The sequence below is a fragment of the Lepus europaeus genome, unplaced genomic scaffold (genome assembly GCF_033115175.1).
Source record: "Lepus europaeus isolate LE1 unplaced genomic scaffold, mLepTim1.pri SCAFFOLD_3_1, whole genome shotgun sequence".
NCBI classification, from domain to species: Eukaryota; Metazoa; Chordata; class Mammalia; order Lagomorpha; family Leporidae; genus Lepus; species Lepus europaeus.
In genome coordinates, this window is record NW_026909276.1 from 1,676,716 (window position 1) to 1,748,804 (window position 72,089).

General features: G+C 38.9%; 1 protein-coding gene across 1 annotated transcript; it reads right to left on the reverse strand.

The window, feature by feature from the left end:
- Positions 1 to 35,535: 35,535 nt before the first annotated feature.
- LOC133755079 (tripartite motif-containing protein 64-like) lies at positions 35,536 to 42,739 on the reverse strand. The gene is made up of 6 exons (XM_062185373.1): positions 42,329 to 42,739; positions 40,912 to 41,007; positions 39,720 to 39,950; positions 38,750 to 38,772; positions 37,745 to 37,842; positions 35,536 to 36,029 (listed from the first exon to the last, which is right to left on the reverse strand). Exons 1-6 carry the CDS (start codon positions 42,737 to 42,739, stop codon positions 35,536 to 35,538), a joined length of 1,353 nt encoding a protein of 450 aa, XP_062041357.1.
- Positions 42,740 to 72,089: the final 29,350 nt, after the last annotated feature.

Here is a 72,089-nt window from a genome sequence, read left to right on the forward strand (position 1 = left end):
AATCAAAAATTTTCTGGAAGTAAATGAGGATAACAGCACAACATACCAAAACCTATGGGATACAACAAAAGCAGTGTTAAGAGGAAAGTTTATATCAATAGGTGCCTACATCAAGAAATTGGAAAGGCACCAAATACATGAGCTTTCAAGTCATCTCAAGGTTCTAGAAAATCTGCAGCAAACCAAACCCAAACCCAGTCGGAGAAGAGAAATAATTAAAATCAAAGAAGAAATCAACAGGATTGAATGCAAAAAAACATTACAAAAAAATCAGCCAAACGAAGAGCTGGTTTTTTGAAAAAATAAAAAAAAATTGACACCCCATTGGACCAACTAACTAAAAAAAAGAAGAGAAAAGACCCAAATCAATAGGATCAGAGATGAAAAGGGAAACGTAACAACAGACACCACAGAAATAAAAAGAATCATCAGAAATTACTTCAAGGACTTGTATGCCAGCAAACAGGGAAATCTATCAGAAATGGACAGATTCTTGGACACATTCAACCTACCTAAATTGAGCCAGGAAGACATAGAAAACCTAAACAGACTCATAACTGACACAGAAATTGAAACAGTAATAAAGGCCCTCCCAACAAAGAAAAGCCCAGGGCCAGATGGATTCACTGCTGAGTTCTACCAGACATTTAGAGAAGAACTAACTCCAATTCTTCTCAAACTATTCAAAACAATCAAAAAAGAGGGAATCCTCCCAAGTTCTTTCTATGAAGCCAGCATCACCCTAATTTCCAAGCCGGAAAAAGATGCAACATTGAAGGAGAATTACAGACCAATATCCCTGATGAACATAGATGCAAAAATACTCAAAAAAATTCTGGCCAATAGAATGCAACAACACATCAGAAAGATCATCCACCCAGACCAAGTGGGATTTATCCCTGGTATGCAGGGATGGTTCAACGTTCACAAAACAATCAACGTAATACACTACATCAACAGACTGCAGAAGAAAAACAATATGATTCTCTCAATAGATGCAGAGAAAGCATTGATAAAATACAACACGCTTTCATGATGAAAACCCTAAGCAAACTGGGTATAAAAGGAACATTCCTCAATACAATCAAAGCAATATATGAAAAACCCACACCCAACATCCTATTGAATGGGGAAAAGTTGGAAGCATTTCCACTGAGATCTGGTACCAGACAGGGATGCCCACTCTCACCACTGCTATTCAATATAGTTCTCAACGTTCTAGCCAGAGCTATTAGGCAAGAAAAAGAAATTAAAGGGATACAAATTGGGAAGGAAGAACTCAAATTATCCCTCTTTGCAGATGATATGATTCTTTATTTAGGGGACCCAAATAACTCCACTAAGAGACTACTGGAACTCATCGAAGAGTTTGGCAAAGTAGCAGGATATAAAATCAATGCACAAAAATCAACAGCCTTTGTATACACAGGCAATGCCATGGCTGAGGAAGAACTTCTAAGATCAATCCTATTCACAACAGCTACAAAAACAATCAAATACCTTGGAATAAACTTAACCAAGGATGTTAAAAATCTCTACGATGAAAATTACAAAACCTTAAAGAAAGAAATAGAAGAGGATATGAAAAAATGGAGAAATCTTCCATGCTCATGGATTGGAAGAATCAATATCATCAAAATGTCTATTCTCCCAAAAGCAATTTATACATTCAATGCAATACCAATCAAGATACCAAAGACATTCTTCTCAGATCTGGAAAAAATGATGCTGAAATTCATATGGAGACACAGAAGACCTCGACTAGCCAAAGCAATCTTGTACAACAAAAACAAAGCCGGAGGCATCACAATACCAGATTTCAGGACATACTACAGGGCAGTTGTTATGAAAACAGCATGGTACTGGTACAGAAACAGATGGATAGACCAATGGAACAGAATAGAAACACCAGAAATCAATCCAAACATCTACAGCCAACTTATATTCGACCAAAGATCTAAAACTAATCCCTGGAATAAGGACAGCCTATTCAATAAATGGTGCTATGAAAATTGGATTTCCACGTGCAGAAGCTTGAAGCAAGACCCCTACCTTTCACCTTACACAAAAATTCACTCAACATGGATTAAAGACTTAAATCTATGACCTGAAACCCTCAAATTATTAGAGAGCATTGGAGAAACCCTGCAAGATATAGGTACAGGCAAAGACTTCTTGGAAAAGACTCCAGCAGCGCAGGCAGTCAAAACCAAAATTAACATTTGGTATTGCATCAAATTGAGAAGTTTCTGTACTTCAAAAGAAACAGTCAGGAAAGTGAAGAGGCAACCGACACAATGGGAAAAAATATTGGCAAACTATACTACAGATAAAGGGTTGATAACAAGAATCTACCAAGAAATCAAGAAACTCCACAACAACAAAACAAACAACCCACTTAATAGATGGGCCAAGGGCCTCAATAGACATTTCTCCAAAGAGGAAATCCAAATGGCCAACAGACACATGAAAAAATGTTCAAGATCACTAGCAGTCAGGGAAATGCAAATCAAAACCATAATGATGTTCCATCTCACCCCGGTGAGAATGGCACACATTCAGAAATCTACCAACAACAGATGCTGGAGAGGATGTGGGGGAAAAGGGACACCAACCCACTGTTGGTAGGAATGCAAACTGGTTAAGCCACTATGGAAGTCTGTCTGGAGATTCCTCAGAAACCTGAACATAACCCTACCATCCCACTCCTTGGAATTTACCCAAAGGAAATTAATTTGGCAAATAAAAAAGCCATCTGCACATTAATGTTTATTGCAGATCAATTCACAATAGCTAAGACCTGGAACCAACCCAAATGCCCATCAACAGTAGACTGGGTAAAGAAATTATGGGACATGTACTCCCTAGAATACTATACAGCAGTAAGAAACAATGAAACCCGGTCATTTGCAACAAGACGGATGAATCTAGAAAACATCATGCTGAGTGAATTAAGCCAGTCCCAAAGAGACAAATATCATTTGTTTTCCCTGATCGGTGACAACTGAGCACCAAAGGGGAAACCTGTTAAGTGAAATGGACACTATAAGAAACAATGACCTGATCAGCTCTTGTCCTGACTCTAGATGTACAATGTAATACTTTATCCTTTTTAGTATTTGTTGTTGTTGTTCTAGTACTAGTGGTTAAACTCTGTAATTAACACACAATTATTCTTGGGTGTTTAAATTTTAACTGAAAAGTGATCCCTGTTAAATTTAAGAGTGGAAAAAGAGAGGGAGGAGATGTACAATTTGGGACATGCTCAATTGGACTTGCCCCAAATGGTGGAGTTAGAAATGTGCCAGGGGATTCCAATACAATCCCATCAAGGTGGCATGTACCAATGCCATCTCACTAGTGCAAGTGATCAATTTCAGTTCACAACCGATGGCTCTGATAGGTCTAAGAGTCAAAGGGATCACACAAACAAGACAAGTATCTGCTAATACTAACTGATAGAATAAAAAAGGGAGAGAAGGATCCAACATGGAAAGTGGGATACACAGCAGACTCATAGAATGGCAGACGTGCTAAACAACACTCTGGCCTCAGAATCAGCCCTTAAGGCATTCGGATCTGGCTGAAGAGCCCATGAGAATATTGTAGGCATGGAAAGCCAAGATACCATGGGGGGAAAAAAACCTAAATGAAAGAACTCTGTGAGTGAAATCCCAGTGGAAAGAACGGGGCCATCAAAGAAGGAGGTACCTTTCTCTGAAGGGAGGAGAGAACTTCCACTTTGACTATGACCCTATCGGAATAAGATCAAAGTCAGCGAACTCTAAAGGCTTCCATAGCCCTGGCAACTCATGACTAGAGCCTAGGGAGATTACTGATGCCATGAACAGGAGTGTCAAATTGTTAAGTCAGCAGCAGGGTCACTGTGTACTTACATCCCATGTGGGATCTGTCCTTAATGTGTTGTCTAATGTGCAGTGATGCTATAACTAGTACTGAAACAGTATTTTTACACTTTGTGTTTCTGTGTGAGTACAAACTGATGAGGTCTTTACTAATTATATACTGAATTGATCTTCTGTATATAAAGATAATTGGAAATGAAAAAAAAACCTGGTGTTAAATTGGAAATGGCATAGAAAATTAATTAATTTTTTAAAAAAATATTATGTAGGATCTCTGTCTTTACTTAGTATATACTGAATTTATCTTCTGTATATAAAGATAATTGAAAATAAAAAAACTGGTGTCAAATTGGAAATTGCATAGAAAATTAATTAATTTTTTAAAAATATATCATGTAGGAGCTCTGTCTTTAATGTGCTGTACACTGTTATTTAATGCTATAACTAGTACTCCAACAGTATTTTTTCACTTTGTGTTGCTATGTGGGGGCAAACTGTTGAAATCTTTACTTAATCTATACTAAACTGATCTTCTGTATATACAGAGAATTGAAAATGAATCTTGATGTGAATGGAAGGGGAGAGGGAGTGGGAAAGGGGAGGGTTGCTGGTGGGAGGGAAGTTATGGGGGGGGGAAGCCATTGTAATCCTTAAGCTGTACTTTGGAAATTTATATTCATTAAATAAAAGTTAAAAAAAAAGAAACCAAAAAAAAAGCCACTGTAATGTCATGAACCTACCATTGTGACATTATAAGCAATTTTAAAGTCAACAAATCATCGTGATGCTATAAAGATACCATTTTGATGTCATAGTCAATTGTGAACTAATAAAAACCATGGTGATGTCACAAACTTACCTTTAGGAAGTCATAATCAATTGTGAAGTGTTAAACTGCCACTGTTATATGATAATCAATTGTGATATAATGAAAACGATTATTTTGCCATCAATATTATGATGCAATAAACTAATAATTTTCATGTCACAAACCAACCACTGTGCTGTCATAATCAATTGTAAAGTCAAAAATACCACTGTGACATTTTAAACCTAGCATTGTGATGTCACATTATGATTCCATAGACCATGATTGTGATGTCACAATCAATTATGATGTATGAAAACCACTGTGATGACATATACTAATATTGTGTTGTATACTGTGATAAATAGAAAAATGTGATTTCATAAACCAGCTACGATGTTGTCATTATTAATTGAACTTTTATTTTTTTGTCAGGCAGAGTTACACAGTGAGAGAGAGAAAGGTCTTCCTTTCCATTGGTTCACTCCCTCAATGGCCACTATGGCCAGCGCTCTGCAGCCGGCACGCTGTGCAGATCTGAAGCCAGGAGCCAGGTGCTGCCTCTTGGTCTCCCATGTGGGTGCAGGGCCCAAGGACCTGGGATATCCTCCACTGCACTTCCAGGCCACTGCAGAGAACTGGACTGGAAGAGAAGCAACCGGGACAGAATCTGGTGCCTCAGCTGGGACTAGAACCTGGGGTGCCAGTGCTGCAGGCAGAGAATTAGTCAAGTGAGCTGTGGCACTGGCCATTAATTCAACTTTGAAGCCATAAAAGCCATTGTGGCATAACATACCATTGTGATGTTATAATTGTGATATATACTACCATTGTAATGTTATAAGCTTCCACTGTGATGCCATAAAACTTGTTATGGTGTTATAATCATTTATGATATAATAGAAAACACTGTGAAATCAAAATCTGTTGTGATGCTGTAAAAAATTTTGATGTCCTAAACTACCATTATTATCTCATAATCAATTGTGATGACATAGGGCCTGGTGATATAATAATTAATTGGAATGTCATAAACCACCATTATGATATATTTTTAAAAAGTTACCAGGGGAGTGATATTCCATTTTTGGGCAATTTACATATGAGTGTGAATTTTAAGAAACATAACATTAGTAATGTTTCCCCACAGCATCAGCCCCAAGACCCCAATTCTTAAATCTGCAATTTAGTATGCAATTCCAATTTTTTAATGTGCAGGCAAAGCTCAACATTTCTGCAAGACAAGTAACATCAGTTTATGGCTCATGGCTCTAGCATTTACCTGTTTACTATTTTTTTCATAAAAAGATCCAGCTGAGTATATATTCAAAAGAAATGAGATAATTGTATTAAAAATATACCTGAACTCCCATGTTTATTGTAGTGCTCTTCACAATAGCAAGATATGGAATAAACTTAAATGTACATTACCAGATGAATGGATAAAGAAAACGCAGTACATATTCACAATGGAATACTATCAGCCATAAAAAGGATGACATTCTGTAAATTTCAGCAAAATGGATGGATTTGGATTTGATGTCACTTCGAATATGCAAGACAAAGATAAATGCTACACTTTATCCTACATGTGTTGCAGCTAAAAAAAAGTCGATCTGAACACAAAATAGTGATAATTGTAGGATCGTAAGTCTGGATGTTAGATTAAAGGAGGTTGAATAATGGGTACCAAATCAGATTTTGAAGGAGTAAGTTCCTAGTGTTAAATAACAGAGTGGGATGGCTATAGTTCACAATAACCTATTAGATATTTTAGAGCAAATAAAAAGAGGGGTTCTTATAGGCTGCAATCAATTAAAGGCAAAGATGGGAAAACGTTAATGAATGATTTTATCAGTTCACGTGATGTACATTTGTTGAAATTTCACATTACACTTCATAATTATGTACAATTATTAGAAAACCATTTTAATATTTAGGAAGATGAAAATGCTAACTAACCTGAGGTGTTCCCTTATCCTGTCATGTCCCATAAATATGTACAATTACAATAATTTTAAAAATATTATTCTAAAATAATTTCTACAGAATTTATTTTAATTATTTGAAATGCCTAGTACAGAAGATGAGGGAAAGATAGCTAGAAAGGTCTTCCATCTGCTGGTTCACTCCTTAAATAGATGCAATGGTCAGAGATGGGTCAATTTAAACCCAGGAACCAGTAGATTCTTTGGGGTCTCCCATGCTGGTGCAGGGTCCCAAGCACTCAGATCATCTTCTATTGCATTCCCAGGCATAGCAGAGAGCTAGATCAGAAGAGGAGCAGCCAGGACGTGACCCAGAACACATATGGGATGCTGGCACTACATGAGGAGGCTAAGCCAACTATACCATAGCATCAGCCTTTCTAAAATCATTTTTAAAAGAACTTTCTAGGCCAGCGCCGTGGCTTAACAGGCTAATCCTCTGCCTTGTGGCGCCGGCACACCGGGTTCTAGTCCCAGTTGGGGCATCAGATTCTATCCCGGTTGCCCCTCTTCCAGGCCAGCTCTCTGCTATGGCCCAGGAAGGCAGTGGAGGATGGCCCAAGTCCTTGGGTCCTGCACCTGCATGGGAGAGCAGGAGAAGCACCTGGCTCCTGGCTTCAGATCAACGAGATGTGCTGGCCACAGCAGCCATTGGAGAGTGAACCAATGGCAAAAAGGAAGACCTTTCTCTCTTCCTCTCTCTCTCACTATCCACTCTGCCTGTCAAAAAGAAAAAAAAAAGTTAAAAAAAGAACTTTCTATTTGAGTAAATGGACAAAATAAGCTTAAAATTATGAAGTGAGCATTTGTCCTAACAGTTGAGATGCCTGCATTCCATGGTGGAATGCTGAGTTTGAATCCCAAAACTAACCCCTCATTTCAGTCTCCTGCTTAGGTGCACTCTAGGAAGCAGCAAATGATGAATCAAGTAGGGTACCTAGATTGACTTCTCATCTGGTCCCAGCCTCACCTGGGCTATTGCAGGCATTTGAGGAGTGAACATGTGTGTGGGAGATGTCTATCTCTCTTTCTGTTTGTATCTATTGGCTTGTTTCTCACTCTCAGACAAAAAATAATTGAAGAGGTGCTCTCAATATTTACTATGATTCCACAATAAAAATCTTGTGCTAATATTTTTGGATGCACAGATCCTTTTTTTAAATGAAAATAATTAAAGAAATTACATAGATACTATTTACTTTGTGTGCATAAAATAAAAAGCTATATGATAAAAATAATATATAGTATTTAAAAAGAAATATTAAAGTAGAAATAACCTTTCCGTGTAATAAAGAATAGCAATATTAAACCCATGAGAGTATTCATTGCTTCTACATTTCTATAGGCAAAATGTATGAAAAAGTTACAAATAAAAATACTTTCAGGATAATCATTTGTTCTAGCAAATAACACATAGGTTGGGATGTTTGAGTTCCATATCAGAGTTTGTGTTCCATATTCTGGGCTTGAGTCACATTTCCATTCTGAATTGTAGCTTCCTGTTAATGCACCCCTCAGGATGTGGCATGAGACGGCTCAAAAACTGGATTCCCTCAATCAAGTGGGAGATCTGGATTGAACTCTAAGATCCCAATTAATCCTGGTCCAGCTCTGGCCATTGTGGGCATTTTATAAGAGAACCAGCAGATGGTGCTCTGTATGTTCATATTTCTCTGTGTCTTAAAATGTAAATCTAAAAATAATATTGCTATTGATCTATTAAAACAATAGGCCTTTATCCCAACAAGGTTATTTGATATAGTATTATATATGTTTAAAATTAAACTGCATGAATGATTATTCTAGAATATTTATCACATCAAGTATATTTGATTACATTATTACATCACATTTTAGAAGCAGGGGAAACTGCAGAGACTAATTCAGTTTTCTACTGTTCAAAAGAAGTCTCTGTGGAGCCCAGTTTACGCAGGGGCATCCCCAAGCATCACTGAGTCCAGCAGCGATGGAGAAAGGCATGGAGTGCTCCATGGAAGAGAGTCCACCTGAAGTTCAGGAGGCACCACACACTGAGGGGGTTGTGACAATCACCTTCCCCACCACCAATAAGGTCTTCTAGCACCTTGTACAGGAATTTCATGGGGATCTGATGTGAGTTGTGATCAACTAGCTTGCTAGCCAGGAATGGCCCACAGAAGCAGGTTGTGGACTAGTCAGAGCAAGCTGAGGAAAGGCTCAAACACAAAGGGTGTGGAAACCTGGGACTGGAGACCAACCTTCAACAGCTGCTGTGAGGGGAAATCTGTGAGGGAGGCCTGAGAGTGCTCCAGGGCCTTGTAACTTCTAGAGGCAATGCATTTGAAACATCTGAGAGGTGCCCCAGCTCCAATCTATGGTTACCAATGATGCCCCTGCATGGCCATGAGTCTCATATGCTGCCATATGAAGCTCAATGAAGTAGTACATCTGCTACAGTCCCACCATGGATGCTGTATCACCAGCTCCAGAGGGTAGTGAACAGAGCTGCATGATGTCATCCATTTGGATCCCTAGACAGCTCTGCCCCCTTCCTGGATGTAGCCTTGCAGGCTGCAAGCAAAGGAGGGTTACTGTGCCTGACCTGAATAAACATGGTGGTGCTGGCAGGGAGCAGCTGAGAGACCTGCTGTAGCAAATTCAGTGTCATAGCCTTCAAGTGCTGGGTCTGCCATGAAATAGCCCTGAGGATCATCTTGCAGTTTGAACCTCCAGACCAGCTGCTGCCAGTGCTCTGTGGTGCCACTGCTCATGTAAGGGACAAGTTCTATGAATGAGTGTTTGTTGGAGTCTTCATCAGCAAGATCAAGCTCAAGGTCTCAGCCAGAAAGGAGGCACTTGTGTTCCAGTGCATCAGTCATGGTGCTTTCAAACTTCAGTGCTTCAGAAAGCTAACAGGTGCCCCCTGATACTTGGACCATGTTCTCTGAAGCCCATGGTCCCCCTAACACCCCTGAATTGAGTGCAAATACTGTGCACAGTAATACCAACTTGGAGGATCCCTGTTGCAGAGTCCATCTATGACCTAGATTGTATGAATTGTGTCCTCAAGGCTGTGAGCACCAATTCCTGCCATTTTTACACCTCAGAGTAGATCTATAGCATTCTTGGCATTGTAACTGGGAACTCCCAGATGATCCTCTCCACTACACACTGCATGGACTAAGCACCACCATCTGTGGCAGCACACTCAGCCTCCAGCAGCTGTGCTTTGCTTTCCTCCACGTGGGCTTCTGGTCTTGCTCTCACACCCTTTAAGAATCCAGACATGATGGACTCCCCTGTGTTGACTCTCTGAAACATTATGAGAAGAGAGTTAAAGAAAATGGGTGTGGCTGTTGGGGACCAGCCCCGTGTAGTGCATTTGCATACTGGAGGCTAAGCTGAGACCAACTTCACAATCTTAACCTGGCTCCCAGCAATAATGACTATAGGCCAACCCAGAGACCAACTGTGGTCTGCAGCCATCAGCCAGTTCAGAAGCAAGACAGCAGGAGAAGCTATGAGGAGAGATGCAGGCTACAACAAAATAGCAGAAGGAGCTGGCCAAGGACCCAGTCAAGTGGGCAGCCTGGCTCAAGATGTTTCCTCCACAAGAGTGTTAAGCAGAACACTGTCCATGAGGGATGAACACTGCTGTTCCTACAGCCCCCATAGTCTGAAACTCCTGCTGATGTTACTGCCATTGACTTTCTAGATACACCATACCAATAACTCCCTGGGCCTGGGTCTGAGAGGATGTCAGGTGTAGACTGTGCTAATAGAGATGAGGCCTTAAAAAATTGGAACAGGTAAAATGTTGAAGATTATTTAAATAATAGTATTACCAATTCAATTAAAGCCAGGAGCCAGGGGTGTCTTCCAGGTCTCCCATGTGAGTGCAGGGACTGAAGAACTTGGGCCTTCTTCTACTGCTTTCTGATGCTACAGTAGAGCTGGATCAGAAGCAGAGCCACTGGGACTTGAACTGGTGCCCATATGAGATGCAGGCACTGCAGGCTGTGACTTTATCCACTACACCACAACAATAGTCCCTTGAATGCCATCTTTTAATGCAATACTCTCTGGAAGAATGGTGTGGCTTTGTCTTCAAAGCTGCCATTTTAGGAAATCACAAGTTATTTCATTAGGTTTATTGCATTTCATATATGCTTTATCCAAGAGCACACACAGAGATTTCCTAACTACTTTTACTAAAATAATTTATCACTTATGGACTGAAAGGTAGCCCAGCACTGGAGGCCAAGATGGAAAAGTTGTCCAGAGTCACCCTTACCTTCCCTTTGGTCTTGTAGTGCACAGAAGTATTACCCCCATGCCAGCCTAATGACAAAACAGACACTTTACACACTAATCCACACTTGATGAGAATGTCATAAACCCAGATTCAGCATTTCTCTCTTATTCATAGCCTCCACTTCAAGGACCACATTGGGCTAGTTAACACAAACTGCCATCCTCTATTTCTTTGGATACCAAGTAAAAATTTTTTATTCAAGAAATCTTTCCAAATTCATACCAGCATCTTTTCTTATAATACAGTAAACAATGCTATTGTTTCTTATATTCCCCTATGTAGCATATTCATGAAAACATAATTTTATTCTCAAAAAGTACTTATAAATGTGTACTATTAAACTAAAATTTTCTATGCTATGATTTGAGTTTATACATTCAGTGAACAAATAAGTATTAAAAACTATTATGAGACACATAATTTTCTGTTTCAGGCAAATAGGTATGGCTAATAATATTTTATATTAGCCAGAATAAGTCCTACTCTAAAACAAATTATACATTCCTTCACATAACATGTTGGAAATTTTACTGTGGTTGTATCAATTACTACATCATACTGGAGAGTAAAGACACCTTCCCAAAACTGAGTCTTTATAGTTAGGAACATGCTATGTCCCTCTACTTACATCTGTCTTCTAAAATGTTTTGTCATTATTTATTTTTAAGTCCTCTTATTTTATACACACACACACATACACACACACAGATCTGACATTTAATGGTTCTCTCTCCAAGTCCCAAGAACAGTTGGGCCTGGATCAGACCAAAGCCAGAGCCCAGAACTTCATTCAGGTTTCCCAAGTGGGTGACAGGGACTCAAATACTTCTCCCATCATGCACTGCCTCAAAGAGCATAGTACTAGGAAGCTGGATCAAAAGTAGAAGTGGACTCAATCTGAAGCACTGCAGTATCAGATACAGGTATCACAAGCAGCACCATAATCTACTGCAACACATGGCTCACCTTGAAGTGTCATTTTAAGCCACATTGCCAACACAGACACTATCAGAATTCAAATATAGAGCAGTTCTGTGTGAATTTATATAATAAAAATCTGGGTCATCTAGGTGACTGGCTTTTAACTAAAATCATAGAATTTATAGAAAACTTGAAATATTTCTGAATATATATATATGAAAATATACTGGTGTTTTAAATTGTGATTCATTTGGTATGCCAGTGAAAACAGTAGAAGAAAGTATGTAGCCAGTATGCCTCTCACAGTCAATGTCTTGATATTTAAATAATCATCTATATGAACTTCCAAAAGCCATGATTTCAGAAATCAATCAAATGTTGTTTTGCACATTATTTAACATCTAGGGAGATTTTTCCAAATTGGGAAAATAGTTTATGAATATAAAACATGGTTTCAACTCCTAAGATAAACAAGATCATAAAAAAAAAAAAACCTGGAGTCAGGAAGGCTATTTGAATCTTATATTTTCAGATTGTTAACCTCTAGGGATAATAACAAATAGTGTAAAGAGTGAGGGCTACCGAAGAAATGCAGAGCTGGTGATTTGAATCATTTGATTCAGTGGGGAAGGCATATAAGAGGACTCAAGGAATCAATATTTGGCAGACCTGCCTGTAACAACTCATGGCTTGAAAAGGCATGGGAGGGACTGGCACCAAGGCTCACTTGCTTAATCTTTCACATGCTGTGCCAGCATCCCATATGGGCACCGAGTTCTAGTCCCAGTTGCTCCTCTTCCACTCATCTCTCTCCTGTGGCCAGGAGGGCAGTGGAGGATGGCCCAAGTGCTTGGGCCCCTGCACCCACATAGGAGACCAGGAGGAAGCACCTGGCTCCTGGCTTCAGATAGGTGTAGCACAGGCTGTAGCGGCCACTTGGGGAGTGAACCATAGAAAGGAAGACTTTTCTCTGTCTCTGTCTCTCTCTTTCACACTGTCTATAACCTGTCAAATAAAAAAATTAAAAATTTTAAAAAAAGGTATGAGGGAGGGGGAGAAGCTTTAATAAAACTATGGAATAGAAATGTGATAATCTCTCATTATAGAATTTCCAGAAAAGGAGATAGTCAATTGATTATAATTTTTAGAGAAACTCTTCAGGAATAAACCAATCATTAAAATTGCCAGTTTATCAATTATCAGATGATGAAGCAGCTTCATAAGTTTCATAGAAATATCAGGAGGTTGATAGCAAAAAAACATGATTATTAAAATTTTTGCATATGTGCCACGGAACTTATATTTTTATCACTAATTTCTGCTCATTTTTTACTTAGTTCCAGTAGCAGTTATATTTCTGTAATCTCAAAAATGTGATATGAATTCATCCTTAAATTTATAGTTTGTGGAATGAACCAGTTGATCCTGTCATTCTGGGTTTTAAATAAACAAGTGTCATGAACTGACAAAGAAGAGACAGGACATGGGAGCCTCCATGAGAAGAGGGTGCAGCTCTCTCAGCCAGCATTTTTTGTTAGAACATACAAGAATTTTTCTAGCTAGCAAGCATGTAGGCAAGGTTGTACATCAATTTTATGGTGAGAAAGGTATCCAGTATGGTGATCCATGACAGAGAAGAAAATGGTGATGTATATCATCACAGACAGGTCTATTCAGATGTTATAACAAGTTCGTGAAAAAACTAGGTATCAATTAAAGCCCATAATCCCCCTGCTGCTTCTCCCATTTCATTGGGAGGATGTGGCCTCACCCTTCCTGCATAGGCAGAGACAGAAGTGCAGCCATGTCCTTTTCCAGAGTGGTGTGTTCTCCGAAGAACATTAAGGCAGTATCCTCTACAAACAAGTTAATATATCTTTTTAAAAGTTGAATGAAAGAGGGAGGGGCCAGCATTGTACCAGGTAAAGGTGCCATCTGCAATGTTGGCATTATTTATAGTGTCAACTTATGTCCCATCTGCTCCACTTCCAATCCAGCACCCTGATGTTGGCAGGGAAAATCAGCAGGTGGTGATCAAACTGTTTGGGTGCCCTGAATCCCATGTGAGAGAGTCCCAGAAGAATCTTCAGTCTCCAAACTTTGGACTAGGCCAGCCCCACTCATTTCAGCCTTCTTGGATGAAAAATGTCTCAGTCTCTCTTTCCCGCTCTCTTCCTCTGGCTCCTATCCCCACTTCCTCTGCTATTGTAAATATTCCAAATAAACAAATCATTTAAAAATGTGTGTTAACAGTGAATAGAAATGAATTCCATAGATGTTTAATATTTAAATGTAAAGTAATCTGACAACTATGCAGGAAACCAGAATGCAGATTATCTATTTTTTCCAACATGAGTTGATGTTACAGCAAATAAGTTTTTATTGAAATGAGTCATTTTTCATTAACTTCAGCATCTATGTTAGCTTTTTTCCATAACAGTTGACATAAAGGATATTTTTTTTAATTCTGAGATTTTTGTTATTAAATATTTGAGCACTAGATGCTACTGAGATGAGAGTTGTAGCATTTACAATTAAGAGTAAAAGGATTTGCAAAGGGTAACTGCCTATCTAGCATAATATCTTTTTAAAAAAAGATTTTTATTTTTTTATTTGAGAGGTAGTTACAGAGAGAGGCAGAGACAGAGAGAAAGGTCTTCCATCCAATGACTTATTTCTTATATGGCTGCAGCAGCTGGCACTGAGCTGAGCCAAGAGCCAGGAGTTTCTTCAAGTCTCACATATGGATACAGCAGCCCAAGCACTTGGAACATCTTCCACGGCTTTCCCAGGCCATAGCAGAAAGCTGGATTGTAAGAGGAGCAGCCGGGACTTGAACCGGTGCCCATATGGGATTCTGGTGCCACAGGTGGAGGCTTATATGCTACAAAGCTGGATCCTACCATAACTTTTTAAAGTAGCATTTATAATACACAGTAATTTCATCTAGTTATAACTAATTATAGCAGAATATAGTGTTTAAAAAGATGCTAAATACCCCAAATAGGAAAACTCTAGAAAAAGTTTTATTCAGTAACAAAATTGCTATTAGTTTAATGTGTTTTTACTCAAAATCCTACTGAACAAGTATTTTTATTTCTGCTTGGTTTGTCAAAAGTAGATGGCTAACACTTTAAGACTGAATTATAGCCACAGATTTAAGAACTCCTTTTGGTTATTAGGGAAACTATTTCATAGACATGGACATAAATAAACTATAAAGAATGGGAGGAAGCATCTTAAGTATAGGAACATTTTCAATTGATTTTTTTTGATTGCTATGAGAAAGACAACCCCTATGGCCATACACATGTTAGAAAGATATAGGAACTTAATGACAATATCCTGTACATTTCTAATGTAAATTAAGTCATCACTGATTTTACTCAGAATGTGGGAGTTAATAGAAGGACACTAACATTGCCAAATTTTCTGAAGTTTTGGATGTGATCACCTGGAAGGTTTATTTTCATTTGGATTTCAATGGGACAGTACCCTGCATAATGACAATAACCTAGTATTTATATTTTATTTCTCTTATATACCTACCTCTTAGGAAAAACAAGTAGAGATTACTTTTACCTTGGAAAACTTTGAAGTATAAGGCTAATAAAAGCACAGAAATACCATCACATTGTATTTTCCAGTGATTTATCACAGCTATAAAATTGATTTCAGGCTTTGATTATATGCACAATGATTGTGATTGATTTCTGAAAAGCATCAAGCATCTAAATATACAACAAATCAAAAAGCTAAACCTATTTTTAGGAGATGTAATATCAATCACGCAACTTATTGTTTTATTCCTACTCCTCTTCTTAATGACACCTTGGAATTACATATCTATCCTAATCTTTTACTTTTAACCAAGAGAGTGGAGTTTGTTTTTTTCTTTTTCTGCATTTTTCATTTTCTTTGTTAATGTGGAGCTCTGTTTTCTCTTGCATCATTATCTGCTTCCTTATCTCAGGGCCTGTGGCAGGGTTGATTAAGAATTCTCTGTGTAGAGATGGTCTGTGATCCAGTCTCTTTATCTTTGATACTACCATGAATATAAATTGTTTGGATCCCCAGTTCCTGCTGTTAAAATCATTTCTTACACTTTAATATGTGTGGGGTTTTTTTATTTTTGTTTTTTTTTAAAGATTTATTTTATTTATTTGAAAGAGTTAACACAGAGAGAGGAGAGGTAGAGAGAGAGAGAGAGAGAGAGAGAGAGAGAGAGAGAGAGAGAGAGAGAGAGAGAGAGAGGTCTTCCATTTGCTGGTTCACTCCCCAGATGGCCACAATGCCCAGAGTTGCACCGATCTGAAACCAGGAGCCAGGAGCTTCCCCCAAGTCTCCCACATGGGTACAGGGGCCCAAGGACTTGAGCCATCTTCTACTGCTCTCCCAATCCATAGCAGAGAGTTCGATAGGAAGAGGAGCAGTCGGGACTAGAACTGGCGCCCATATGGGATGTCAGCACTTTAGGCCATGGCTTTAACCCACTGCACCACAGCACCGGTCCCCAATATGTGCAGATTTCAAGGTTTGGCTTTTAGAATCTCTCTTAATTCTATCTGTTCCTTACTACTCTACCCATGTAGTAATCATTCACTGAAGTGTATTAGGTTTCATTTGAGTTGAGTCAGCAATCTCCAAAGAATAATCCAGTAACTATCTGATAGTTCCAGAAAAAAAAAACTCATTGCAATAACAGATGCCCTGCATTTTTTATAATAATTAACATGGATAATATCATATATATGCAAAACTGTCAGAGTTTTTTCTAATTCATTGTATTATGACATTATTTATAATGACTATTATGTGGAGAACTAAATAGAATAATCTATTTGCATTTGAAGGAATGTAACCTAGTTCTAGTACTTTAGTTTTGGGTACATTCAATTTCTAATTTGAAAAAAAATAAAGAGCATGGGTACTTGTTGGCATTCATATTCCCAGCTTCTCTCAGTAACTAAGGACATAGCTAATAATAGGCAACAGGAAAAGCTCTTCACATAATACATCAGGAGTTGTGAACTTCATTCAGAGAATCCAGGATTCATTCTCTGTTCTTAACTCTGAAAATGTTTGTCATTCAAATAGAGCACAATGAGAACTAAATAGAGATTCATCTCATCCATCATGGCATCACATAGTTGTAAATTGTACAATTTTAAAATGTCTAAAATATATGCCTTCTAGCAACATTTAAAGCATTTTTCAGTACCTAGTTATATTTAAAGCAGCTCCTTTTAAAATGTATTATTCCTTTTTTATATTTAAGTATTTGAAAGTGAATAAATTTTATGTATTTCATACATGCAGATTTAGGGGCATAGTTATATTTCCCATGCTAATCTCCCTCCTGTTCATGCCTCTACCTTCTTTCCCCCTCCATTTCTTATTCTTTCTTTCAATTATTATGATGATCTACTTTCCATTTATTTTATGCTTGTAAGATTAATCTAACATTAAATAAATTAACAAATAGCTACAAGAAAAATAAAATGTGTTTTTCTGATATTTCTGCTATGCCATTTTATACATATATACACCACAATATTATTTTTGTTTATTTTCACTTTTCATAATATATATATATATATATATATATATATATATATATATATATATATGGAAAAACCTTTCTATGAATTACTCACATTTTATCTCATTCAAAAATTTTCAGGGATTCTTTGCTAAACTCACTACATTTTAACTCTGATACAGCTCCCTGCTATGTCCTGGGAAAGCAGTAGAAGAATTCAAAGACCTTGGGCCCCTGCACCCATATGGGGGACCTGGAAGACAACTCCTGACTCCTGGCAATGGATTGGCCCAACTCCAGCCTTTGTGACCATTTAGGGAGTGAACCAATGAATGGAAGACCTCTCTCTCTCCCTCTGCTTCTCTGTAACTCTGCCTTTCAAATAAACAAATAAACAGTTAAAAAATATTGATATAATAATCAAGATAAGGAAATGAACACATAATTTTTGGCTTAACATATTCTTGAGCAAAGCTTTATTTCTTCCCTCTCTTTTATATGTTCTGTTTATCATGTGAAATAATTATTATAGTCACTATTGAACACATGGAATGCAATGGACATTTCTTATCTTCATCTTACTTGAATTCTCAATAATATAAGACATTCTCTTAAACACTTGATGCTTCATGAAGCTGTTTGCTGTTTAACTTCTTAAATCCATCATTTATCTTTGGTTGTTCCCTCTGGATCTCTTTCTCAAGGCAACATTTTCCTCCAAAATATTAACATTCAATGCTGGAATGAAGATCTGATTTAATTCTCAGCCATTTCGTTCTATGTTTCCAACTCTCTACACTAAAAATTTCCCAATGTGTATATACAATCCAGCCTTCTATTCAGATGCTTCTTTTTATTTTGATGCATACGGGCTCTTCAGCCAGCAGGAATTTCAAAGTGCGTATTTGAAGAAACAAGCAGGAATTTCAAATGAAATGCACAAAAATAATTTTGAATTTCATTTATTTCTCATTAAAATTTGAGGTTTTCTTATATTTAAGGTTTAGAAAACTTAAAGTGTTTAAAATGAAATCAAGTTCTTTTATCTTATTTTCTTTTTTTGACAGGCAGAGTGGACAGTGAGAGTGAGACAGAGAGAAAGGTCTTCCTTTTCCATTGGTTCACCCCCCAATGGCTGCTGCAGCCACCATGCTGTGGCCCACACACCACACTGATCGGAAGCCAGGAGCCACGTGCCTCTCCTGGTCTCCCATGCGGGTGCAGGGCCCAAGGACTTGGGCCACCCTCCACTGCCCTCCTGGGCCATAGCAGAGAGCTGGACTGGAAGAGGAACAATGGGGACAGAATCCAGGCCCCAACCAGGACTAGAACTTGGGGTGCCAGTGCCACAGGTGGAGGATTAGCCTATTGAGCTGTGGCGCCAGCCTAAGTTCTTTTATCTTTAATCATTAATTATTTCCCATTGATCTTGCTGCACAAGTTAGAATTCTTGTACTTACAGTTGGGACTTATTTTAGGACTTATCTCTCCCTCAAAATTCCATACCTAATGCAACAATATTGCTTTTGTTTTACTTGTTAAATATCTTGAAATTTGTCCTATTCTCATAACTTTTGAACTTGAATTGTATCAAGATGCTTCCTACTCATAGCCAGTATTTTTTATCTTCAAATAAACCACCCAGTAGTGTATATTTTATAGATGTGATTAACCTCTACCATCAACTAAGTAAGGGAGGTAATACTTGTTAATGCAAATTCCTCTATTAAGAACCCAGGCTAAAATAATAAAAAAGCAGAAAAAATTATGAAATTAAATTAGTAATATTAATATCTACATGCTCTCTGAGAAAAGGAATGTAGTTATGATTAGAATATTATGGACTCTATTATTTAAGAATGAGTTCATGGGGCTGGCACTGGGTTTTGACTTTCTATCTACCACCTACATATATCTTTTATACCTTAGTTTAAGTCAGAATTTGCTAAGTGAAATGGAAGCCATCCTGCTTGTATTTTACATTGTGAGGTCATCAGCTGCCTCAAAGTCTGTAAGTTGTCATAGGAACTTTCAAGTACACAGTTTCTCAGAGAGACCTTAGGGTGGGGTAATCATTCACCAGGTAATATATTTTGTACATTTTAAGGAAGTTTATGGGACTGTAAATTTCCCTTTAATTGTGAAAGCTAAAGAAGTTCAAGATTGGGGGAGAGCGGCAAGATGGAGGAATAGGAAGGGAGCACATTGATAGTTTGTCAAGACACACGTTAATAAAAGTGGAGATACTGCAGGGTCAAGGAAGAGTAGGGGAAGAAACAGCAGAGGAAACTCTTCTGGAACTAGTGATTCACAGTGGACCTGCGTGGAGAGCATGGGAGCCCAAGTTCGGGACACCAGTGGCAGAATCAACACACCAGCGCTGGAAAGCGAGGTGAGCCGAACCTCCATAGCCCGAGATACCAGGGGGCAAGCGGAAAGAGGAGACTACAGGGAACGAGCCTTGAAAATCCGTGGGGAAAAGTTCACCAGGCTAACTAGAAGAGAGAGAGGGGAAAAAAAAAAGTGACCAATACGGACACAAGTTTCTCTCTCTCCGCTCACTTCTCAAAGGCGAGCAAGACAAAGAGCAGGCGCCATTTTGGAGATACGTCATAAGCAGGGCGACCTCAGGTCTGCACCGGCCCTGAGCCTAGCAGAAACACCTGACTCTGGGGGGTGGGGTGAAATAACAGGAGATTAGCATCTAACTTGGCAACCCAGTGGGAGACTGCAGGAAAATTGGAGCCCACACTGAGGGCAGCAGAGATTCCCTGTGTGGTCCTTGGGAAAGAGCTTCCAATCTCTGGCTCCTGTGGGTATATCATTTGCCTGCTAACTACCTCCAATTACGTTCAGCTGTGCGGAATTACTTCCCTTTTGAATCAAAAAAAAAGAAAGAAAGAAAGAGAGATTTACCACACCTAACCTGGGAGTGTCATCTTTGACACACCTTCAACCCTGAGGAACCAAACACAGCTCTAAGTCCACACTCATCTCAAGCCTCTAAGGCTCCACCAAAAGCAGACAGTCCACTGAATATAGAGCCATAGTGTAACAAGAAAAAACAACACAGTGAAGAAACCAAATATCTCCAACATGCCAAACAACAAACGCAAAAATCGAGGTAACAAGAACAAGGAAGACACTATGACGCCCCCAAATGAAAAAGACACCCCAATTCAAGATTATGAAGATGAGGAGATCGAAGAAATGCAAGAAGCGGATCTCAAAAAAGTGATAAGAACATTAAGAAGTTCTCAAAAACAAATTCTCGAACTACAGAAATCCTTAATGGACAGGATAGAAAATCTCTCTCATGAAAATGAAATATTAAGGAGGAATCAAAATGAAATGAAACAACAAGTGGAAAAAGAAACCGTGATAGTGGCGAGAAATCATAATGAAATGAAGAATTCAATAGATCAAATGACAAACACATTAGAGAGTCTTAAAAACAGAATGGGCAAAGCAGAAGAGAGAATATCAGGCTTAGAAGACAGAGAACAGGAAAGGAAACAGGCAAACCAAAGAAAAGAAGAAGAAATTAGAAATCTAAAAAATATTGTCGGGAATCTACAGGATACTATTAAAAATACCAACATTTGAGTTCTAGGAGTTCCTGAAGGCATGGAGAGGGAAAAAGGATTAGAAGGCCTTTTCAGTGTGATACTAGCAGAAAATTTCCCAGGTTTGGAGAAGGACAGAGGCATCTTAGTACAGGAAGCTCATAGAACCCCTAATAAATATGAACAAAACAGATCCTCACCACGACATGTTGTAATCAAACTCACCACAATGAAACAAAGAAAGATCCTAAAATGTGCAAGAGAGAAACGTCAGATTACTCTCAGAGGATCCCCAATTAGACTCACAGCAGACTTCTCATCAGAAACCCTATAAGCTAGAAGGGAATGGTGAGACATAGCCCAGGTACTAAGAGAGAAAAACTGCCAGCCCAGAATATTATATCCTGCAAAGCTCTCATTTGTGAATGAAGGTGAAATTAAGACTTTTCATAACAAACAGAAACTGAAAGAATTTGTTGCCACTCATCCTGCCCTGCAAAAGATGCTTAAAGATGTCTTACACACAGAAACACAGAAACATGGTCACCAATATGAAAGAAGGTAAAGGAAGGAAACCTCACAGCAAAAGATCACAGGAAGCTCAATTTCTCTTTGACATAGAATTAAACTCTGATGTTCTGTTAAAGCAATGTGTTAAAGTAATCTATTATGTTCTCTTGATGTTTGTTAAATTCTAATTGTTCAAAAACAGCTGAATTTTTATTAAGAGCTATGGGTTATGTAAATATGTGCTTATTTTCAAAGATTTGAATAATCACCTTGTAACAAGATCAAATTTGGTCTATGTTATGTCATGATTTTAAGGAATCTTATTTCAACCAGATATTTTGGATTTTGAGCCTTCTTGGCATTCTTGACAGGCATTCAAAAAATCAAAGTTTCAAACAATCTGGTCTCTAAAATTTCCAGTAAATCCTGGGCTTTGGTTTTTCCAGTTTGGGCCCAACTGAAAAAATCGAAGGACCTATGTCTCTCATCTTATAGAGACACCAACTAATCAGGCTATTTGGATTATATTAGAAGGACTGTCAAGATGTGATGTGGTACCAAACTTTAGTTTCTATAATGGAAAATGCTATTAATACAAATGTTTGAGAATTAAAAATTCTAATGATCTCGTGTTACTAGACATGATAGTTATCTTAATGAGAAAGCCCCAGAGGCCTAAAAGGTTAAATACTTGTAAAATCCTACAGGTGCTTTCAAAAATACTGTGAAGTAAGCAAGTGCCTCTTGTTGGTTGATGAGTTTATAATTTTAAACATGGCAACTTAAAGTCTTTTGTCATCCACTGTTATATATGATGTGCTGCTCATAAAACTAAAGCGTTGTTGGTTCGGTGTTTAGCTGTCCTCCTATAGGTTCCTATGGACTTTTTCCAGCCACTTCCATTGTATTCAGTACTTTGGGATGGCTCTGTAAACAGATGAAGCCAATAATGTATTAAAAGTACCAACTGAGAGAAAGTATGGTTAACTGAGGTTACTAAAAAAGCAATTCAAATCAATTGGCAATCTACAAAAAGAGTTAAAGATTTTAAAAGCTATTATTAAAATTGCTATATTGGTCTATTATGCTATGTTATATGTGTGTACATATTGTATGTCCACATGGGGAAATTATATTAAGAGTTTTATTTTAAATGGCTTATAGATAAGATTGTCCATAAATTTAAGCTGCTAAAATCAATCAAAGATACATTTAAATTTGGGTGACCTGAATTTGTGTATCATATGCTTTAAACTTGTTGGTAGAAAGAAACTAAAAACATTTTATATTGTTGTGCTTAACTTTACTGGTTAAACAAACTACACCATGTTAGATATTTAAGAGGTGTTTTCAAATACATGATTCTTAAAATTTATAGAAGGCATTGGACCTTCCGGTAAATGTTTTTTAAGTTGTTATCTAATGGTTGAAACGGTTTGCTAAGTATTCATGTAATATTGCTATTGTCAGCAAGCGATCTAGGACTTGCTCCCTCATTTCTCTATTCTAAGCCCAACTTGTTCTTTCATTTCTCTATTCTCTTCAAGATAGGAAACTAATTCTATTATGAAGGAATCTGTAGGACGTACAATTTAATTTTTAGACCTTATAAAAGAGATGGCTAACATTTTTCTCTAATAACATAGCCAAAATAAGAACTTAAATAATAATCTCATAGCTAGATTCACTTCGCCATCAGCAAAGTATACAGTAAGTAGAAAAAAGCTCCCTTTCAGGCCAAAGGGAAAGAAAGTTTTAAAGTGAGAATATAATTTTCCTCATGGGCATTGTCTACCTTGGAAAAACTACTACAGAACATGTCTGTGACTATAGACTTGTAGTTCAGGCCACCGAAGATTAGAGATGGGACACGGGCACTCCCTTGACTTGCATCCTCTGGTCTGCTTTAACACAAACCAGGAGGAAAAGAAAGCTAGGCATCAGAAGCAATGGGTGGCAGGCCTATTAATGGCTGATCTGTACAGTGATCTGCCCTCAAGGAGACCCAACAGGCCAGTCCACTGCAGTGGCTTTCAATGTGGTAAGCCTGGGCTTCAGCAGAAGTCAGCTTGTGAAGAGCCCTGGCAGCTCTGCCAAGAGTTGGATCACTGGAAATGGACCTGCCCTGGAGTCGAAGGATGCCCAGGTCAGAGCCACAGATCTTATTGGATCTAAGCTGAAAAGCCCTTCACTCAGCCCAACTTCCAAAGTGACCACTGCAGCTGAGGGGATGGTCAAGTAGGGTCAGCAACATTGCAGGCAGAACTGTAAATTTCTTGTTAGAGATGCCACTTGCCTTTACCTGGCCAGCTCTCCTCCCAGGCCAGCCAAGTCATGAAAGTCAACAGAATGCCTTCCCCTAGGAGGTTCACACCTCCCTTAGGATATACCCCATGTGAAGAGATAGATAGGTCTGGGCCTCTTAACTTACAAGGCCTAAAGCCCACCAGATTATTATCAAGCACCTTCTGTCAGGTTCTATTTGCCTCTCAATCAGAAAACTTAATTGTAGCTTAGACAGCACCTTTCTTAGCTCCTCTACTAATGACTCTGTCCTTTGTTCTAGACCCTGTCTAGCGTACTTGGGCCTCATTCCTTTGTAATCATAACCTCTACTCTACCACCAATGGCTCTACTCCCAACCTGTGTGTACTGATGGTCCTCTTCCCCACTTAATGCTGTATAATTGTTCAAACCTGGTAAATGCCACTCTTAGGATCATTGGTTACTATCCTCACCCTGTCTTTTTGACCTTGTCTAAATATGATCAGAGTCGGCAAACTTGGAAGGCTTCCATAGCCTTGGCAACTCATGACGACAGCCTAGGGTGGTTACTGGCGCCATAAACTAGAGTGTCAATTTGTTGGGTCAACAACAGGAGCCACTGTGCACTTGCTCCTCATGTGGGATCTCTGTCCTTAATGTGCTGTACATTTTGATTTGATGCTATAACTAGTACTCAAACAGTATGTTTCACTTTGTGTTTCTATGTGGGTGCAAAGTGTTGAAACCTTTATACTAAATTGATCTTCTGTGTATAAAGAGAATTGAAAATGAATCTTGATGCAAATGGAAGGGGAGAGGGAGTGGGAGAGGGGAGGGTTGCGGGTGGGAGGGAAGTTATGGGAGGGGGAAGCCATTGTAATCCATAAGCTGTACACTGGAAATTTATATTCATTAAATAAAAGTTAAAAAATAAAGAAGTTCAAGATTATTCTGGTAACTGCTATTGTCTTTGATATTCTTTTTCTTGAGTATTTATTTTATTTTTAATGCATTATAATAATTAGTTTATCAACAATTTTTCATATCTTGTGTCAATCTATTATTTCTCCCTCTGAATCATAATATACTTTACTTCATGAAACAGCCAATAATTTTATGTTTCATCTTTCAAATTACCATTACCTGTGAATGTTTTTAATATACTAGTCTAAATCTATCCTTCCATTATGAACCTATAAACAAATTGAATTTTAAGTATTTCATCATGAACTCAAACAAAATCATTTAAGTTGTACAGACTACAATCATATACATCTATTTTGAGAAATCTTGGAACCCTGAATAATTCACACTATCCGGGTAATGCACTTTTAAAGCCACATTTTCTTATTTTCTTTTTAAATGTTTTGTACATTTATTTGAGAAGTTTTCAATTAGCAAGAAACTTCATTGGCTATGATTACTGCCCAATCAGCTTTTCCATCACTGAGTATTAAAAAAAAGAAGTTTTACAAGACAGCATCCAAAAGTTGGGCACCTTTTCCTCTGGACTGCTCTTAGTGATTGGTGCTGAAGATGAAGAATTCCTTAAAGAGCAACCCCAAAGGAAGGCTTTGGATATCTTGAGGGAAAGCAGGAGCAAGAGCTGAGAAAAATGCAATTTCCATGCCAGACACTTGGGGTCTTGTGCATTGTTGACTTCTACCACCCACCCACCCAGAACTCTTACCAAAGTTTAGTTTAAGGGTCTCAAAGTTACAGGTTTACTGGAAAAGATAATAAATCAAGGACTTTTGAGAACATTGCTCTCAAGCAGTCCTATCTTATTTTTAGCTGGACCGAGGCAAGGATCACCACTGACTAGCCCAAAGGAAGTTGAAACTCAAAATCGCACCTTTATGCTCACCTTAATCTCATCTATAAGAACTATCTCTGTAGACTCCTGCATTGTTTTTCCTCTGGGAAAGTGTTGATGGTTATTTCTCTATTCAGCTGTGTAATTCTAAAAAAAAATCAAGTATTTATACCAAACAATCCAGCAATTTAGCCCCTAAGTAACTACCCATAACTACACTAATAAATTATAGACTTGCATATAAATTTCATAGCAATATTATACTGTGTAGCCCAAAATTGGAAACAACTTAAATGTCCATTAACTGGAGAATTGACATATAAAATGTAGTATGTTCCTAGTATGGCATAACACTCAGCAAAAAAAAGAATAAAATAACACAATCATTATGCATCTCAAAAACATTGTGATAAATGAAAGAAATCAAATGCAAAGAATTACATATTGTATAATGAAATATATGATATTTCTAAAATGGCAAAACTATAATGCACAAGAGTTGTTGCCTGGTGCTTTGAAATAGAATAGGGATTAACTTAGAAGGGCAAGGGAGGTCTTTTCAGGAGAATGGGAATGTTCCAAAATTGGATGTGGTACTGGTTATATTATATAAATTTAAGAAAAATATATTAAAAGTCATAAAACTGCATACATGAGGTAGGTGACCATATGGTATGTAAATTATACAACTAAGCTGACAAAATAATTCAGAGTCCCCAAAAGCATTGGCTAAATGGGTTTCTTAATGACATGTTCAAAAATAAAACTAGAAAAGAATTAAATATGCATTTACTGATCATTTGAAATAAGTTGTAACACAACCTTAACCATCGGTACATTTTTAAAATTATCTCCTTCTTGCTATTGATATATTTTCTTAAGTAATATGATTTATTACCTTAATATTTTGCTTAGGATACCTATAGCTTGGCTTATGAAATGGGTGCATTTAAATAACTTGATTTTTATTTCATGCCCTGGTACCCTTACATCAACATCAATGTAATATCAATTTCCCAAAGGAAATTTTAAAATATTCTTTGTGTTTTCTACTCTGTGTAGGTATGGAAAATGTAGATTTATTTTTCTTCCTTAAAAGTGTGGAGTATTCTGTAAGTCTGGACCTGAAATTTTGATTCTGTCGTTTCAGTTCTTGCTTGGTTCTTTGGAATTTTCAAAATGTGATTCAACTTTCTGGGTTTATATAGGGGTTTTCCTGTTTTATGTTGTGCTTGTGTTTTGTAAATTTGATTTTCAAAATATGGTGGATTTTGATCTTTGCAGTCAAATTTTTACTTTTAGGAATTTCAAACTTTTCTCCTAGTATCTCTATAAAACAATGATTCTGTTTAAAAAAAAAAAAAAGAAAGAAGTTGTAACACTATAATTGTGGGGAAATTAGTTACATGAGGCAATTCAAAGATTGTGCCCAAAGGAAGTAAGGTGGGTGGAATCCAAAGTTGTTTACCACTGAAACTAATTGGCCACACAACATCAGGGGAAGCGGCAACAACTGATAAGGAGGGTATAGCCATGGCTAGTCCTATAGAAATTGCCCCATAAAGTGATCTTTTAAGTGATCCATTGGTCCTTATGCCCTGCCCTAATGACTCTGCAGTTTTGTGCTTTAAAAGGCTTTGTTAGGCGCTAGACTTGGCTCCCTGCTGCGTCTGATTGTCTCTGGGATCCAGAGGCTGGGGAACTGGCTAGCTGCGCACTTACCTTTCCTCAGGCCCAGTCCATCCTATACAGGTGGACTAAGACCCTGCAATAATCTATAGCAAAATATTTTTGTGAGTAATTACATTTTCTAAAGCCACAAATATAAAAAAATTAGGACAGTGGCATTGTTTTATATTTTTGAAAATTTCTTTAATGTCTTGCTTAATAAAAAAAAAAATATCTGGATTCTTATAGCTGCTTGTCCTTCAATCTTGGGTAATACTGTAAGTCACACTACCCCCTGAAAAACTATCCTGTAAACTCATAGAAGGACAAGAGGGCAGGGAGCAATTAATGACAAGGTTGACAGAACTATACTTTGAGAATCCTTATAGTGAGGGCCTATTTCCCACTCATTTGTTGGTTGAAGTTTTAAGTAGGGAAATGGATGTTTCAAAGGGGGGGACTTTCTGGACTCCTGAACAACAGAGCTGCAACTTGTGTCTTGTTTGAGGGGAAGAGCTGATTCAGCCCTGGGCCACACAAAAGACCCATGAAATCATTTGGCCTAGCCTTAAGGCAACCACAGGCAGGGCTGGAAATTCAACAGACTAATTTTTAAGCTGATAATTTCGTATGGCCTGTGAATGATGTTTTAAATATCCAAATGGCCCCAGGCAGAAACAATTTCCCCACCCCTGTTAAACCCTGGAAACCAAGTGTGTGCTGCATACTAGGCATCTCATTGCCCTCCACAGGTGCTGTAGCTGTAGGGCCTTAAGGGACTGCATGTCCCACCATTCCCTTCTCCTCACCACAAGCTACAGTGTAAAAATCTCATCCTGGAATTCTGTTGTGTTATCCAGGAAGATTCTATTGTAATTGCTTATCTTTGTGCAACCTAGAAGTATCATCTTTAATAAACATTAAGCTAAGTCAGAGGTTCTCAAAATACAGTCCAGGGACCAGCACCCGAAGCAGCATCTTATAACTGATTTGAAATTCAAGCTCTCTGTCCCCACCCTCCTGAACAAAGCCTCTGCAGCTGAGGCTCAGCAATCTGTAGTCTAACAAGCCTTTCAGGTGATTACAATGCACCAAATAGTTTAAGGTATTAGCCTTGAAGTTAAAAGGAGCTGGATCTTTCCTTGGAAAGGAATCCTACACAGGTGATAAGGAAAGCACTTTCATTTAATTCCTATCTCCTCCCCTTCCTGTGTGAGTGGTTCTGGAGAGACAGTGGCAGTACAAGCTTTGAATCAGAAACACAATTTTTTGTTATTCTGTTTCTCTGGAGATTCTTGATTAATCCGTGGTGAATAAATTGCAGTGATATATAAGAAAAGATATTTGATAAAATTCCTAAACATTATGGACTAAAACCAAGTAATACTGGGACCAACATTGTGGTACACCTGGTTGAGGTACTACTTGTGACACTGGCAACCCAAATCAACTGGGGTTGAGTCCAAACTGCTCTATTTCTGATACAGTTCCCTGCTAATATGCCTGGGAAGGAAACAGAAGATGGCTCAAATACTTGGATACCCCCCAACCCAGGTGGGAGACCAGGTTAGAGTTCCAAGCTCCTGGCTGTGGCCAGAAACAGTCTCAGCCATTATAGCCATTTGGAGACTGAACCAGTGGATGGAGAATCTACTTTTCTCTGTCATTTTGCCTGTAAAATGAATGAATACTTTAAAAAGATAAAATTAATACATATAAATCCAACATTTACTTAATATTTAATTTATTTCAAATGATTTGCTAAAATAATGTTTATGGTTGCAGCCATTAGCTTCAAAGTCAGAAGATGAGATCAAATCATTACTATTATTTACCATTGTTTCTGATACTAACAATGAACATATTTAGAAAAGGAAACTTGTGCTGTAAAAATTATAAATTCTTCAAAACTAATTTTTGATCTAGAAAACCACTTTAAATCATACTTTGTTAAGATTTTTAGGAACAAAATAAGCACTCAAAAATGGCCATCATACATAAAGGGTAGAAATACTAATTAGATATAAATATTTTTAGCACACAATGTAGAATTTGGGGAGTGAACTGGCAGATGGAAGATCTCTCTCTCTCTCTATCTCTGCCTCTCCTTCTCTCTCTGTGTAACTCTTTCAAATAAATAAATAAATAAATATTTATAAAAAAAACAGCAGAGGAGGGGCTGGCATTGTGGCATAGCTGATTAAGTTGCCACTCACAACTCTGCCATTCCATGAGGGATGGTTTGATTCCCAGGTGCTCCAGTTCTGATCCAGCTGTTAATATACCTGGGAAATCCACAAAAGATGACCCAAATACTTGGGTCCCTGAATCCATATGGGAGACCTGGATGGAGTTTCAGGCACCTTTTTTTTGGCCTGGCACAACCCTAACTAGTGTGCCATTTGCGAAGGGAATCAGTAGATGGCACAACTCTCTCTGCCTCTCCAACTCCATCCCATTCCTTCTCCCTCTCCCTGTAACTCCTTACCAAAGTACTGTGAGATTAACTACAAAATTTGCTCTCAAACAGGGTTTTGGATGTTGTGTGTGTGTGTGTGTGCTGTTAGTGTAGGTACAAACTGTTGGAATCTAACAGCATAGAGTTGGTCTTCTGTATATAAAGTTAATTAAAAGTTAATCTTAGTGAAGAATGGGATAGGAGAGGGAGTAGGAGAAGAAATGGGAGTAGGTGTAGGAGGGTGGGCACCAGAGGAAGGAATACTAAATTTGAACCTGTAAAATTTCCATTCATTAAGTAAAAACCTTAAAAAATTTAAAAACTCCTAAAAAGAAAACCTAGAAGACAGTGAACTACAAAATAATGATCTTTCAGTTTTTACAGAAGCTCAGCTGAAACCTTGTATTGGTTTAAATATAGTGCTTCATCAATTTCTTACAGGAAAGGGAATACACTTTGAAAAATAAGCCAAAAACTTAAATACAAGTGCAGGGAAATATATTTTTGATGCAGGAAGGGGTCATAGCGCTTAAACCCCAAGAAAGAGATTTTAATGTGATGGTGTCTTCATGGTGGTTCTTTTATTATTATTATTATTATTATTATTATTATTATTATTATTATTATTATTATTTCTTTATTTAAACGTGAAATTGAAGAGGAAATCCTGTCATTTTGTGTTCTGGTTGGGAGTCTAAAGTAGAAACTCATTTACTGGCATCATTGCTTTTTTGTATTTTATAAACTGTCCCTCTGATGTTTGTATCAGAACCCAACCCCTGATGTTTTTATGTCTAAAACAAAAACTTTGTAGTCGTGGGGGAAAAATACAAAACTAGTCTCATCTTCTAACACCTTCAACATCTCACCCAAAAATAGCATTGATTTTGGACATCTGATAGCCAATTTAAGAAAGAATTGACCATCACACTTAGTTGAATTAGTAGTGACTTGAGTTAGTAAATTACCTAATATCAAGCCCACAGAGCTCCCATTTGCCAATTCACTCCCCAAGATGGCCAGGACTGGGTTACGACAAAGCTAGCACCAGAAACGTATTTCTGGGTCTTCCATGTAAGTACTTGAACCATCTCCTGTTGCTTCCCACAGTGCCCATTGCCACCAAGCAGCTAGAATCTGGAGAGGAGAAGGACATGTCCCCAGGTGCTCCAATATGAGATGTGGCCATGGCAAGTGGCTCTGAAACCAATAAGCCAAACATTCCTGATGTTAGAGTAGCTTTGTTAATACTAATCTTTTATTTGTTCTTTAGTCCACTTATTCACTACATTTCTTTTGTGTAATATGTCCTAAGCAGTACTCCGGTAATAGCAATACAGCACCAGGTAAGATCTTCCATTTGTAAATTTTCAGATTTGCACTCAAGCAGACATCACTAACTATCGGTTTGTTGAATTCATGTTGGAGGTTATTGGTGATGTTGGATGTTATGCGTAGAGTGTGTAGTAAGAGAAATCACTGTGGTCTCTACGGTCACGAAGGGCTTCCTGAAAAATCTTTGAGCAGAGACGTGATGTGTGATCAGGACAGGTTGAAGTGCTTGCCTGTCAGGCACTTGCATCTACCCCAAAAGGCTAGATTTGAAGAGAAACTTTTGCAAATTTGTTTTATTTAGTAAGCTGAGAGAGATGACACTTCACTCTTCTACCCAAGACATAATCAAATATGAGAATAAAAGGCTTTCTGCATGCAGATGTGCCTGGGTAGCATTCAACTAAATGGAAAAACAAGACCCCAGAAGCCACATATTTCAGCATTTTACTATCATAAACTGTTTAGAATATACAAATCACAAAAGAAAAAGCAGAAAAGGAATTGTCAGGTGATGGAGTAGGAAGTATGCCCAGGGGGACTATATTGAGTTTCTTTGCAGGGTGGTGAAAAAGTATTGGGATCAGATAACGATGAAAGTTGCAAAGCTCTTTATTAAAATAAATTTTAAGAGAAAAAGTTCATATATTCATTGCAGTTGTATGATGCATGTTTTATAACCATGCTCTAATTATGATTACACTGTGCTCATTAAGTTACAGTGTGCTCCGTGCAAACACATGGAGATTGAACAACATGCTCCTGAATGAACAATGGGTCATAGAAGAAATTAAAAGAGATATCAAAAATTTTCTGGAAGTAAATGAGGATAACACCACAACATACCAAAACCTATGGGATACAACAAAAGCAGTGTTAAGAGGAAAGTTTATATCAATAGGTGCCTACATCAAGAAATTGGAGAGGCACCAAATAGAAGAGCTTTCAAGTCATCTCAAGGATCTAGAAAATCTGCAGCAAACCAAACCCAAACCCAGTAGAAGAAGGGAAATAATTAAAATCAAAGAAGAAATCAACAAGATTGAATCCAAAAAAACATTACAAAAAATCAGCCAAACGAGGAGCTGGTTTTTTGAAAAAATAAACAAAATTGACACCCCATTGGCCCAACTCACTAAAAAAAGAAGAGAAAAGACCCAAATCAATAGGATCAGAGAAGAAAAAGGAAACATAACAACAGACACAACAGAAATAAAAAGAATCATCAGAAATTACTACAAGGACTTGTATGCCAGCAAACAGGGAAATCTATCAGAAATGGACAGATTCTTGGACACATACAACCTACCTAAATTGAGCCAGGAAGACATAGGAAACCTAAACAGACCCATAACTGACACAGAAATAGAAACAGTAATAAAGGCCCTCCCAACAAAGAAAAGCCCAGGACCAGATGGATTCACCGCTGAGTTCTACCAGACATTTAGAGAAGAACTAACTCCAATGCTTCTCAAACTATTCAGAGCAATCGAAAAAGAAGGAATTCTCCCAAATTCTTTCTATGAAGCCAGCATCACCTTAATTCCTAAGCCGGAAAAAGATGCAGCATTGAAAGAGAATTACAGACCAATATCCCTGATGAACATAGATGCAAACATCCTCAATAAAATTCTGGCCAATAGAATGCAACAACACATCAGAAAGATCATCCACCCAGACCAAGTGGGATTTATCCCTGGTATGCAAGGATGGTTCAACGTCCGCAAAACAATCAACGTAATGCACCACATTAACAGACTGCAGAAGAAAAACCATATGATTCTCTCAATAGACGCAGAGAAAGCATTTGATAAAATACAACACCCTTTCATGATGAAAACTCTAAGCAAACTGGGTATGGAAGGAACATTCCTCAATACAATCAAAGCAATATATGAAAAACCCACGGCCAACATCCTATTGAATGGGGAAAAGTTGGAAGCATTTCCGCTGAGATCTGGTACCAGACAGGGATGCCCACTCTCACCACTGCTATTCAATATAGTTCTGGAAGTTTTAGCTAGAGCTATTAGGCAAGAAAAAGAAATTAAAGGGATACAAATCGGGAAGGAAGAAGTCAAACTATCCCTCTTTGCAGATGATATGATTCTTTATTTAGGGGACCCAAAGAACTCTACTAAGAGACTATTGGAACTCATCGAAGAGTTTGGCAAAGTAGCAGGATATAAAATCAATCCACAAAAATCAACAGCCTTTGTATACACAGGCAATGCCAAGGCTGAGGAAGAACTTCTAAAATCAATCCCATTCACAATAGCCACAAAAACAATCAAATACCTTGGAATAAACTTAACCAAGGACGTTAAAGAACTCTATGATGAAAACTACAAAACCTTAAAGAAAGAAATAGAAGAGGATACCAAAAAATGGAGAAATCTTCCATGCTCATGGATTGGAAGAATCAATATCATCAAAATGTCTATTCTCCCAAAAGCAATTTATACATTCAATGCAATACCAATCAAGATACCGAAGACATTCTTCTCAGATCTGGAAAAAATGATACTGAAATTCATATGGAGACACGGAAGACCTCGAATAGCCAAAGCAATCTTGTACAACAAAAACAAAGCCGGAGGCATCACAATACCTGATTTTAGGACATACTACAGGGCAGTTGTTATCAAAACAGCATGGTACTGGTACAGAAACAGATGGATAGACCAATGGAACAGAATAGAAACACCAGAAATCAATCCAAACATCTACAGCCAACTTATATTTGATCAAAGATCCAAAACTAATCCCTGGAATAAGGACAGTCTATTCAATAAATGGTGCTGGGAAAACTGGATTTCCATATGCAGAAGCTTAAAGCAAGACCCATACCTTTCACCTTACACAAAAATTCACTCAACGTGGATTAAAGACTTAAATCTACGGCCCGAAACCATCAAATTATTAGAGAGCATTGGAGAAACCCTGCAAGATATAGGTACAGGCAAAGACTTTTTGGAAAAGACCCCAGGAGCACAGGCAGTCAAAACCAAAATTAACATTTGGGATTGCATCAAATTGAGAAGTTTCTGTACTTCGAAAGAAATAATCAGGAAAGTGAAGAGGCAACCGACAGAATGGGAGAAAATATTTGCAAACTATACTACAGATAAAGGGTTGATAACCAGAATCTACAAAGAAATCAAGAAATTCCACAACAACAGAACAAACAACCCACTGAAGAGATGGGCCAAGGACCTCAATAGACACTTTTCAAAAGAAGAAATCCAAATGGCCAACAGACACATGAAAAAATGTTCAAGATCACTAGCAATCAGAGAAATGCAAATCAAAACCACAATGAGGTTTCACCTCACCCCGGTGAGAATGGCTCACATCCAGAAATCTACCAACAATAGATGCTGGAGAGGATGTGGGGAAAAAGGGACACTAACCCACTGTTGGTGGGAATGCAAACTGGTTAAGCCATTATGGAAGTCAGTCTGGAGATTCCTCAGAAACCTGAACATAACCCTACCATACAACCCAGCCATCCCACTCCTTGGAATTTACCCAAAGGAAATTAATTTGGCTAATAAAAAAGCCATCTGCACATTAATGTTTATTGCAGCTCAATTCACAATAGCTAAGACCTGGAACCAACCCAAATGCCCATCAACAGTAGACTGGATAAAGAAATTATGGGACATGTACTCCATAGAATACTATACAGCAGTAAGGAACAATGAAACCCAGTCATTTGAAACAAGATGGAGGGATCTGGAAAACATCATACTGAGTGAATTAAGCCAGTCCCAAAGAGACAAATATCATTTCTTTTCCCTGATCGGCGACAACTAACTGAGCACCAAAGGGGAAACCTACGGAAATGAAATGGACACTATAAGAAACAATGACCTGATCAGCTTAGGTCCTGACTCTAGGTATAGAATGTAATACTTTATCCTTATACTTTGCGTTTCTGTGTGGGCACAAACTGATGAGCTCTTTACTAATGATATACTGAAGTGATCCTCTGTATATAAAGAGAATTGGAAATGAAAAAAAAAAAATAACAACCTGGTATTGAAGGGGAAATGGCATAGAAAGTTAATTAATTTGAAAAAAAAAATCATGTGGGTTCTCTGTCTTTAATGTGCTGTACATTGCTATTTGATGCTATAATTAGTAATCCAATGGTAGTTTTTTTCACTTTGTAGTGCTATATGGGCAAAATGTTGAAAACTTTACCTAATATATACTAAGCTGATCTTCTGTATACAAAGAGAATTGAAAATGAATCCTTACATGAATGGAAGGGGAGAGGGAGCGGGAGAGGGGAGGGTTGCGGGCGGGAGGGAATTTACGGGAGGGGGGAAGCCATTGTAACCCATAAGCTGTACTTTGGAAATTTATATTCATTAAATAAAAGTTAAAAAAAAAAAAAAAAAAAGTTACAGTGTGCTCAAAAACAATCCTGATGTCTCACATAAAAACATCCCAGGACAGTAGTTTCCTCTGTATGGGGGTTCACAAAGACATTTCATGGGGGGCAAAGGCACAAAAAGGGGTTCAGAGGAGAAGTAAAGTGGGTTGGATCATTACAATGTATGAGGGAACCTATGTCAGCGTCATAGAAACTCACTGTTCCATGGTCACAATCCAGAAACACCCCAACACTACTCAGGGGCATTTTCACATAGTGAGTTAAGGGTGGAACACTGGTGGAAAGGACGTAATGATTGTTACTCTTCAGGGAGGCCAGGAGAAATGCTTCTTCGAGATTAAGAATGTCACTGGTATCACTTGTGCTGGAATCATAGCAGACTCCCAAAATCCAATTGGAAGAGGATGACACATCCACCTCCCAGTAATGCTTGCCAGAGGTGAAGGTCTGAGCACCCCACACAGCAAAGCTCTCTGCTCTCTGGGAATGGCTGGGGACACCGCGATGTTCTTCTCCAACTATTGCACTTCTGAGGTCCTCAGAGAGCCTTAAGTAGTTGCGGGCCACTTCCTTCTTCAGACCATGATCCACTGCAGAAAGAGGAAAAAAACTGATCAATGAATGTTGTTTCTATGTCCTGAATACAAATGTTTTGTGCCCATGGAATCACTTCCCTTGACTTTGCAAGGAAAACTAACGGAAGAGAGGAAGCACAATGAATTGAGATTTGCTCAACTGAGAAACTGGAGGGTTCAAGTGGCTTTACAGAAAAAAAAAAATCAAATAACAGAGAAAAATAAGAAAACCAACTTGGACATATCACACACTGTGTGAAGTAGGGTTTTGGTTGGTGTGGAGTGTTAATGGTTTCAATAGTTTTAAATATACATGTTTATATTTCTTTGAAAAGAGAGACACAGAGACAGAGAAATGTTCCATCAGCTCGTTCACTCTCCAAATACCCACAACCAGGGCTTGGCCAGGCCTGAGCCAGGAGCCAGGAGCCAGGAGCCAGGATCCAATCCTGGTCTGCCACATGGGTAGCAGGGATCCATATATTAGGGAAAACATCTGCTGCCTCCCAAGGTGTGCATTAGCAGAAAGCTGGATGGAAGCAGGAATGGGAATGAATCCCAGGCACTTTGCTAAGAATACAGGTGCCCAAGATACTTACTGCTGTGCCAAATGCCTACCACTGGATAGCATGTATTGAGAGCAACCTACAACTTGTACTTTCTTGGCTAGAAAGCTGTTTTTTGAGCTTTGTGTTTAATTCCATTAGTAAATAACCCTGTTTGAAATATGATACTTATTAATTGGGAAATAAGCTATACATCTGAATATTTCAACATAAAACACATGTCCCAATAAGTAATATGTCTAAAGAATGTCCTGACTTCAGCTTATCTGTTCAGAACGTGGATTTCACCCAATCTGGGTTTCAAACCTCTGCTCTCTGAACTATTATCTAGTGCAGGCCTAACATCATTGCACTGCATTCACAGATCTCTCGTCATTTAATTGTTTTCAGAATCAGGAGATAGCATTGGAATGGGTCTGCTTTTGACAATTTCTCATTTTTGGGGTTGGTCAAATCTTTCTGAGTTTATCAATGATAATAGCTACTTTAGCAGTGCATGATAAATATACTAGGCATATAGGACAAATTAAAAAATCAAGTGCCATATTCAAACTTTAAGAAATGCAGTGAGATGGGGCCAGTGTTGTAGCATAGTGGTTCAGGCTGCTGCCTATGACACTGGCATCCCATAGGAGTGCCAGTTAGTTCATGTCCCAGCTGTTCCACATCTGATCCAGGTCCCTGATAATGGCCTGGGGAAGCAGCAGAAGATGACCCAAAAGTTTGAGCATCTGCTACCTTTGTGGAGATGCAGAAGATGCTCCTGGCTCCTGGTTCCTGGATTTGGCTGTGCTAGCCATGGTCATTGTGACCATCTTGGGAGTGAAACAACAGATGAAAGAGCTCCCTTACTGTCTCTCCCTACAAAAATTGCAGTGAACACGGCCAACATACAGTCTTGACTGCCGCACTAAGAATTGAGCATTGTATCCCTTAATCAAATCATCTGAATATCTTCCCATACTCTGCTTATGTCAGCATGCTTATTTACAAAGTTCAGCTTTGATCACTGTAATGTGATTAAGCAAAGTGAGAAGACACAGTTTCAAAAAAACCTGTAGGATTTTCAGGGAAGGTGAATGAAATAAAATGGGAAATGGCTCAGGCACAAAAACAGTGAAGAAGAAGGAAATTAGGGCTGGAAGGATGGAGGCTGAGGCTCACCTTTGAAGTTGTATAGCATCTCTGTGAGTCCAGTGATGTGCCATAACGTCAGCTCTGGGTTAACCCGCTGGGGATTGAGTGTCTGTACCAGTTCTGCTCTGTAAAGAATCACACCAGGGACACTCCAGGTCAAAGGGCAATCACAGGGTCAAGACAACATTACCAGATGCAAATCCAAAGTATTTCATCAGGGATTTTCCCATTATTGGCTAATAAGAATAAATTTTATTCACTTCCTTTGGAGAAATAAAATTAGTACTTTTATCTAAATTTCACATCAAAGCCATTTGCCTCTTTCTTCTCAGACATTATCCAACCTGTGGAATGAGTCATCCCATTCCCCCCTGTACCCCTCACTTGACTTCAGGGAAAGCAGAGATCCTGGGTAACTTACAGAGAGCAGGGCTTTTAGGCAGAATCTATGGGAATTCAGTCGACAGACAACCCCAACAGTACAGTCAATAGGATCTGCACTGAGCCAGGAGGCTGTGAGTTTTCTACCAAGCAAGGGAATGGAATTCCAGACTGGCAGCCATGGTCCTGAGGGAGCTGAGGTGGCTGATGCCCCCATCCAGCCTGCCACTGGGACAGGCTGAGAGGGCAGGACCTGCTCACTGCTGCTCCCAGGAGTGAATCCTCCTTCCTCCTCCCCTGCTGTGGGAATTCCTCTTTCCTGTGTCTTTTTTCCCTTTCCCTCTCTCAAGGGTGGGGCCTCCTCTGGGATTTCTCAGAATAATCTGTTCATAAAGGTTGGTTGGGGCTGTTCCAGAGGAAGGGGAGGAGAGAAGCTGAAACAAAGCCCAGAAAGTCAAATCATTGTTTTTGCATATGTGAATTCAGCCACATCTCATCTGGCACCAAAGAGTAGAAAACCTCAGGATCCCTTATCAAACAAAATGGTAAATAGTCAGGGAGATCCAAGTTAATCACTCAAAACAGAAGCATCTGCTACATCAACAAGAGCACAAGTTTCTTACACATTGGAGATTCTCACTGTAAACTTACCTTTCTAATACACTCCCCATATCCTGCAAGAAAAAAAATTAAAAAATATTTAGTCATGAGAACTCTCTCCTCTGTGCTCTATAAAATTCTTGCTTTAGTATTTTTCAATCATGTATTTTCTTCTGGTTCTCTGCGAAGAGGTATCAGAGTCTGTTAATAACAGACTAAGAGCTGGTCCAAGAAGGACTTCCTCTGTGTGAATTCAGAAGATGGCATTCAGGGCGAAGCTGTGCAGCAATGTAAAAAGTTCTAGGTTGCAGGGTCACTCGCCCCCACTCATATTCCAGAGAGAGAGGTCTGACCTCTACTGACATTTATTGCAAAGTGGGGAAACCTCTGAAAATCAGAGTGCAGTGGCATTGATTACCAAAACTTGCTTAGGCAAAGGTCAAGGCCTCAATTTCTTCAGAAAATACTTTTTAGTTTGGGCACCACAGTGTTTATGGAGGCAGGAGTAGGGAATTTTATTTTATTTTTTTGGTCAAGGGCAATTGGATAGTGATGCCATCATACATAGACATTCCAAATTAACAGCTGAGAAATAAATATTCTGCAGATTTTTTAAATTTTCTGGAGTTGCCTCGGCAAGGCCAAACCAATTGGTTTCCCAGACCTTCTATAACACTCTGATTGGACATTCAGCACCCCTGAAGGGCAATATAGATTGAAAATCAATTTAAAAATGCAACCATTTTGTGCTCACTGAGCTCCTGGATAATTTTTTCTACAGTACTTTTCTTGCTTGCACTGCAGAGAATTTTATCCAATGTGAATTATGACAGAAGAAAGCATGCAAACGATTATCAGATTATACAGAACCAAGTGATTGGGCAAAAATAAAGATGCAGGGCATCTTGACCCGAATCCTGCCATGGAATAAGTCATGATATGTGCAGGTAATATTTTCAGGTTCTTATGACCTTGTGCAGGAAAGCACTTCTTTCCCCGAACAAGGGCTCTCCCGGCTCACCTGCAGTAACTCCAGGTCAGGCTTCCGGCATGCCTCAGCCAGCTCTCTGTATGTTTCTTTCACCTGGTGTTTCTGTTGCGTCATTCTCATTTCACTGTCCTTGAGCTGCTGGGAAATCTCCTGTGCTTCTCTGTGCAGGGCCTGCAGCTGCAGTTGCTCCTCCTCATAGAGAAGTATATGCAACTTCTGGTACTGAGCTTTTATCATCAACTCCCTTATGGACACATATTCCTGTGGAGATATTGGGTTAAAGAATACATATCCTCATGCTGAACTGGCAATATTATTTCTCCATTTGCCTGAGATACTGATACCCCTAGGATTGCCTCATCAAGTTCCTGCTGTCCCAGTTCCCATGCATCTACTTGCTAACGTGCCTGGGATGGAAGCACTGGAGGACCCAAGTGCTTGGGCCTTTACCATCCATATGGGAGACCCTGATGAAGTTTCAGCCTCCTGTCATCCTGTGCCAGTCACTATAATTTAGGGAATGAACTAGTGCATGGATGTTCCCCTCACCCTATCTTTCAACTAAATAAAATTTTCAAAATGTACGTCTCTTCTCCAGACTTTCTGCCTCACCCATGCAAAACCTCTTGAGTACATGCAAGTCTTTTCTGTGTGTGCCTCCTGTAGGTTCTTAGCCTTATTCTCTGTTTAAATCAAGACTCACCAAAGGATCTCAGGTGTCCCCCCACCCTTCTCTTTCTCCCTCCTTTTCCGAAGCTTCTTCAGGATTTTGACCCCATCAACTATTTTGACTGTAGTAGTAACCTTCTTAATTTTGTTCTGTTCCTTTGCCTGATTCTTCTAAATAATTAAACATACTTAGGTACATTCCCCATCACACAGAGTAGTGTAGAAAGACTTCATTTCCTTCATAGATATGATTCTACTTTTCACTGCTTCTTCATAGCCATACTTAGTGCTGTCTTTAGTGCTGGAGAAGGTTGATGTAAACCTTTAGGGTTGGACTTGGAGTATCTGTGATGACCTGTCTCCACTATGCCCTGGTATACTTCTCACTACATGTCTTAGCTGGCACAGGATTTGTGATTACTGAGTTACCATTTGAAACCACCACTTCTTCTGGGAGGAAATCACGAACTCTTCATGGTAACCAGAATTTGCTAAAGCAGTATGGTGATTGTAAAGCATTACAGTAATTGAAAAACATCTTTTTCATTCTTACCGTGAATGAATGCGCCTTTTTAATTTCCTGTGTCACATTGTTTTTCAATTCCTGGAAACGTTCCCATAAAGTATTCATTTCCTTTAAAAGTTTTTCCTGCAGAATAATTATGAGATTTAGCCACATGGACTATATTCTTACATATTTCCCTCCCTTACTTATTGGAAATGGCAGTGGTTGTGAGAATAGTATTGAGACTACTAATGTTTTTTCTTCTGTTCTCTTTTTCTGATAATAGTAAATTTGAATAAAGTAGAGTGGTCATATTTTCCCAAGTTCACCTAATTTGAGTCTTAGATTTTGGATATTAAAGGTGGTAGAAAATTACAACAAGGCTGTCCTAGTGTAGCGAGCTCATTGGCCACCTGCTAGACAATATTCCATGTGGGCACCAGGTCGTGTCCTGGCTCCTCCACTTCTGCCTCATCTCCCTTCTTTTTTTTTTTTTTTTTTTTTTTTTGACAGGCAGAGTGGATAGTGAGAGAGAGAGACAGAGAGGAAGGTCTTCCTTTTTGCCGTTAGTTCACCCTCCAATGGCCGCTGTGGCCGGCGCATCTTGCCGATCCGAAGCCAGGAGCCAGGTACTTCTCCTGGTCTCCCATGCGGGTGCAGGGCCCAAGGACTTGGGCCATCCTCCACTGCTTTCCCCGGCCATAGCAGAGAGCTGGCCTGGAAGAGGGGCAACCGGGATAGAATCCAGCGCCCTGACCGGGACTAGAACCTGGTGTGCCGGCGCCGCAAGGTGGAGGATTAGCCTGTTAAGCCACGGCGCCGGCCAATCTCCCTTCTGATGGCCTGTAAAAGCAATGGAAGGTGACCCAAATGCTTCGATATCTGACACCCACATGAAAGACCCAAAAGAGGATCCTGAGTCCCAGCTTCAGCCTGGCCCACCCTGGTCATGAGGATATTTGGGTTAAAAACCTCAAAATGGATGCTAATTCTCTCTCTCTCTCTCTCTCTCTCTGTGTGTGTGTGTGTGTACATTGGCCCTTGAAATAAGTAAATAAATTTTGAAAATAAAAGAAGAAATTCCGACAGAAATTTTGAATAAAGTCAATAAAATCTACTTCCTTAGAAACAGAGTTTATGCCACTTGGCTGTGAAGCAGTCACAGTTGCAGCCCAAGCCCAAGTTTCTGCTGCTGACCACTTGCACTGCACCTGCACCAACTGCACATGTGTGGACAGTGCTTCAAAGAGACTCCCCTTCAGGACAGCCCAACCTAATTGTGCCTATGTTGGCACATTGAGCACCAACATGGAAGGACACATTTACATCTTGGGATTCACGGGGAAAAATCACCACCCTCACAGTCTCCATTCTCATACATTTCCAGTCCATTTCCATAAGTCCCCATCTTTCTGTCTAGTTTAGAATCCCAGAGAATCCACATGGCTCTGGAGGCATTACTCACCCGGGACTCCTCAGCAGCACATTCCACCATGGTGTGGCCATGTGTCTCGGGCTGTGGGCATTCAGAGAGAGGCTCACAGTCTAGACTCTTGTCAGCATCATTGAGGATCCCTTCTGCTTCCATCTGTGCCACAGGGACCTGCTCCTGCAACCTGGTGACCTGGTTCAATCGGTACTGTCTGGAAGCAGCAGCCAGCTTCTTGAGCACATCATTGATTTTGAAGTTGGTCTTCTCTGACATCTCCTTACACATGGGGCAGCACATGGGAGTCTCAGCTTCCTCCCAGCTCAGACAAAGACAAGATCTACAGAAGTTGTGTCCACAGTCTATGGTGACTGGATCTAGGAAGAAGTTCATGCAAATTGGGCATGTGAGTTCCCGCTGGAAGGCTTGCAATGTGGCTGGATCCATGACTCTAGTAAGATCCTTTAAGAAACAGAAACCAATAAAGTTGTTCTACCCTGATGAGAGAAAGCAAAGATCTGCATACAGTTTCTCCCCCTACTTGCCCCCATAGAAAAATAGACACCATGAATGGAGACATCTTGGGTCTACAATCTGACAGAACTAAGAAAGTAATACATGTATTATGGTTGTTTAAAGTAAGAACCTGGGTTGGTACTTGGCACAACAGGTTAAAACCCTGGCCTGCAAGGTCTGCAGATGCCTGGCAGTTTGCATCCTGACTGCTCTACTTCAGAACCAGCTCCCTGCTGATTTATCTGTAAAGGGAGCAGAGGATGACCCGTGTCCTTGGGCCATTGCCCCTCCCCCCCCCAAGAGAAGTCCCAGAAAAAGATCCTGGCTCCTGGCTTCTGATTGGGTAAGCTCTGGCCATTGGGAACTTTAGGAGAGTGAACCAGAGAATCAAAGACCACTCATTCTCTCCCTGTCTCTACCTCTTTATAAAACTATTTCTTTCAAATAATTAAAAAAAGAAACCCTTCAACTCAATAATGAAAAAGTATGTAACAAATTTCTTTGGAGAAATTTAAGATTATGCTAAAAAACGAGATGATTCCAAGGTTTATTTTCATTAGCTCATTGGCTTAGAAACAACACAAGATCAGTATTTCTTTCTGAATCTCTCTACCTCTTCCTCCTCCTCCTCCTCCTCCTCCTCCTCCTCCTCCTCCTCCTCCTCCTCCTCCTTCTTCTTCTTCTTCTTCTTCTTCTTCTTCTTCTTCTTCTTCTTTTCTCTCTCTCTCTCTCTCTCTCTCTCTCTCTCTCTCTCTCTCTCTCTCTCTCCCCCTTCTTCTCTGCTAGTCATTGGCTTTAATGGTCACAAAACCATGGGGCTCCATACTAAAAGTCTATATCTGCTGTCTTCCAGCTCACAGAGGGACTTATCTGAAGAAATCAATTAAGAGATTAGTCTTAATCTAAGATTATTGGATTAACCAGTGTTAAGCTGAATGTTCGACTTCTAAAACATTAAGCAGATGGGTTTCTTTTTCAACTTTAACCCAAGGCCTTTTCTTCAAGTAATAAAATACAAAAATCGTATTCACTTTGAGAAAATATGATTGTCACAGAGTCAGTTCATGTCATCAGAGAGATTGTCACATTCCGGAAATGTGAACAGTCAACTACAGCAATGGGCAGCAATTGCCCTATTGTGTTTTCAATATTTATTTACTTGTTTGATGGTTAGAGTCACACAGAGAGAGAAACAAAGGCAGAGAGAGAGAGGGAGAGAGAGAGAGAGGGGAGAGAGAGTGGTTTTCCATCCTCTGTTTCACTCCCCAATTGGTTACAATGGCTGGAGCTGTGTCAATCGAAGCCAGGAGCCAGGAGTTTCTTCTGGTCTCCCATGTGGGTACAAGGAACCAAGGACTTGGACAATCATCTACTGCTTTCCCAGGCCACAGTAGAGAGCTGGATCAAAAGTGGAGCAGCCAGGACTATATCTAGCACCATTATAGGATGTCGGCACTGCAGGCGGCGGCTTTACCTGCTATGCCACACTGCTGGCCTCTGCCCAATTGTCCTTTAAATCAAGCCCCCAAAATGATAATGAACACTGGATTTCCTTCCAATTCTAGAATATCCATAGATGCAGATAATGAGGCATGAATGATTCATCCTTATTTTCCCAAAGAGACAGATGTCATATCTTGGGAGCACTTTTATGTTGGTTGGCTCTATTTTGAATATTTTCCACAATTAGTCTACAAAGCAAGGTAGCACACTCTTAAATAATGGTTTTCAAATTATTTCAACAGATTTAGGAACATTTTGATTTGTATAAAGGCTCCTATTCATTTCTCAGTGACCACAGGAAATTGGTTCCGCCAGACCTGGGCAGACAGCAAAATTCACAGATGCTCAATCCCTTATATAAATGGTACGGTGTGGAATTTGCTGTGGCTTGGCAGGTAAAGCTGCCACCCACAGTACTGGCAAGCACATATAGGTGTCGTTTGAGTCCCGGCTACTCCATTTCTGATACAGCTCCCTGCTATGGCCTGTGCATGTTGTAGAAGGCAGCCCAAGTCCTTAGGCCCTGATAGGAGACCTGCAGGAGGCTCCTGGCTCCTGGCTTCAGATTGGCCCAGCTCCGGCCATTGTGGCCACTAGGGAGTTAACTAACAGATGGAAGAAATCTCTCTCTCTCTCTGACTTGTGACTTGTGTAAAAATTAAAAACAGAAATCTTTAACAACTTACAATCTAGTAACGCATAAAGACATGGAATACAAAGTCAAATAATTTATCACACAAATCAATATATACGAATGTTCTAATCATGGATACTTTCCTTACCGATATAATTTCAGATAAGTAGGAAAGCCACAGGATAGCTTTGAGAAAACATCTGTAACCTGATCGTTAAGCTTAAAGTATTTTTTAAAAGAAATTGAACATGAAAACCTATCCTCTAAATTTGATACAGTGTGTGCTTCGAGAGGTCTCACCTCTGGAAGTGCAGATGTGGTTGGTCTTCAGCTCTCCAATGCACAGTTGCTTCCAGTTCAAGACCTTCTCTTCTGGTCTAAACTCCTCTGGGTGTGTCCCCTTTTATAGGATTTCACCTGACCCACCCACCAAACCCACTCACTGAGAGCACCTCTGTCTTTAGAACTGATTGGATTTGCATAATGAGCTTACAGGGAAGGTGGAAAAGTGATTCATTGGATTAGCACAGTACAGAAAACAGTACCCAAGGGCTAAGAGACAAGCAAAATGTCGACTGGGTTTGGGAGATGTGGGGAAGTTGACCGGATGCAAATAGTTTCTCAAGAAATTTTCACTGAGGGCTGAGAGTGCCACGTTTTGGAACAAGCTGACACTGGCAGAACGTGAGAGGGCGGCGGGAGAATGGCAGAAGTCTCTGTGGCTCTCCTCTGCCTCAGAGGAACCACCTCTTCCATGCTGCCACTCCCCTTGCAAGACTTTGATCCTGTTGTAGCTTACATCACAAACCTCCTGCACCCATAGTTAGGCTCTTTCAGATGCTGCTCCCTAGATTGTTCCAATTCTGTGAATGTCTGCCATTGTTTTTTTCCCAAAGTGCCCCCAGATCTCTGCTCCATGGTCTCAGATGTTTCCTTAAATGGTTAACTTAGGGGATGGCCTTCTGCATAGTGTGTTAGGTCAGTACTGCTCACAAGGCTGGCCTTCCATGTGGGAGCTCTGGTTTAGTCCCAGCTGCTCCACTACCAATCCAGCTCCCTATTTTCATGCCTGAGGAAGCAGTGGCAAATGGTCCAAAAGTGTGGCCTTCTGTCTCCCACTGGGAGACCTAGTATAAGCTCTGGCTCCTTCCCTGCTCAGACTAAACTATTATTAATCATTCAGGATACACCATGATATTTCTGTAGAAAATCATTTTACACATTCCACAACAGGATTTTCCAAAGGCTTCCTTGCCAGAACTTCAGCATTTAATGCATATGGCATCAGAAAAATAACAGAGAATTATTAATTTATAAGACACACAATTACAATAGGCAAAAATTTTATAATTAATTTTAGTTTTTTCTTTCCTTTTTTTTTTTTTGACATATAGAGTTAGTGAGAGAGAGACGGAGAGAAAGGTCTTCCTTCCATTGTTTTTCACCCCCCAAATGGCTGCCATGCCCAGAGCCAGGACTCAGGTGCTTCCTCCTGGTCTCCCACACGGGTGCTGGGGCCCAAGCACTTGGGCCATCTTCCACTGCCTTTCCAGGCCAAAGCAGAGAGCTGGACTGGAAGAGGAGCAACCGGGTCTAGAACCCATTACCCACAGGGGATGCTGGCACTGCAGGTAGAGGATTAACCAAGTGAGCCATGGCCCCGGCCCCTATAATTATTTCTTAGACACATGGACCTGACCTGAGAGCAATATAGGACTGCTTATCACTGAGTTATAAAATAAAAATTCCTCTATTTTCACGATTTAAGGTAAAAAACTTGAATCCATTTCTTTGGACCCAGTCCTCACCTGATGATTGGAATTGGTCCTCTGCAACTTCCAGGGATGGATGCTGGGTATGGTAGGTGTTCTGAGTTCCCGGGGCTCTGAAGGATCAGGAGGTTTCCACAGCCCAGTCAACACCAAGTCTCAGAGCTGAAGAAACCTTGACTGGGTGAGGTCTTTATATGAAGAGGAGCAAGCCTCACCCTGATGTGGTTATTGAGGCACTGAGGCCTGGGGGGAGGGGCACTGTGTCCCATCATCCTTTGGGTGAACTCCTTTCCAGGGTATTTGGTTAACAGCAATTGGATCAATCTCAAACTGCAAAAGTGCTCTTGATTGAAATGCTTAATTATTTGAGAGTTGATATTTGTAAATATTTGAAATCCAGATATCCTCTTATTATACCCACCAAGAGGTTATTATGTCCAAAAGCCTATATTAATAGAAAGGTGAATTCTATTTTGACACTCACAAATCAATCCAAGGAAGTTATGAATAGGGTTGGACATATCAATAAATATCAAGGAAAGAACATCTGGAGATATAACACTGAAGAAGCTCCTGGGTCAGCCTGAACAGCCCAAACTGTCCAGCGGTTTGTAGAGTGAAATAGCTGATGGCAGATCTCTTTCTCACTGTCTTTCCCCCTCATTCACCAGCAAAGGCTATTTAAATATATTAAATTAGAAATGATAATTAACTGCTCATGTAAAAGCATTTTAATAAGACATACATTTTTTTCTTAGAATTCCCAAAAATTGCTAGTAGTTATGTAGTTTAAATGAAAGGATTTCATTGTTATGTGAAAGAAATGCATATGGGGCTGGTGCTGTGGTGCAGTGAGTTACCACCCTAGCCTGAGGCACTGGCATCCCATATGGGTTCCAGTTCAAGACCCAGCTACTTCACTTCCAACCCATCTCTCTGCTATGGCCTGGGAAAGCAGTAGAAGATGGCCCAAGTCCTTGGTCCTCTGCAGCCTTGTGGGAGACCTGGAGGAAACTCCTGGCTCCTGGCTGAGGATCAGTGCATCTCTGACCATTGCAGCCAATCGGGGAGTGAATTCTGATGGAAGACCTCTCTCCCTGTCTCAGTTTCTCTCCCTCTCTCTCTCTCTCTCTGCCTCTCTGCCTCTCCTCTCTCTAACTCTGACTTGCAAATAAATAAACAGATCTTAAAACAAAGAAAACTACAAAATGCCACTCATTTGGTAATTTCAGTTTCATGAACCTGTGGATGAAGGGATTATGAGAATGAGGGTGGCCCATTTGTCTCGTGAGTGATGATTGATGGATTATGTACATATGAATTGTATAAAGTTAAGCCAGATGCAGAAAGGACCATGGAGCACAAGTGGAAGGTGAAGATCTTATCTAAAGTGACACCAAAACAGAAATGGGACTTAAAATGACAACGATTACCAGAAATTAAATGGAAACTTTTTTTTGTTTTTTCCAAGATTTTATTCCTTTAATTAAAGTCAGAGAAACAGAGTTCAAGAAAAATAGAGACAGACAGAGAGAGAGAGAGGGAGAGAGAGGGAGAGAGAGAGAGAGAGAGAGAGAGAGAGAGAGAGAGAGAGAGTTAGTTCACTCCACAAATGGTGGCAATGATTTGGCTAGTTCAAGCCAGGAAGGAACCAGAGCTTATTCCAGGTCTCCAGTGAGAGGCAGAGGGCCCAGCTCTTGAGCCATTTGCCACTGCTTTCTCAGGAATGAAAGTAGGCAGCTGGGTGGGAATTGGTGCAGCTGGGACTGAAACCAGAGCTCCCACATGGAAAGCTAGCCTTATGAGCAGTAGTGACCTAACACACTATGCAGAAGACCTAAGTTAACCATTTAAGGAAACATCTGAGACCATGGAGCAGAGGCCTGGGGGCCATGTTGGGGAAAAAATAATGGCAGACATTCACAGAATTGGAACAATATCTGTGTGATAAATTATCTGAATTTTAATTCCATGTCTTCATGCATTACTAGGTTTTAGGTTTATGGATTTCTATTACCAAATACACAACTTATAAAGGAATGCATGCACAGTGTGCTATGCACATTGGAAGCTTCAGAGTGTGTTCTGAATATTTAGACATTACATCCTTAACATTACTTTACAATGAGAGGATACAGGGGAATCCTATACCATCTATATAACGGATCGAGAATCTGTGAATTGTGGTATCTGCCAACGTCTTGTGGCAGCAATTTCCTGTGGTCACTGACAAATGAATAATAGTTTTTATGGGAATCAAAATAATCCTAAATGTGTCAAGATGATTTGAAAACCCTTATTTTAAGGATCTACTTCCTATCCCTGAAAAACCTTTGCTTTGTAGATTAAATATGTAAAATATTCAAAATAGAGCCCAGGAAGAGAAACGTGCTCCCCAGAAATGGCATCCACCGCTTTTCACAGCAGAACTGATTTCTTTGGGGATCAGATAATAGTTTGTTGGAGGGGCCGTCTTGTTTCTTGTAGGATATTAACAGAATGCCTGATCTCTACACAGTAGGTGCCAGTAGTGACAACCAAACATATTTCCAAGCATCAACAAATGTCCTCTGGAGGGAAAGCTACTTCCAGTTGGAATTATTGAATTAAACAATTGGAGAACAAATACAGGTTCTTCAAATCTAGATGAACATACAGAGCAGTAACCCATAAGATCATTAGTAGGTTTACTTATGAAAACCTAAGTGTGGGCCTGCGCCATGGCTCACTTGCTTAATCCTCCTCCTGTGGCACCAGCATCCCATATGGGTGCCGATTCTAGTCTCAGTAGCTCCTCTTCCTGTCCAGTTCTCTGCTGTGACCCGGGAAGGCAGTGGAGGATGGCCCAAGTGCTGGGGCCCCTGCACCCGCATGGGAGACCAGGAGGAAGCACCTGGCTCCTGGCTTTGGACCGGCATAGCTCTGGCCATAGTGACCATTTGGAGGGTGAACCAACGGAAGGAAGACCTTTCTCTCTGTCTCTTTCTCTCACTGTCTAACTCTATCTGTCAAATAAAAAAAAATAAGTGCACCAGCAAATTAGTATCATTGTGAAATGAAACACAAACCAATTAGCTACACTCTAGAAAAAGCTACCATTTCATATGCACACTGTAAAGAATTTAAGGTAAGTGTTTAAGGATAAGATGATGGAGAAATGTAGTATCCCCCAAAATCTGTTCTTACCTGGTTGTGGGAGGAAGGTCACTGATATACTAAGGAATGAGGTCAGAGTCCTCTGAAATTCTGCAGAGGCCACATGGCCTTCACTTGACAGAAGCCACCCAGAGCCACTCCAGCTATATAGAAACTGTGTGGCTTGGGGCAAGTGTTGAGGTACACCAGGTAAAGCTGCCACCGGCATCCAATATGGATGCTGGTTCAAGTCCCAGCTGCTCCACTTCTGATCCAGCTCCCTGCTAATATGCTAACTGGGGAGAGTAGCAGAAGAAGGTCAAGTGCTTGGGCCCTTGCATCCATGTGGGAGACCTGGAAGAAGCTCCAGACTCCTGGCTTCAGCTTATCCCAGACTTGGCCATGCGCCATTTGGGAAGTGGACCCCTGGATGGAAGATTCTCTCTCTCTCTCTCTCTCTCTCTCTCTCTCTCTCTCCCTTCTTCCCTCCCTCCCTCCCTCATTCTTTCCCTCCCTCCCTCCCTCCCTCTCTGTGTCTGCCTGAAATGACACCTTAGCAGACAAGAGGGACCCCATCTTGAGAAAGCAACCCCACTATGGATCTCAAGTCTGAAACTAAGGTCTAAAACTAAGACAATAACAACAGTACACTACATCCTGCTTGGCAAAACCTAGAAATCTTCCACTGTCTTCCACTGTCTTTCCAGGCCAAAGCAGAGCACTGGACTGAAAGAGGAGCAACTGGGACTAGAACCGGGTGCCCACAGGGGATGCTGGTGCCGCAGGCAGAGGATTAACCAAGTGAGCCATGGCCCTGGCCCCTATAATTATTTCTTAGATACATGAACCTTACCTGAGAGCAATATAGGACTGCTTATCACTGAGTTATAAAATAAAAATTCCTTGATAGATGGACAAATATTTAAAACTGAAAGCCTTATTCAAATATCACCACTCATATATATATAGAAATAGAAATATATATAAATATATATATATAAAACTACAAGCCATATATATAATATATATACACAATATATACAATATATATAATATATATTGTATATAAATATTTATATAATTGCATGTTAATATGTATTTAAATAAATATATATTGTATATATATACAATATATATAAATATATGTATAAAACTGCAAGCAACCCAGCACTAGAATCCTCCTCAGTTTAAACAACTACAACGGGGTCTGTGCCATGGTGCAGGGAGGTAATCCTCCGCCTGTGGCGCCAGCATCCAATATGGGTGCCAGTTCTAGTCCTGGCTGCTCCTGTTGCAACCCAGCTCTCTGCTACAGCCTCAAAAAGCAGTGAAAGATGGCCCAGGTGCTTGAGCCCCTGAACCTGCATGGGAGACTGGCAGGAGGCACCTGACCCTGCCTTTCATTTGGCATTTCTCCAGTCATTGCAGCCTTTTGAGGAGTGAGCCAATGGAGGGAAGACTTTTCTCTCTATCTCTCCCTTTCACTGTCTCTAACTCTACCTCTCAAGTAAATAAATAAAATCTTTGAAAAAAATTAAAGCAACTACAACTGATATTCCACCCAGAATAATAGATGAAGGAAATTCATTATGTGCTCCAAATATAAAATAACAATTAATGTCTATGGAAACAATGACACTCAATAAAATGTTACAATTGTAAATAAATATATACAAACATTAAATGCATGGAAGGCCACCACGAATAATGAAACTGAAATTTCTACAATTATTACAACAAGAAAAATTACAGGAATTTTAGGAACTAAAAAGAATTGTGGACTTAACAGATATCTACAAAACTTTCCATCCTACAATCACAGAATACACATTCTTCTCACTAGCGCATGGAACATTCTCTAGGATTGACTACATGCTAGTTCATAAAATAAGTCCAAAAGAATTTAAAAAATCAAAACCATACAATGCATCTTCTCATACTGAAATGAATTGAAGCTGGAATCAGCAGCTCAGGATATCTAGAATATACACAAACACATGGAAACTGAACAATATGCTCCTGAATGAACAGTGAGTCATTGAAATCAAAAGACAACAACATGGCTTATCAATATGAATACATTAATAAGCAAAACAGTAGTATATTTGGCACCTGAGATTGGACCTTTAATAACAGAGGGATTCCCCAAAATTTATTAAAAAAAAAAAACAGCAACATAAGAGCTAGCTTCCCAGGGGTAGTAACCCTGTTCATCCTCCTTCTCTACACATCCTCACCTATCCATGCTCTGGGCTGTAGCTGGGCACCAAGTCACAGCTAAGGGAAGGGGCTCCACTGTCAAAAGCACAGCTACCCAGGGTGCCCTGTTGCAGCTGGGGGACAGGGCAGTTTACATGTGGCATGAGACCTGGATTGGAGGGTACATAATCCTCTGGCTCTACAGGCTGGGCATTCCCACTGCTCCAGCAAGGGCCCAGGCTGGATGCCCTGGTTTGTGCTTGCCTAAGGAAGGGGCAGGGACTGAGACAGCTGAGATGGGATCCAAAACCCCAGACCTTCCTCTCCCCTGTTTCGGGCCTGCTTGGGTGCTCACAGGGACTGAGCCACTCCCACAATGCTTGCCTGCAATGTGTAGTGACTCCCTGTCTGGGCTAATTTCATGAGGGAAGGAGGGGCCTTGCCTAGGCAGCTCAGGGCTGGAGCCTGCCCCACCCTGCCAGAGAAAAAGCCACAGCTGCTCTGCTGCTTGTAGGCTTTTCATTCAAAACAGACAAACAGCAGGATTTGGACAGGTTTTTCCAATTGTAGCTTTCAGAAAAAGCATGGATTGGTTTCCTTTTGTGGTCTCTGTCTTTAAGGATGTGGTGTTAGTGCTAATAGAATTCATAGAGATGAGATTTTCACAGAGGGCTAGCTTCTAAGTGTCCTAAATTGTCTATAATGTATTTTAAAGCCAATTTGCATATTTTTAAGGTTAAAACTTTAAAAAAAAGCCTTTTATTTCTAAAGATGGTTAAAAAGGTTTTGAGAATTTTGGCTTTTCTCCTGGGTTTTTGATTTTTGAATTGAGCGTGCTTTTTCAATTATTAATTTTGAGTTGGAGAACTGGTTTGATTGCCTAGAAATGTGTTAGCATCAGGGAGGAAGAGCATTAAACATGATGGATGCTCCACTTCCTGCTGCAGAGGGTGGGATTTCCATCCCAAGATGGCAATCCCCCTATGGGAATTTCCAACCTTACCTGAAGATGGACAACAGACTCCACCCCAAGATGGCAGCCCCCATAGCTAGCCACATGCTACATGCCTGGTTAGCTGAGCAACTTTATTCTGTTTATTTTTTAAAGATGCTTCTAAACCGATTTTAATATTCAGTTTGTTTTGTTCTTGCTCTGCCCAGGTTTCTCTCTCTGTCTCTCCCTCTCTCTCTTTTGTTATTTTAAATAGCCTTGTGCTTGTTCCACCCCCTTCTCAAATATTTTTTTGTTTTATTTTTTGGCTCTGCCTAGGTGTTTTAAATATATATATATATATATATATATGTGTGTGTGTATGTATATATGTATGTGTATATATATATAGATTTATTTTTATTTTTCAGCTCTGCCCAGGTGTTTTAAATAAATATACAGAGTACTTTTTTATTTTTTGTGGCTCTGTCTAGATGTTTTAAACAACTTAGCATGTGCTCCACTCCATTCATAGGTATATATATATATATATATATATATATATATATATATATACATATATGTGTGTACTATATATGTATATATATATATACAGTGTATATGGATGTAACACATACACATTACATGTAATATATGTGGAACATGTGTGTGATATGTACAATATATGTAACTTATATAGTATATACATAATATATGTATGATATATATTAAACAATATATATTAAACTATAGTATGTATAGTGACTCTGGGATATCAGATTACTGGTTAAGCACATGTTCAGAGATATAACTGGGCCCACACTTAACCCTATCTATATTTTGCCTTCCAAGTTATGAAGTGATTCAACTATGAGTAACTCTACATCTGCTCCGTGTAGATTCCCTTAGGATTTATACTTAATAAAACAAAGTGTCTTATTGAAATCAGAAAAGTTTGATGCATTCCCAGTGAGATGCAGTACCAGACAGGGATGCCCACGCTCATGATTGCTATTGAATATAGTACTGGAAGTTTTAGCCAGAGCCATTAGGCAAGAAAAAGAAATCAAAGTGATACAAGTTGGAAGGAATAATGAAACTATCCCTATTTACAGATTATATGATTATTGAGGGTATCCAAAACACTCCACAAAGATATTATTGGAACACATAGAATTTAATAAAGTAGCAGGATATAAAATCAATACCCAAAAATCAACAGCATTTGTATATACAGACAGTGCCACAGCTGAGAAAGAACTTCTATTATCAATTCCATTCACAATAGCTACAAAAAATACCTTGGAATAAATTTAACCAAGAATGTCAAAGATCTCTAGGATGAGAACAACAAAATAAAACATTAAAGAAAAAAATAGAAGACACAAAAAATAGAAAAAACTTTTATGTTCATGGATTGAAAGAATCAATAACATCAAAATGTCCATACTTCCAAAAGTAATTTATAAATTGAATACAACACCAATCAAAATACGAAAGACATTCTTCTCAGGTCTGGAAAAAATGATATTGAAATTCATATGGAAGGAAAACAGCAGCTTCCTCCTGTGTGGTGTGGTGTGGTGTCATGGGCCCTCCTGCCTACTGTGTCCGTGGAGCTTTCCTGGAGCATCATTCTGAAAAACAGCAGTGAGAGAAAGACAAAAGCCACCTAGCATCAAGGATTTGTGAGTGGCTTTTCAATGTTCCAGGGGTACAAACTTGAGAATGTGGTCGAAAGAAAAAGAGCCAAGGTGATGGGGTGAGTACTTGTTTTCTTACCTGATATGAAAGTGCAGCCCAGGGATGGCCAGTGAGGTCATTCAGGGAGCAGGAGTGAACCAGTGCATGGGAGAGACTCTATCCTTCTCTTCTTCTCTCCCTCTCTCCCTCTCTCCCTTCCTTCCTCCCTCCTTTTCTCCATCAATAAATTAAGGGGAAAAAAAGAAAAAAAATCATATGGAAGTACAGGAAACCCCAAATAGCTAAAGTAATCTTATACAACAAAAACAGTCACAGGCATCACAATACTAGATTTCAAAGTATACTACAGGGCAGTTATAATCAAAAGAGCCTGGTACTGGTACAAAATGGATAGACCTATGGAACAGAATAGAAACACCAGAAATCAATCCAAATGTTTATAACCAACTTATATTTTATCAAGGAGCTAAAAACAATTCCTAGAGCAAGGACAGTCTACTCAACAAATGGTGCTGGGAAAACAGGATTTCCACATGAAGAAGTATAAAGCAAGACCCCTACATTACACCTTATACAGAAATCCACTCAACATGGATTAAAGACCTAAACATATGAACTGACACCATCAAATTATTAGAGAACATTGGAGAGAACCTGCAAGATATTGGCATCGGCAAAGACTTCTTGGAAAAGACCCCAGTGGCACAAGCAGCCAAAGCAAAAATTAACAATTGGGATTACTTCAAATTGATAAATTTCAATACTGCAAAAGAAACAGGAAAGTGAAGAAGCAACCAACAGAAGGGGGGGGGGGACATTTGCAAATTATGCCACTGACAAAGGATGAATAACCAGAATCTACAAAGAGATCAAGAAACTCCACAACAACAAAACAAACAATCCACTTAAGAGATGGGCCAAAGACCTAAACAGACATTTTCCAAAAGAGGAAATCGAAAGGGCCAACTGACACATGAAAAAATATTCAGGATCACTATCTATCAGGTAAATGCAAATCAAAACCACAATGAGGTTTCACCTCACCCCGGGTAGAATGGCTTTCATACAGAATTCAACAAACAACATATTCTGGTGAGGATATGGGGACAAAGGCACACTAATCCATTGTTGGTGGAACTGAAAAATAATAAAACCACTATGGAAGACAGTTTGGAGATACCTCAGAAACCTGAATATAGCCCTACCATATGACCCAGCCATCCCACTCCTTGAAATTTCCCAACGGAAATTAAATTGGCATAATAAAAGAGCTATCTGCACCTCAACATTTTCTGCAGCCAAATCACAATAGTTAAGACATTGAATCAACTTAAATGCCCATCAATGGAGTAATGGATAAAGAAATTATGGAATACATACTCTATGGAATACTACACAGCGGTAAAAAAAATGAAATCCAGTCATTTGCAACAAAATAAAGGAATCTGGAAAACATCATGCTGAGTGAAATAAGCCATTCCCAAAGGGGCAAATATCATATGTTCTCCTTAATTGGGGACAACTAACTGAATGCCTAAAAGGAAACCTGTAGAAATGAAACTGACCCTATGAGAAACAATGACTTAGGCTGGCGCCATGGCTTAACAGGCTAATCCTCTGCCTTGTGGTGCCAGCACACCGGGTTCTAGTCCCAGGCAGGGCGCTGGATTCTATCCCAGTTGCCCCTCTTCCAGGCCAGCTCTCTGCTATGGCCTGGGAAGGCAGTGGAGGATGGTCCAAGTCCTTGGGCCCTGCACCCACATGGGAGACCAGGAGAAGCACCTGGCTCCTGGCTTCGGATCAGCACGGCCGCAGTGGCCATTGGAGGGTGAACCAATGGCAAAAGGGAAGACCTTTCTCTCTCTCTCTCTCCCTCACTATCCACTCTGCCTGTCAAAAAAAAAAAAAGAAAAAAAAGAGAAACAATGACTTGATCAACCCTTGTCTTGACTATCAAGGAACAGTTTACTATTTTATTCTATTTAGTGTTTTCTTTTTCCATTTAATACCATTGGTTGAACTCTTTAATTAACACACAATTATTCTTAGGTGTTTAAATTCCACTGAAAATTGATCCCTGTTCAAAATAAGAGTGCGAATAAGAGAGCACATTCTCACTCGGACTTATCCCTAATGGTAGAGCCTGAAATGTGTCATGGGACTTCAAATCCCATTAAGTTGGCAGGTACCAATGCCATCTTACTATTTAAAATGATCAGTTTAAGTTCATAATTGATCATGAAGATAAAATTAAGTGTCAAAGTATTCACGTAAGTAAGACCAGTGTCTGCTAATAATAATTGATAGAATTAAAAGGAGAGAACAATTCAACATGGGAATCAGGATACACAGCAGACGCACAAAATGGCAAATGCCCTAAACAGCACTCGTTTCAGCATCAGCACTTAAGGCATCTAGATCTGGCTTAAAATCTCATGAGAGTTTCTCAGGCATGGAAAGCCAAGACACTGTGGCAAATAATGACCTAAATGGAAGATCTCTTTGAGTGAGATCTCAGTGGGAAAAATGGGCCATCAAAGAAGGAGATACCTTTCTCTGAAGGGAGGAAAGAACTTCCACTTTGATTATGGCTTTGTCTAAACAAGGTCAGAGTTTGTGAATTAAGAGGCTTCCATAGCCTTAGCAGCTCATGACAAGAGTCTAGGGTGATTACTGACATCATAAATAAGAGTGTCAATTGCTAAATCAACAGCAGGAGTCACTGTGCACTTACTCCCCATATAGGATCTCTGTCCTTAATGTGTTGTTCTATGAGAATTAATGGTAAAACTAGCCTTCAAACAGTACTTTATACTTTGTGCTTGTGTGGGTGCAATCTGTTGACATCTTTACTTAGTATATACTAAGATGATCTTCTGTATATAAAGATAGTTAAAAATTAATCTTGAGGCTGGTGCCACAGCTCAATAGGCTAATCCTCTGCCTGTGGCACCAGCACCCCAGGTTCTAGTCCTGGTCTGGGTGCCAGATTCTGTCCCGGTTGCTCCTCTTCCAGGCCAGCTCTCTGCTGTTGCCCAGGAGTGCAGTGGAGGATGGCCGAAGTCCTTGGGCCCTGCACCCACATGGGAAACCAGGAGAAGCACCTGGCTCCTGGCTTCAGATCAACACTGTGTGCCGGCCACAGTGGCCACTGGGGATGAACTAATGGAAAAGGAAGACCTTTCTCTCTCTGTTTCTCTCACTGTCCATTCTGCCTGTCAAAAAAAAAAAGAATCTTGATGTGAATGGGATGGGAGAGGGAGTAGGAGATGAGATGGTTTTCAGGTAAGAGGGTGGTTATAGGGGGATTCACTATAATCCAAAAATTGTACTTATGAAATTTATATTTATTATATAAATGTTTTCTTAAAAATGTATATACCACTGAAAGTAATTTGCAGATTCAATGAAGTCTTAATCAAAATATCACTAATATTTTACTCAGATCTATAAAAAAGTTTCTAAAATTTATATGGAAATACAAGAGACCCAAAATAGCTAAAGATATCTTACAAAACAACAACGCCAGAGGCATCACAATACCATATTTCAAGACATTCTACAGGGTAATTATCATCAACATAGCATGATATTGGCAGAAAAACATATGTGTAGAAAAATGGAACAAAATAGAAATGCCAGAAATCAATCCATACACCTACAAACAGCTTAATTTTGACAAAGGAGCTAAAATCAATCCCTGAAAAAAGTACAGTCTCTTCAATAAATGGTGATGGGAAAATTGGATCTCCAAGTGCATAAGTATGAATCAAGTCCTCTACTTTAAAACTTACACAAAAATCCACTCAAAATGGATGAAAGACCTCAACAAATGACACAATACAATCGAATTATTAAGAGCACACATTGGCAGAACTCTCTAAGACATTGGCAGAGTCTTTACATGAGAAAGACTCCAGAAGCACTTGAAATCAAAACCAAAGTTAACTAATGGGATTACATAGCTGAGAAGCTTCTGCATGCAAAAGAAGCACTCAGCCAAGTGAAGAGGCAACCAACAGAATGGTAGAAAATATTTGCAAACTATATAATTGATAAATGGTCAATATCCAGAATCTACAAATAGTTCAAGAAATTTAACAACAATACAAACAATCCAGTTAAGAAACAGGCAAAGGACTTGAATAGGTATATTTGAAGAGAAAAATTCAAATGGCCAACAGACAGTTGAAAAAAATGCTCAAGATCACTAGCATTAGAGAAACACTAAATTAAAAAAAAATAATAATCAGATTTTTGCTTTACCCTAGTAAGAATGACTCGCATACAAAATCAACAAATAACAAATGCTGGCAAGGATGTGGGTAAAAAGTATACTAATCCACCTTTGGTGGGAAATCAAGGTGGTCAAGCCACTAATGGAAGACAGTATGAATATACATCAGAAATCTGAATAAAAACCTAAAATATGATCCAGCCATCTCAGTCTTTGGAATTTCTCCAAACCAAAAGAAATCAGCATATTAACCCGCATGTTCATTGAAGATCAATTCACAATAGTTAAGATACAGAATCAACCCAGATGTCCATCAACTGATAACTGGACAAATAAATTATGGTATATATACTATGGTGCAAAACTAAGCTGAAAAAATGGAATTTTGCATTTTGTAGTAAAATGGATGCAACTTGAAACCATTATGTTTAGTGAAATAAACCAGTCCCAATAACACAAATGTCATCTTTCTTCTCTGATCTATGATAACTACAATATAATGTATTGGAATGACATGGGCATTCTAAGGTTCCTTGATTGTTTACATTCCATGTAACTTCTGTTAAAGAGCAGTGTTTATTCTTCATATAATTTTTTGTACTCTTTGCTTAATGTAGGGTTAACCTTATGAGTATAACAAATTTTATGAGCATAAAGTAAATTGAAAAAAAGGATCTTTGTAAAAATTAAAAGTAAGAATACATCAGGGAGGAGGAAGAAGAGTTGGAGCTTTGATGGTAGGGAGGTTAAAATGGGAAATGTCACTGTTTTTCCAAATCATTCTCTCTCTTCTCTCTCTCTGTATATTTGATATACATGAAAATTGCAAAACTTAAATACAATTTAAAAATAAAATAAAAACAATATTAGAAATTTATGGGATATAATCTTATAACTTAATATATCAGTCTTAGGAGTTCCTGAATGTGTGAAAAGACAAAATTGTTTGGAAGGCATTTTCCATGAAATGATTACAAAAAACCGTCTTGATTTGGAGAAAGAAATGGATGTCCAAATGCAGGAAGCACAAAGTACCTCTAATAGACATTATCAGAAAAGATTTTCACCATTGCAGTCAAACTTTCATCAGTGAAACATAAAGAAAATATTCTTAAATATGTATGGGAGAAATGCCAGATTATTTTCAGAGGCTTTCCAACTAGAATCACCAGAATCTGAACAGGTGAGGAGAGAATGGAGATATATAACTCAAGTCTTAAGAGAAAAAAGAAACTGAAAATCCAGAATACTTAACCCTGCAAAACTTTCATTTATGAATGAAGGTGAAATAATGGCTTTCCAAAACAAACAGACATTGAAACAATTTGTCATTATTCGTCCAGTCTTACAAAAGATGTTTCAGGATATGCCACACATAGAAACACAGATAGTCATCATTATGAGAGAATGTGAAGACAGAAAATCTCACAGTGAAAATACGAAGGAAATAAAAAATAAACAATAGGAATATTTATGGAAAATGTCAGGGCCAACTCATTACTTATCAATAATAACCTTGAAAGTAAATGGCCTCATTTCTGCAGCTATAAGATACAGACTGGTTGAGTAGATTAAAAATCAAGACCCATCAATTTTCTGCCTTCAATAATCACACCTTATCAACAAAGACAAATGAATGAAAGGATGGAAAAAGATATTTGGTGTTAATGAAAAAGAAAAAGAGCAGTTACATCCATCCGAATATCAGGAAAATTGACTTTAACGCAAAAACTGTTAATAGAAATAAAGAAGGATATTATGTAATGATTAAAAGATCCATTCAACAGGATCATGTAAATAAAATAAGTGAGCATAAATCCAATTATAAGGAGTCTGGGTATTTGAAGAAATGATAATGAGTACAAAGGGAAACAGACTCCAATACAATAGTAATGGTGATGTCAACATCCCACTTGCATCAATGAACAGATCTAATAAACAAAATCAATGAATAAATAACAGAGTTCATTGACACCATGAATCAAATGGACCTAACTGAAATATGGAGAACTTATTACCCCACACTTGTAGAACACAACATTTTCTCATCTATATATGGAACTTTCTCTAGGATAGATCACTTACTAAGCCATAAAATATGTATCAGCAAATTCATCATACCATGCATCTTCTCAGACCACAAATGAATGGAGTTGGAAATCAACAACTCAAGAATCTCTAGAACATATGAAAACACATGAAGGGTGAAGAACATGCTCATGAACGAATAGTGGGTCATAGAAGAAATCAAAAGAGAAATAAAAAAAATTCTGGTACAAAACGATGATAAGACAACACATTGAAACTTAAAAGACATGATGAAAGCAGTGCAGGAGCATCATGGCTCACTTGGTTAATCCTCCACCTGTGGCACTGGCATCCCATATGGGCACCGAGTTCTAGTACTCAAAAAGTAATCTATAGAGTGAAACTGACATTTTGAATTGTGATTTTTAAGAGGACTTGGCTCTACTGTTGAGGTTTAGTGGTTTTGTTTTTGTTTTTATTTTCCTTCATACTATTTGTTTAAATCTTTACTTAGTGTATTCCTAATTTAATAAGCATATCAAATGGAAAGTAGATCTTTGTAAAAACAAAAATGGGAATAGGATAAGGAGGAGGAAAAAGGGTGGGTGTGTGTGAGGTAGGGTGGGAAGTACTACTATGTTCCAGGATCTTTATGAACTATGTGAAATTGGCATACTCTAAATAACATTTTTAAAAAAATGAAGACTTCTATTTGTGGTCCTTTTTATTCTCATGATAAAACATATTATGCACATAGAGATATAGAGAATAGTGTATAACTTTGTACTAGCATTCAGACCACTCAAATACTCCAGATGGTCTAGTCCATTTCTGATGTAAAGATTTCAATGGTTAAATTCTTGTACACCTTTTCTTTTTTTTTCATTTTTGGTTTTTTTTTTACAGGCAGAGTGGATAGTGTGAGAGAGAGAGAGAGAGAGAGAGACAGAGAGAGACAGAGAGAAAGGTCTTCCTTTTTGCCGTTGGTTCACCCTCCAATGGCCACTGCAGCTGGCGCATTGTGCTGATCTGAAGCCAGGAGCCAGGGGCTTCTTCTGGTCTCCCATGCAGGTGCAGGGCCCAAGCACTTGGGCCATCCTCCACTGCCTTCCCGGGCCATAGCAGAGAGCTGGCCTGGAAGAGGGGCAACCAGGATAGAATCCAGCACCCCAACCGGGACTAGAACCCGGTGTGCTGGCACTGCAAGGCGGAGAATTAGCCTGTTAAGCCACGGCGCCGGCACGTACACCTTTTCTTAAAAGCTGTGTTTATTCAATATCTAGTCTCTGGATTTATGGTTGTACATTGGCATTTCTAAGAAGCCATGGTTGACCCCACCCAGAGTGTTTTCTCTGTTGGATCATCACAGTTGAGATGCTGTATACCTGACCACAGGGAAGACACATAAGAAACCATGGTCCTTTACCCTAAGAGGAATAGGAATTAATAAAATTATACAATCTTCAGGATTTTTAAAAAGATTTATTTATTTGAGAGCTTGTTTGGAGGTTCTAGCAGGGGAGCACAGCTACTCATATACCCTTGACCGAAGACTGGTCCTCCTCTAGCGGGGAAGGTCATCCTCTTCGAGCGCGCAGCTTCAGGAGGGACACACATGGAGTGGTGAGGGAGGAAGGGGACACCCGCTTAGCCAGCCAGATCAGTTGAATCAACCCTGGCGATCAATGGGGTGACAGATGTCGCAGCCAGATCACCCTCACATCCAAGATTTATTTATTTGAAAGCCAAAGTTACAGAGATGGTGAGGCAGAGGGAGAGAGAGAGAGAGAAGGGGGAGAGAGAAAGGGTTAAGAGAGAGAGAGGTCTATCATCTGCTGGTTCACTTCTCAAATGGCCACAGTGGTTGGAACTGAGCCATTCTGAACCCAGGAGCCATAAGATTCTTTTCAGTCTCCCATGTGGGCACAGGGGTCCAAGCACTTGGGTTATCTTCTGCCTTCCTAAGCACATAAATAGAGAGCTGCATTGGAGGTGGAGTAGCCAGGACTTGAACTAGCACCCATGTAGAATGCCAGAACTACAGGTGTTAGCTTTACCCCCACTACACCACAACAGTGGCCTCAATGTTTAGTTTTTGTTAATCTTGAAAGCAGAGACACTCAGAGGTGCAAAATGACTTTCTACCTAATGGTCTAATCCCTGAAGGCTCATAACAGCTGGATCAGGAAAGCTTAAAGCCAGGAGTCTTGAACTCAATCTGGGCTTCCCATTTGAATGGTGTGATCCAAATATTTAACCCATCACCTGCTGCCTCCCAGTATGTGCATTATCAGGAAGCTAGAATCTGAAGTGAAGCTTGACTCAAATCCAGGTATTCAGACTGGGGTGTGGACATCCTAAGCACTTTATTAAGCACTGTACAAAAGACTTTTCTCCAAATCAACCCATTTTCAATCAGAATTCATCATATAATGCTCATTTACAATATTCTATCACTTCAATCTTGTGACCAATTGTTTCTATTGAGTGGCCCCGTATGACCTGTTCTTCATCACCAGACATTTTTTGCTACAACAAACCTACAAAGCTCTTTCATTCTTCTGGATTCATCAGCCTCTTAAAATTCACTCATATTAACAGGCTTATAAAAATATCAGAGACAATATCTAGTGATATACAATGATCTCAGACTCCAAATCTCAGGACATCAGTTGACACCAATTTCTTGGCTGAATACAGTTCAAAGTGATATGGAGACCAGCTGGCTCACATTAGCCAACAGTGCTTTCTTCTGTGAACTTGCTTCCTCTTCTCACATTTCCTATGCACTCACTCTTTCTCTGGCATCAAGTCCTACATAAGACACTCATACATCCTACTGTCTCAACTTTGTTTTGCAGAAAAATAAAACTAAGATGGAAAGAAATTCAAGCAGATCAAAACATCCCCTACTCTGATCAAGTCATATGTAATAAAATGAAGCCCACATGGAAATTCAGGCTCTTTCAGTATAAAGTAAAACAAGACACCATGCTAGCAAATGTACAATTACCTGGCTATGCCATCATTAGTCAGCAAACTAAACTGTGTCTCACTCAATAGAATCCATAACACATATAGGAATCAAACACCAAATCTAAAATTCAGAGAAATTAGTGGACTTTTGAATTTAACTGTACTCTTCCTGTCCCTCAAGGTTGTTTGTAAATAAAATACATGCCAATGAGGTTTAGAAGAAAGGAATTTATTGAGGCTCTAGTGATTAAAAACATTAGAAAAGCAATAATCACATTATTAATAAATAGAAATTAATTAGAAAAACAATAATTTCATCTAGACTTAAGAAATGGCTTCTAAAGGCACACCACATTATGTATAGTCCAACAATGATGATTATAAGGAAATAACTGTCATGTGTTAATACTTATACATGGATCAAGGAGCTAATGATTAATATGTTGTTGACCCTACTAGCAAGTCTCTGTCAAGTTTACCAAATCTGATCAGTCTTTGATTTATACCACAAGATTGTGCTCATCTGTCTCATGGAACTTCATGATTCAAATAACAAGAGAATCTCGTTACCTATGGTTACTGTCAAAAATAATAACTCACTTAATGACTTAAACAATGGAAATGTATACTATCACTATTTGAAGGATGAACATTAAATCATGTTCTGGCTCAAGCTGAAATGCAAGGAGGTCTGTGCTTCCTCCAGTCTCTAGGAAATCTCTGCCACTTCCAGCTTCTGGTGGCACCTGTCACTACTCACAGTTACATCACTTTCCTTTTTATCTGCATGATGACATCAATTTTCATTTTCATTGAGTATAAACCTCTATTTGCCTTTGGTTTGTGAAAAGAATTGTGATTGTAGGCAGGACTAAATGTAAAACCCAAGTTAACCCAATCACATATATAATATAATCACATATATAAATATATATATGTAATCACATATATAATTTTTTTCAACATAATATTCCAAAGTTAAATGATAAAAACATAAACTTAGTTAAGAGCCTAGAAAAAGTCCTCAGCCAAGCACTATTGTGGAAAATTAGTTAACATGGAAGCTGTCCCAAACAAAACAGCAGTCCAGCAAACCACTCAACCTCACTGAAACTGCCTACAGCCACACCGTTCATTTTCTTTTAAGTCTCTGATTATACTGAGATTTAACTTGATGAACACTTGGAAGAAGCTGAGGGGACTTGAGCAGGGATAATGAGTTCTTCCCAATGAGTTGTAATGGAGCTGGAAGAGATGACATGCAGGATTGTCCTCCAAATAGGAAATAAAAGAGTTATTGCAGCTAGAAGATCATCACACCATTTGTAGCCCAGTAATCAAGGAATGGCCATGCAAACTGGATAAATTCTCCATCCTGAGTATAAACCAAGACCTGAGCTGAATGTGAATATGATTAAAATTCAGAAAGGACTGTGTAAAAATTGGGAAGAGATGAAAAGACACATTTAATAAAACTGAGCATCACCTTTGGAGGGGAATACGACTAAAAAATAACAAAATCATTGTAAAGTTACATTAATACATAAGTGCATTCATGTACATGCTTCTCTGTTGCAAAGGGATCGACTTCTTTCCAAGTTCTTTTCTCTGGGCAAGACAGAATCGAAGGAAGAAAAGTAGAAAAAGGGGGATCATGAATGAAATAATTTCAAAGGGATTGGACACTCAAAAAAACACAAAAATTCAGATAAGGAGCATTGCAATTTATAGAATTTGAGGTTGCCCTTTATAGAATGAGGGTGATGTGTGGGACAACTTCTACTTGAACATTCAAAAAGATCTTGGATAGTTTCAGACATGCACATGGATAAATTGAAAATTATCATATGAGTATACAGGTGACCACAGTTTAATTGCCTGTGCTAGATACAACATTCACCATCCAGGACTGGAGAACAATATTATGGCTGGAACACTTGTCAGATGACGTGCCTGTGGTCACATCATGGTTTGTACTACAATAATGTGAGGAAAGAATCCTAGGCAGACAACAAAACTGCTGTACAACAAGTGATTTTGTAATTGATGAAGACGGTATTCCAAATGACTATTTATGATAACTGTTAACTTATTTGTTAGCAAAATTTATAAATGAAAGCACAACTCATTTAGTTGGTCCCACTTTAAAGGGAAATTAAAAATGCAGCTTGTATAACAATATAATTTCTGAATAATGGTTAACCAGTTTGCCACAATTCATCATGTGAATTGCCTAATAATTGCTGAGGTGTGGTTACACCAAAGAATTTTTCCAGGCACATTACATTTTCAGAGATTCCTCTGTAATCCTGCCAAGTTTTGCAAAATTTTGGATTATAGTAAAGGGTTTTCCAAATACATTACAGCCATAGGATTTTTCCTTTGGTGAGTTCTTAGTTAAACATTGGCAGATGACTTATGGTATTCTCATTTCTGATCTCTTCATGGGAACTGAATACTTATTCATTGGAGAGGGATTTTTTTTTAACATTCAATACATTGATTTTTTTACCCCTTATGACTTCTCTGATGATTTCTGATATCTAGTTTCCAGCTAATGGCTTTATCATATTTACTACATCCAAAGGATATCACCTTTTGTGCATTCTGTATCTATGTAAGTTTGAATTCCAGGAAAATATTTTTTTCTGCATTCATTACACTCCTAATAAAACCCTTGTGAGATTCTATGATGTATAATGATTGATTTCTGACAATTTTTTCACACTAATAATATTTACAAGCTTTCTCCCTTATGAGAGTACCTGTTGTAATGGTTGTGATTTCCAGCAAAAGGATTTGTCACATTGGTTTCTTTGATTTGGGGAAAAAGCTTTTCCACGTTCAGTATGTTCTTAAGGTTGTTCCCTTGTTTCAATGCCATGTGTTGAGACATTACTTTACAACAAAAGGCTTTTACATTCATGAATTTCCCTGTGAATTCTATGATGCTATAAAATGTGATTTTGGCAAAGAGATTTCCAACATCCATTGCATTCTTGAGGTTTCTTCCCCATGTGAATTCTCTGATGTCTTATGTGACTTCTGGATAAAAGATTTTCTACATGCATTGTATTCAACAAGGTTTTCCTCTATATAAATATGATTGCAGTAGTGTGTTGAATTTTGGTTAAAGCTTTCTTAACTCATTACATTCATAAGATTTCTCCCTTGCGTGAATTCTTTTATGTTTTATGAGGTCTGACTTATGGTAACAGGCTTCTCTACTGTCATTGCATTCATAAAGTTTCTCCCCTGTGTGAATTCTCTGATGCATTATAAGTTGTCAATTATGGCCAAAGGCTCTTCCACAGTCATTGCGTTAAAAAGACTTTAATCCTGTGTGAATTCTCTGGTCTGTTATATGTTGTGATTTATAGCAAAAGAATTTTGAACAGTCATCACATTTATGAGACTTCTCCCTTGTGTAAATTCTGATGCAAAATGAGGTCTGACTTTTGGCCAAGAGCTTTTCCATAGTCAATACCTTCATAGAGTTTTTCCCCTGTGTGAATTCACTGGTTGTGTTTTGATTTATAGCAAAAGGCTTTTCCACAGTCATTATATTCATGATGTTTCTACCCTGTGTGAATTATCTGATGAATTGAGTTGTGACTAATCCTAAAGGCTTTTCAACAGAACATTCATAAGGTTTCCACCCTGTGTGAATTCTATGACGTTTGATAACATCAACCTTTTGGACAAAGGCTTTTCCACAAATATTAAATTCATAAGATTTCTCTGCTGTGTGAATTGTTGAAAGCATTATGGGGCTGGCCAAAGGCTTTTCAGTCATTCATAAGGTCCCCCCCCACTTTGTGAATTTTCTGATGTTTCATGAGTTCTGACTTAAAGCTAAAGGCTTTTCTACAGTTATTACATACATAAGGTTTCTCTTCTGTGTGAATTCTCTGATGTTTGATGGGGCCTACTTCTGGCAAAAGGCTTTTCCACAGATATTCAGTGATTACATCAGGTGTTTCTCATGTGCGTATTTTCTGATGTTTGATAAGGGCTAGCTTATGGCCAAAGGCTTTTCCACAGTCATTACAGGTTTCTCCCCTGTGTGAATTCACTGATGTATTATGAAGCTTGACTTCTGAACCAAGGTTTTTCTAGTCATTACATTAAGATATCTCCCCTGTGTGAATTTGCTGTTGTTTGATGATGTCTGAATTTTGGTCAAAGGCTTTTCCATAGTCATTGTATTCATAAGGTTTTTCTCCTTTGTGAATTCTCTGATGTATTATGAGGCTTGATTTCTGGCCAAAGGCTTCTCTGTAGTTATTGCATTCATATGGCTTCTCCTCTATGTGAATTCTCTCATGATTTATAAGGCTTGACTTCTGGCCAAAGGCTTTTCCACAGTCATTACACTCATAAGGTTTCTCCCCTGTGTATATTCTCTGATCCTTGATGAGATCAGACTTCTGGCCAAAGGCTTTTCCACAATCATTACATTCAAAAGGTTTCTCCCCTGTGTGAGATCTCTGATGCACTGGAAGTTGGACTTCCAGTGAAAGGCTTTTCCACCGACATTATAGTCAAAAGTTTTTTCTCCTGTGTGAATTTGCCGATGTTTTCCAAGGTCTGACTTGCGTAAAAGGCTTTTCCACAGTAATTACCCTTATAAGGTCTTTCTCCTGTGTGAATTTTCTGATGCATTATGAGGTTTGACCTATGGTCAAAGGCTTTTCCACAATCATTGTATTCATAAGGTTTCTCCCCTGTGTGAATTTTCCACAGTCATTACATTAATAAGGTTTCTCCCCTGTGTGAATTCTCTGATGCATTGAGGCTTGACTTCTGACCAAAGGCTATTCCACATTCATTACATTCAAAAGGTTTCTTCCCTGTGTGAGTTCTCTGATGCATTACAAGGTTTGACTTCCAGTTGAAGGCGTTTCCACAGTCATTGCATTCATATGGTTTTTCCATTGTGTGAATTCTCTGATGTTTGGTGAGGTCTGACTTCTGGCCAAAGGCATTTCCGTAGTCATTACATTCATAAGACTTCTCCTCTGTGTGAATTTGCTGATGTTTGCCAAGGTCTGACTTGCAAAAAAAGACTTTTCCACAGTAAACACATTTATTAGATTTCTCCTCTGTGTGAATTCTCTGGTGTGTTATGAGGTATGATTTCAGAAAAAAGCCTTTACCACATTCATTACATATATGAGGCTTCTTCTGTGTGTGAATTTTCTCATGTCTAATGAGATCTGACATCTGGTGAGTTGTTTCTCCACATTCATTACACACATGGGGGTTTTCCTGTATGTGAGTACTGTGATGGATGGTATGGAAGGACTTACAACTGGATGATTTTCCAGAAGATTTATATGCATAGGCTTTTTTCTCTACATGTGGTCTCTGATTTATTGCAAGTTGTGATTGGTAAATGACAGGTTCCACATAACTAATATATTCATAAAATTTCTCTGTTATGTGGGTTTGTTGATCTATGCTGAGGTTAGAATTTTTATGGAAAGGTTTTACTATTTGAGCTGTTTTTCCAAAAGTGATAGTATACTTATGACAGGTTTCTCTTAAATGAACTCTGTCAGATTTATAGAATATCTTCTTCTTTGTCAAGACTTTCCCTTGTCCAATATGTTCAAATGGCTGCTTAACAGCCTGAATCTTGTAATGCTAAGAGGCTCACAGATCTGGAGTAAGGTCCCAGATATCTTACTGGCATCAAATTTCTCTCCAGCTTGTAGCTTATCAAGTCCACTGGGGGGGTATACATTGGAACATACATTGCATTCCACAGGTTTCATTCATGAATAATTTCCCTTTTTGATAATCAGTTTTGGGATATGGATTGAACTTACATTAAGTGTTTTTCTTAATTCAACTCTCTTGGGAGTGGTTGTCTTGTTATTTTTCATAACATCCTGATTCAGATTTTCATCCTGACTTTCCTGGTTGGTCTTAATCATGTCATCCTTTTTCATGGCAACTGAAATGAGAAAAAAAAAACAACCATATCAGTGAAACATAATTTTCTCCTGGCATATTCATATAAGTAGAATGAAGCTATTTTTTATCCAAATAGCATAAGATTTTTAACAAAATTGTTACAAGATGTTTATATGAAAAATATATAATTTTTCTCCTTACCATTAATATATTAAATTGTGCAAATAGATTTCCTCATGTCCAATCATGATTCTGCTTACTACCTGATTTTTTTTTCAAGTATGGCAGAATTGCTTTCGTGGTAAGATGTGTGTGAATTCACTGCTTAGGAGACCTGCATCCCAAAGTAGGGCCATTCTGATTCCTGGCTGCTCTGCTTCTAATACAGTTCATGTGCTTGAGACCCTGTAATACACCAGTGTAGACTAGAGAGTTTCAGGGCTTTGGCTTCATGCTAGTCTGAACTTAGTCTTGTAGGCATTTGGAGAGTGAGCTAATAGATCTCTTTCTCTCCTTCCTCAAATGGTCATTCTGCCTTTCACAAAGATGAAACAATTATATAAGATGTTCAAGAATGGACAAATATTAAGTAAAACTTCACCCATGCTTAGAAACCAATTTTTCCCTGTTCTTTTTCTCCCATTTATATTTATAAAAATATCTTCTCTGGTATTTTAACCATAAATATGGGAAAGTTTTACTGCATCATTTACTTGCAGGTGGAGAAGAATGAAATGTGTCTGCACTCTAAGCAGGACCACATTTAAGAAATGACACTTTAATCTATGTTTATCTCTTGTTCAGTCTTCCTAGGAAAACAAAATTTGTGAAAATTTTCAAAATAAAAACTCTGCTTTTATCTGCACTCTATGACAGCTTCCACATATTCCTATGGGAACCTGATGTCTTCAGCTTCTTATAACTACAATAGGTACAGGAAAGTCCCAATATACCCCCTTGGGAATAAATTCCCTACTGGTTTATAGAATTTGTTTCTGCATCTCAGGGTGTGTCCACCTTCTTTGAAAATGTTTTGTAACTCATTCTGAAATCACCAGCACTGGCTATTTCCTCTTAATTCTTTCTATAAGCACTCCTGTGTGATAATTTGAGTTTCTGGGGACTTTTGACCAGTTGTCTCCTATTTTCACAAATTTTCATTTCCTATGCCCTTTTATCATTTTGTTGTTTTTCAATGATGTTGAAAAATAAGAATCCATACTTCAAACTCTTCTTCTAAACAAATCTGAGCCATTCAAGATGAACCCTTGAGGTTACTTGACCTTGTTACTCAGAATTCCATGACTTTCTTGGTGAGTCTAGGACACTTTATTTTCATGTTCCTATATAAGTTCATGATTACCTTTATGAATTCTGATATCACAGCACAGAGGCTTACTCCAGATCATTTTTTAGCATTCACTTATTTTTTTACTTACTTGAGAGTGAGAGAGACAGAGAATGTGATACAGAGAGAATGAAATAGAGGGTTGCCAGCCACAGGCTCACTCTTAAAATGTTCCCAACAATTTAACACTTTCTTATTTATTTGAGAGACAAAAAAAGAAAAAGAGACTAAGAAAGGGAGAGTTCACATTTATTGGTTCTTCCCTGAGTTGCTTAAAATATTCAGTTATGTGCATGGCCAAAACCATGAGTGGGAACTCAGTTGAAGCAATTAGTAAGAAATAAATTTCTGTAATTGCCCAATTAACAAGCACTGAAGGTATTAATAAATGCTTAAAGGAAAAGGTAGAAAAGTGTAGAGAAGGACAAGTTAGAATTTGGGAAATGAATCTAACCCAGAAAAAAGCCTTCATAACAACAAAAAAGGATTGGAATTTTTTTTTTAAATCAAAGAACATCTTCACCAAGAACAAAATAATTATGGAGATATTGGTATCCCTAGATACTCTACAATGCCTGTGTCTGATATACAAAACCAGCTGTCATCAGCACTAAGTCTTGGGAAAAATTCATGGAAAGAGCACCAGTCAACATCTGCTGCACTGTTTTTGCCTTGGCCTCCCTGCCCAGTATGTGCAGACTGACCTGGAAGGCTCTGATTTAGGCATTCTTCCACCATTCATGGCACTACTTCTTGCTCCAACTTGGAAATCAAGTCAGGTTTGGTCATGCAGTATCCTAATAATGGAAACAATGTAGACTTTGTGAAATAAATATCTTGAGTTATTTAAAGAACTACAGTTTGGTCCAGGTGCTAGGCAACAAATGTTCCA

What these genes read in the sequence shown, in the direction of transcription:
- LOC133755079 (XM_062185373.1), bottom strand. Translation starts at nt 42,739, where the DNA reads ATGGATCCAGCCACATTGCAAGCCTTCCAGCGGGAACTCACATGCCCA. An exon ending in GTGCTGCTGAGGAGTCCCGG is followed by an intron (nt 41,008 to 42,328) that starts GTGAGTAATGCC and finishes ATTATTCTGCAG; the next exon opens with GAAAAACTTTTAAAGGAAAT. An exon ending in GATGCTATACAACTTCAAAG is followed by an intron (nt 36,030 to 37,744) that starts GTGAGCCTCAGC and finishes CTCTTTCTGCAG; the next exon opens with TGGATCATGGTCTGAAGAAG.